Raw genomic sequence first — 72,089 nt, forward strand, 5'->3', positions numbered from 1 at the left:
TTACCTTTCAAAGAAGGCTTCTCCCTAATTACGAGTTCATACGATTCCTAGCATCCCTAATAATTAGTTTATTTAGCACAGGAGCTTAAGGCAACCAATATACTTATTGGGAGAAATTCCCCGGATCTAGACTTCCCTGTACGTTTCCGTATCGACAAAACCAATAATCATGCATTGAATGAGTTAAACAAAGCAAGCTTTGAGCAAAGAGGAAAAACCCTAACTAATGATGAAAGAAAGCATAGGTATTAGATTAAGATGTAAACACAAATTCCATATATGAGAGCTTCAAAAGATTACATTGATTTCCCAACAAACATACAAGGTTTAGTTCACCATATTCATGGTGAACCTAGATGAACAATAATGAAAGAATGAAGGATAAAACCCTAGAAAGGTGAAGAGGTAGCCTGAGCATCCAAGATCCTCCTTCAAAGGGGTGGTAGAGAGAGTGTTTGCTTCGTTCCAGCCAAAGATACAAACCCTAGGAAACCTTAAAGCTTATATACTATTCGTAAATTACAGAAAATTAGGCCCAAGCCCAAAAATAGTGTCGCTCAGCGGTAAAGTATCGCTCAGCGGTAAAGTACCGCTCAGCGGTAAGTGCGTGAGTCGTTTTCTCCCTTCAGCGGCCATTTTGCCCCTCAGCGGTGCCAACGTGAACTCCTGAGTGCCGCTCAGCGATAAACTGCCGCTGAGCGGTAGTTGCGGCTTCTCCTTTTGCACTTTTTGATGTCTTTTCTGATTCCATCTCTCTCCTTCTTCACTTCTTTCACCAAATTCACCTTAAAACCTGCACAAAAACACTGAAATCAAGCATAAACCTGTCCAGCTCTCTTATTTCTGAAAATATGAACAAAAGCATGATTTCAAGCTAGTTTCTAAGTGTTAAAGGTTGCTTTTAGTATCAATTTTAAGCATGAAAATAACAGTTTTTCAACTGTTATCAGGTGCGTGAGTAAAAAAATGAAAAACGAGGTGATAAAAATAAGTGAGAAAATATAACTGTATTTGAAAATGTCTTTGAAAGACAGACAAATACTATTGTAGTTGTTTGGGTGTGTGCTATTTTGTTGTATAAATGTTGTGGGAAGTTGAAACAATATATTGGCCACACTGATTTGTGATGACAAATAAAGATTAGGATAGTATGAAAGATGTGGAGATCAGAGTACAAATGAAGATATGCACTTTATTAATCTTAGAACATGGGTAATCAAACTAGTGGCATACTTTTTCTTTTATAAAAAAAGGTGGCAGATTCATTTTGAAAGAGGATCCTTTCAGCTTGCTTAAATATGCAAAAGACGTATCTTAATTTATCTTGTTTTTAAAAAATTCATCCTTTTTTAAAGCCGAAATTTATTAAATATGATAAATTCTGCTTTAGGTTCAACAATTATTTAACTTGTTGTGCTATGATAATAGTCATACGTATGTTTGACTAATTATAAGCTTTGGATTGTTTGGTGTAATTTAATGAAATCATTAGTGTCATATTTGTTTATAGGTGACTCATGCAAAGATCTCTTACATAATTAGTTTGTCTTAACTGTTTTAACTTTGATATCCCTAGATTCTATGTATAAGAACCTGTTATATTTTTGAACTTGTCCAAAACCAATAGTTAAAGTAGCTACCAATAGATATACACACCTCCAATAGCTGCTGAAATAAGAGCATATACATATTGGACAAACTGAAGAATAGTTTTATAGTTTGGGGGGAAATGCCCTTTCTCATCCCAGCTATGGTTAATCGGTTTTAAGTTTAACGGGTTGTTTTCTGGGTCACGTCTTTCCCTTTTCAAAAGCAGTTTTCCTGACCCAACAATATCTTTATTGAAGACCTACTAAAAATATTGTTCATTTATATAGGCAGCTGTGTGTAATAGCTTTTAAATATGGACCACCATAAGAGTAACCCTTTGATTTTGGTTGATGATCTTGCATCTGAAACTCCTGGTCCATCTGAGAGTGCTACCACCAATAAAAAGGAAATCTCAAATGTTTGGAATATTTTCACAAAAATAGGAAAAGATGAGGATGGCATTGAAAAGGCTGCATGTAAGTATTGTGGTAATACCTACAAAGTTGGAAAAAACCCAGTTACTAAAAACAATTATGGAACTTCACATTTAAGTCGACATGTCCATGTATGTAGACGTATTGCAAACTTAGGTGTGGATCTGAATCAAGAAGGAAAGTTTGGGACTCGAAAAATCAATCAAAAGATTCATCGGAAGTTACTTGCGAGAGCCATAATTAAACATAGCCTTCCTTATAATTTTGTTGAATATGAAGGAATCAGAGAGTGGATAAAATACATTAATCCTAATGTTGACATGAAATGTAGGAACACTACTGTATCAGATGTGGAAAAGGAATACATTGAACAAAAGGATAAAGTTAAGCAAATCATGTCTAGGATTCCTAATAGAATTTGTTTAACCTCTGATGTTTGGACTGCAGTTACTTCTGAGGGATATATTTGCCTAACTGCACACTTTGTTGATGAAAACTGGAAATTGACAAGTAAGATTCTTAACTTCTATCGAATGAAACCACCACATACAGGTGTTGAACTAGAAAGTGTTGTGTTTGATTGCCTAAAGCAATGGGGTATTGATAAGAAAATTTTCTCAATTACCCTAGACAATGCTTCTGCCAATACTAATTTGCAAGACATTCTGAAAAGCCATCTTTGTGTTCATAGAAATTTATCATGTGATGGTGAGTTTTTCCATGTACGATGTTGTGCTCATACTCTTAATTTGATAGTTCAAGATGGTTTAAAGGTGATTGACAAAGCACTCCATAGTATTAGATAGAGTATTAAGTATGTTAAATCATCAGATGGAAGAACTCTCAAATTCAAAGAATGTGTTAGTGATGCTGGCAAAAATATGAGCATGGGTTTGAGATTAGATGTGACTACAAGATGGAATTCAACCTATTTAATGCTTGAAAGTGCAATCAAATATAAGGAAGCTTTTGAAATTCTCAAAGTCGTTGATAGAAATTATAAAAATTTTCCATCTTCTGAGGAATGGGATAGGGGAGAGAAAATATGTCAATTCTTAGAACCATTTTATGAGATTACAAACATGATGTCTGGTTCATCTTATCCCACTTCAAACTTGTATTTTATGCAAATTTTGGAAAATTCAGCTCATCATTGAAGAAAATTTGTTGAATGAAGATGTCATCTTAAAGGACATGGCTTGTAATATGAAAGAAAAGTTTCAAAAGTATTGGAAGGAGTATAGTATTGGGTTAGCTTTTGGAGCTATTCTTGATCCACGACTAAAGGTTGATTTTATAACATATTGTTATAAAAAATTGGATCCTCTAACCTATGCAGAGAAAACAAAGAAAGTGTTAGAGAAGTTCAAGAGGTTATTTAAAGAATATGTAAAGAACTTTTCTACCTCTAGTGTTTCTCTTTCCCAATGACCTACTGAATCCATCTTGATGTCTCAGTCCAATACTGAAGGGAAAAAGTTTAAGAGATCAAGGATTATTTCGGTAAGCGTTTTATATCTAGTGTTCAATTTTTTTTTCAATTTTTCTAGTTTTGTTTTGATAATTAATATGTAATGCATTGTAGGATTTTAAAATGTATCAGAATGAGTCAAAATCTATCATTGGAAAGAACGAGATAGATGTTTATTTAGATGAACCAACAATAGATGATGATGAAGACAGTGAAGATTTTGATGTGCTCAAATATTGGAAGACTAATGAGAAAAAGTTTGCCATATTGTCTATAATGGCTCGAGATGTGTTTAGTATTCCCATTACTACAGTGGCATCAGAGTCAGCTTTTAGTAAAGGTGGACGTGTACTTTCGAAATATAAAAGCTCCATTCTTCCTGAGCATGTGCAAATGTTGATTTGTACTCAAAATTGGCTATATGGATTTTCTGAAAATCCTAATGGTAAGTGTATATGTTATTATTTTAAAAATTACTTTACATTAAATTATTGATTCTAAACTAGTTGTTTGATTGTATTTCAATTGCTTGTGATAGATGAAATTGTTGAAGATATTTTTGGTCATGAGGGAATTGATGAGTCTAAACTTTTAGAAGATGTTGAAAGTCTTCAACATTGTGGGCAGTGAAAGTGATCACAGGTAGACTCGGTGACACCATAACTTTAATTTACTTTCTAATTATTAATTATTTTAATTATTGTTTATAATTTTTGTAGAATGCTAGTCGTGTAGATTTCAATATGATTTGTAATGTCAAATTTCATTAAGGGAATGCTTTTTCACCAAGTAATTAAGCGCTATGTAATTCAGGCTTTTCATAACAAAGGGCCCGGAGTTACTGAAGATTGGAACTTGTTAGGAAAGAAATATGCAAGGTTTATTTTTTTTTTTGTTTAATTGCAATTTGATGTTTATGATATCATTAGACCATTGATAATCTACTTGTGAGCTGAATATTTTTTTTCTAGTTACTAAATGTTGTGATGATTAACTAGTATGAATACCTGATCTAAGCGAAAAGCTTATTGTGTTTGGTCGAGTCATCAAGGGAGAGGATATTGTTCAGGTGGCTGAATTTGCTTAATTCTCATTATCACATCTGATATTCTATGCTCAGTTTTTATTTTTCCTTTTCTTTTGTTGCTGGTTATGTCCTTTCTTACTCCTATTGGCTAAAGTTATGCATATCATTTTAAATAATTTTTTTTGTTTAGTTATTAGTAGATTCACTAATTTGCATAAGTCATAATGGTTATAGAAGTCAGTACCATATTTATCTTGACATATGAACAAATTGTTTAAAGACAGTAACATCAGATAGGAATGAAAACATGGCAAGTCATGTGAATATGCATAGGCAGACTCTGTCCAAAATCAACACTAGATTTCAGAATTAAAGTTAATACTCATGGTTTCATAATCCTATTCCAGGAAATTGAAGAAGTGAATACAGATGAAGAACCTCAAGGATTTCACTTTAGGTTTGTCAATGCAACTTTTGATTTTTGATACAGTTTTAGCTACATGTTTCAGTTGTCCATTCAGGGATTATGAAATCTTTTTTTTCCCTTTTCTATCATTGTTCGTTCTTCTTTTGGTGTGGCAGGATGAATGTAGGTTTGTTGCCACTTGCCAGTTTGGTGATATCACCTCATATTTTGACATTAAACTTCATTTGTAACCTCATATATATTCCCTTGAAGCTTGAAGTGTTATTTTATGTTGATATTATGTTGATATTATGTTACTGAACATTAAATTTTGTAAAAAGGGAAGCCCATGGGCTAGCCCTGGCCTATAGGGCTTTAGGGGTTTTTAGCCCTGTGGGCTTTCTTAATGAAGGGTTGTTTTTGGCCCTGTGGGCTTTTTTGGCCCCAACCCACATGGGTTAGGGCCAAACCTTATTAAAAGGGCTTATTTGACAGCTCTAAGGATAACAGGAAGAAGTTCAAGACATTGAAGAAGGGGAAGAACTTGTAATAGAAGGTCAAGATGACTTGAGTGATGTACATATTGAAGACAAAATCAATGAAATATGATTGATTAGGATAGAATATTTGTTTTTGTTTTTATGGTTGTTTAGTATGTGTAATCAAGGACCATAAAATGTAGTAATTATGTAGTAGCAGCAATAACAACACTTAAATTTTGTGGATGGCTATAATGCAAAATTTGTTTAGTAGGATATAGTCGTGGTTATAGTAATTGTATGCAGCAACAACATTTTATTAGTGTTTTTCAATACTAGCTTATTTCCTAATATTTTCTATAACCCATTTTATTATATATTTTTTTTGGGTTTTACAAGATTGATCTTTGTTGTATTGAATATACACATAGGGTATTCTATTTATAATAGAAGAAATATAAGCTAAGCTCAAACTACAAATAACGAATAATAAAAAACTAACGAAAGATAAGATAAAGATAATATATTTTACACTTTTCATTAAACTAGTGTAGACAAATTGTATGTATCAAGCTTGTTACTAATATAATCAATAAAAACTTAGTAAAAATATATTTTTCTGCACTCTAGTGACACCAAATTGTTAATGATTTGCAAAGATGACATAGAAAATGAAATACCAATAAAGAAGACTCTTATTAAGCAACAAATCTAGAGGTGGTTTCATATAAATCTCTTCTTGCAAATCGTCGTTGAGAAATGCACTGTTGAAATCTAGTGGATAAAAGGTCATTGTTGAAGAGCTACCACGACTATAAATAAATTAACAAAAACCTTCTTTGTAACTGGAGAAAAAGCATATATGAACGGGTCAAATGCAATGGTGACAAAAAAGAGGTTAGAAGAGACAAAAACAGAAGAAGCCATCAATGAACAAGAGAGCGAAATCCTACAAACTATAGAGAATAATATTGGACAATAGTCGACATTTGTAGAACTTCAACTAAGATGACTTTGACAAAGACGATTACCATCAGTAGTGGACAACTACCACACCATCAGTAGTGGACAACTACCATACCATCAGTAGTGGATAACTACCAGTAGTCGTTGAAATCGACAAACTAAGGCAGACTAAGTTGTCATCAATAACAGATGGTGGCCTACAATGGTGGACAACAATAGACCATAGGTACTAGATTACCATCAGTAACAAATGGGGCCTGTAGTGGTGAACAATGATAAACTGTAGGGACTAGACTGGACCACATAGAAACAAAACTCTCCTTACGACAATGACGACGCATCGATGACAAACAGTGAAGGTGAAAGATATGGCTCTTCAAAAGAATGGTCTCCTTTATTCATCAAAGCACCTAGAAATAAACTCCTCCCATGGCAACATCAATGAGCAAATGCAACAAACAATGGACAATAGTGAAAAATACACTATAGAGAACTAAAATTAGGAGAGTAGGACTAAGGTACTCAGACACAAGTGTTCAAAGACAATATTCTAATGGTGGTCGTTAACGGCAAGGTGATCGCCTGACTAAGACGATCAAAACCATGTGGTCGCTGATTAAAACTAGAACTCTAATGGCGGTGATAGATGGTGTTGTCATCGGTAGTGGCAATAGGTGTAATGGCAGAGGTAACGAAAATTTTCCAAAGAATCTTAGGCTCTAGATACATATAGGTACCCTACTTATAATAGAAGAAATATAGGTTAAACCTAAAATATATAAATAATTAATAATAACAAACTAACTAAAGATAAAACATAAAGATAATATATCTAACATTATATACTTATTTTATTTTTAAACTAATTTGTCTATACTATTTTTTATTCTTAATTTTATCCCTTTATAACTTCTAATCAATTGATCATTTAATAAATTATTGAAAAATAACTTATATGTATTCATAGGGAAGAAGATACTAGAAAATTTGTCTTATTATACATTTTATTTGATTGACAAGTAACTCAAAAATTAGTTTCTTAGTCATTTAACATTCCAAATTTATTTTTTATTTATTTTATTTTACTACACATGTGCATGCAAGTTATTTTACTTTTTTTTTATCTATTTATTTTTTAAAATTTTTATTTTTTATATTTATTTAGATACATATGTGCATCCAAATTATTTTACCTTTTTATCCATTTATTTTATTTTTGAACTATTTTTTCTATAGTATTGTTTTGTTCTTAATTTTATACTTTTATAATTTCGAATTAATTGGTCATTTAATAAATTATTAAAGAGTAACTTATATTAACTTTATCTTTTATAATATAAGAAAAAAAATACTATCAAATTTACCTTATTATCCATTTTATTTTCCATTTTATTTGTTGGGCAAGTGTCTCAAAAGTTAGTTTTTTTAGTCATTTTGTATTTTTAATTTCTTTTTTATTTATATTTATTTTAGTAAATGGAAGTTATTTTACTTTTTTATATTTTTATATTATCTTTTAATTTCTTTTTTATTTCTATTAAATTTACTACTACATGTTTGTAAAATTTATTTTACCTTTTTATAAATTTATTTTATTTTCAAACTAATTTGTCTATCCTATTTTTTTATCCTTAATTTTACCCTTTTATAACTTCTAATTAATTATTCATTTAATAAATTATTAAAGAATAACTTATATATATTATTATAATATAAAAAAGAAAATACTAGCAAATTTACTTATTATCCATTTTATATTGTTAACAAATGTTTCAAAGGGTAACTTTTTAGTTATTTGAGATTTTTCAATTGTTTTTCTTTATATTTATTTTTGTACAAGTGTACGTAAATTATTTTACCTTTTTATCGATTTATATTATTTTTTAATTAATTTATTTATTTTTATTTTTTACTAGTGTATAAAATTTATTTTACATTTTTATCCATTTATTTTTGTAAATATTGTAAGACTCATGAAAAATATATACAATTTTATTACTAGTAAAAATATTTCTTGTGAATGGAAAATATAATAAGTTTATAAAATGTGGAAAGATTAATAAGAAATTTTGGTAGTGGTAGAAAATTTTGGTCTTAGGTTCAAACTTTTTTATACCATTTTTTTTTAAAAAAAGAAAGAAAAAAAAAATATATATATATATATAAGTAAAATTAAATTTAAAATGTTGATAATGAAGAAAGCATTCATATTTGAAGTCATTATTAAGGAATCCATTATGAATCCATTATGTAAGTGGTGAATCCATTATGTAAGTGGTGAATCTATTATGTAAGTGGTAAATCCATTATGTAAGTGGTGAAATTAAAATAATAAATAATATAAAAAAATGATGAATAGTAAAAATTTTGGACTATAAATAGCAAGCATGGGGAAGGCTTAAACTTGCACCAAAAATTTAGAAAAATTTTGAGAGAAGAGAGTTGGAGGAAATTCTAGTTGCAAAGGGGAAATTCTGGAAGTTTTCGGGGAACAATATCTAAGCACGAGATTAAGTCTGGAATCGAGGTAGGGGAGCTAATCCTTCTTATATATGATTTTTATACATGTTTTGGTAATGGTAGTTATCTATTCACTTGTATAAATTTAGTTTTCATGATTATAATTTTCTTATTTTCGAATTACTGTGGTAAAACCTTCCTTTTAATTATTTTTACCATTGGATTTAGCTAAAAATTTAATATATAAATCCTAAGACCTATTTCTTCACTTTGAGCCTTCGGATCATCAATTAGAAGTCTGTACTTGGAGAAATAAATCCTGGATGTTTGAGTAAATTAATTACCCCTGTAGTTCTGTTACTGAGTTCTCTCGGTAAAATATAGATTATGAGCTATTTGACCGTTACATCAACCTGCAAATTTGATATATGATTCTTAGGATATAGTACTACACTTTGACCGATCGGATTTGTAATTGAAAGCCTATGTTTTGAGAAAGAAATTTTGAAAGTTTGAAAAATCTGATGAACACTATATTTCTATTCTTAAGTTATCATGGTAAAAACTTCATATATATTTTACTTACCGTTAGATTGAGCCCAAACTTTAGTATGTAGTTCATAAGACATATTAAGTCATCTTGACCGTTCAGATTTGTAATTAGATGTCTGTGCTTAGAGGAATTGGTTCCGCATTTTGAGTATAACCGAAAACCACTTAAAATTTTGTCCCTGAGTTACCTCGGTAAAACCTCAATATCTATCTACTTAACCATTAGATCAACCTGAAATTTTAATATGTAGTTTCTAACACATAGTTAATTACTTTGACCGTTCAGATTTGAAATTGGAGTTATAGATTTAGAAATATTAATTCTGTATCTTCTCAGGGATCTTAATATTACTTAATTTCTGTTTTTGGACCATTTATACAAAAATTATGAGTTTCGCCTTATTAACCGTTGGATTGGACTGAAAATTTTACCACATGATCTAAACATGTTGTTAATTAGTTTGATTGGTTAAAATATTTAATTAATGATATGAGTGAAGAGAAAATTTTTCACGAAATAGCAAATTTATTTGAATTGAGTAAAATCTTGAATAATTATATTCTTAAATTTGATGTGTAGTTGTATTTTGAAGATTGGAAGATGAGTAATACTGTCAGACCTCGTAATTAAGCAACCAAACCCACCTGTCTAATCTCATTTATTACACCGAAAACCCTGCTCAAACCATTTAAAACGCACTCCCAAACTCTGCACACTGACGCTAGGTGTCAAGAACGGAAAGTTCGAAAATCAGTAGTGGAAGACAGGTGTCCGTATGAGAATGCACGTTCGTTTTGCCTTGGGAAGAAAAATGATTTTCTGAAACACTTCTTCCCACTCTCTGCATGCACCCTTCTTCCTCCTGAAAATCTGATCTTTCATTTTCCTCCTCCTTCTCTCTAGAAAACCTTTTCTTCTCTCTACTGTAATTCATTTTCCTCTTCTCCGATCAACTTTCAGAAACCGTAGAAGTGTTCCCGGCGGTATAAGCTTCAGTTTGAACCGATCCTTTCCTCATTCTGAAACTGGTAAGCTTATCGTCTCTAGCTGTTCGTTCATATGTGCATGCAAGCCAAGTTTTGGTTACATGCGGTCACCTTATCTAAACCACTCTTGGTTTTCTGTAATTTGTTTAGTTTGAAGAGTTTGTTTGAGGTTTGTGGGTAGAAGAAATCGTATTTCTGTGAACTGAGTTTTTGTCTGAAGCAAGTTCGTTCACTTCAAGAGGTAAGGGAAGCTTATTTAATTTAATTTGAACTGTATGCTGTAGAACTGTTGACGTTCGTTGATTGGATGATGTTGATGCATGATGATTATTATGGTTTGATTAATTGAACGTTCGTTTACTTGATGAGTTGAAATGATATATGGCTGAGTTAAGTTATGATGCATGAAATAATATGAAACATGTTTGGTATGTGAAGTATAAGATGTGAATGTTGATCTTGATAGAAAAATTATAAAGTTCTGAAGTTATGAAAGTATAAGTCAAGAAAGACTAATTTGAAATAAATGATTCTGTATAAGAGGTTATACTATGTTAAAATACATTCGTTACTGGATGGTCATCGACCGTTCGATTTTCCTGTTGAACCTAGTTGATATGGGATTCTTTCATTTGGAAAGAATTCTAGTTGAGGATGAACGCCCTCTTGTGACACACCTCTCTTTCCTGGAAGTCTACTCGACAAGTTTTTAACTTAAATCCTATTGAACAAATTATGTACTGTTAAATTATTGTATAATATATCTTGTTGGAATGGAAATGTTTGATGAATTCAAGTTATTGTGGTAGATATGGAATTATGAATTATAATTGTGATGATTGGATTTAAATTTATGCATCTGAACATGATATAAGAATTATGGGGAGATTTCGTAATGGTATAATATGAGTTGAGGAATGTGAGCATGGTATGAGTCTCGTGGAGAGATTCTGTAATGCCATGGTATGTGTGTATAAGGAATGTGAGCATGGTATGAGTCTCGTGGAGAGATTCTGTAATGCCATGGTATGTGTGTATAAGGAATGTGAGCATGGTATGAGTCTCGTGGAGAGATTCTGTAATGCCATGGTATGTATGTATATGTTGATGTTGATGGTCATGAAGTTGGAGGTTATCCTGATACTTTAATAATCATCCAGTCTCAAGTAGAGAATGATGAATTATGTGGTGAGAGGGGCAGGAGGTCCTGGTCTATGTGCCGGTTTTGGACATAGTGAGGGGACTAAGAATGACATCACAAGTGCAAAACCTCCCGTTGTATCGCTCATCAACATATCGTTGGGATAAGTGTCTATTGGGTATTGTGGTGTTTATTGGGTATTATGGGACGAGTGTCTAATAGGAATTGTGGTATGATGGTATGAGGGTGTCTGACATAATTATTGTATGATGTTTGTATCGAAGTAATTATGCATGTTTTATAAATGATTTGTTGCATGTTAGCTCACCCTACTTGTTTGTGTTTATGTTTGGGTATGTGCGATGATCGTATAATTCGTTATAGGGGAGCAGATGAAGGAATGTCGTCTGACTCAATGCCAAGGAAGGGAGAGATAGAAGAACCCAAGTTATAATTAGGATTTTTTTTTATCTGAGCTTAAAACATGTAAAATTCATATATTAATTATGAATTTTTTTAGTGCGAGATTACGGGATGTTACCGTACATGTAATGTTAATATAAATAAATTATGAAGTATTCAGTGTGAGATTTTGGGGATGTTACATTAATGGTATCAGAGCGGTTCGTCCTTAAGACGACCTAAGAGTTAGGGATTTATCCTACGAACTCATATTATGAATCATAATGACACTAATTCTCTGTGTGAACAGAGAAAATGACTTGCACACAACCCAACGGTGAAACCTCTAATATGCCTAGCTTGGCAAGAGCTTTGGAGGCTATCGCATCTACCCTTCAACAATAGGGCGCTGCTTTAGTGCAGCAGCACGAAACGGCTCTACAACAATTAGAAGCGGCTAGGCTTAGTTCTGAAGCCAGTCAAAGACAACATGTGGAAGCCTTAAGGCAACTATCTGAAAATGGCACGTCTGTAGAAGCTCAAAGGATTCAGGAATAAACCTTAGAAAACTTTCTACAACACCGTCCACCTACTTTTAATGGGAGAACAACTCCGGATGAGGCTGATCTATGGATAAGGAACATGGAAAAGATTTTTTATGCGAAAAATTGCTCATCAGAAACTAGGTTGGCATATTCCGAGTATCAGCTGTTCGGAGAGGCAATACACTGGTGGGACAACATGAAGCTAGTATTACAGGAAGGTAGTGAGATTATTTCCTGGGAAGTTTTTAAGAATAAGTTTTACGCTGAGTACTTTCCGGACAGTGTAAGACATGCAAAAGAGGTGGAATTCTTGTAGCTCGTGCAAGGTGACAAGTCGATGGCTGAGTATGCAGACAAGTTCAAACAGTTGGGACGTTTCTACACCCAACCATCAAATGAAGAATGGAGGTGTAGAAAATTTAAAAATGGATTGAGAGCAGATATACAACTAGCCGTGAACCCTTTAGCTATTAAAGAGTTTTCTGCTTTAGTTGAACATGCCAAAGTTGCGGAAAGGTTAAGGAGGGAGATGGAAGTTCAGCAGAAGTTACAAAGGGTGGGAGGACCATCTGGGTCACTAGTTGGACAGCATGTAAGGAATCGACCTTATGATAGACCACAACCTCATAGGAATTCTCATCAGCAACGACATCAATAGAGAATAATCCGATGTTTCGTTTGCAGAGGACCTCATCTGAAGAGCGTCTGTCCACAAGTTAATCTGCGCAACAAATGTTTTCTTTGCGGAGCAGAAGGACATTTTGCTAAAGATTGTCCCTCTAACAGAAGAGGAACAACTCAACCTCAACGACCGCCTCAACAGGGAAGGACTGACAATAGACCACAAGCGACTGGAAGAGTCTATGCCTTAACGGGAGCAGAAGTTGCCAAATCAGGTACTCTTATCATTGAATGTTGTAATATAGCTGGTAGAGACTTGAATGTGTTGTTTGATTCTGGAGCGACACACTCCTTTTTGTCTGAAACTCTTATTCAAGAGTTGAACCTACCCGTAAAAGAGCTGCAGGATGATCTTATAGTATCTACACTGGCCTCTAAATTGATAAAATCATCAAGGATGTGTCCTCAATGTTCAATCATTGTAGAAGGACATAGGTTCAAAGTACATCTTATATCTTTACCTCTACAAGGTTTAAATGTAATCTTAGGAATGGATTGGTTATCTTCCAATCGTATCCTTATAGACTGTAACAAGAAGGAGTTGATTTTCCCTAATCCTGAAGAAGCTACAGATGGAGTATGAAGTAGATTTCATTAGACGTAGTAGTTTGACTATATCTAATGACTTTCTAATTTTAATGAAGGAGAAACAATTGGTGGACCCTAACCTGAAAGAAATAGCAGAATTGATCAAAACAGAATCAACTAAAGACTTTAGGTTAGGACCTGATGGTGTATTAAAATTTAGAAGTAGGGTGTGTATACCAGACAATGCAGAGATAAAAAGATTAATCCTTGAAGAAGGACACAAGAGTCGTTTTAGCATGCATCCCGGCATGACTAAAATATATCAAGATCTTAAGGAGTCCTTTTGGTGGCCTGGAATGAAGAAGGAAGTAGCGTAGTTTGTAGCAGCTTGTTTGACGTGTCAAAAGGCAAAAGTGGAACACCAAAGGCTTGGAGGAATGCTACAACAATCAGACATACCAGAGTGGAAATGGGATAGCATTGTTATGGATTTTGTCACCCATTTACGACAAACAATGAGGGGTAATGATGCCATCTGGGTCATCATTGATCGATTGACAAAAAGTGCTCACTTCTTGGCAATAAATCTGAGAATGTCAATGATTAAGCTGACACAATTGTACATAAAAGAAATAGTGAGATTGCACGGTATACCTTCTAGCATTGTGTCAGACAGAGACCCAAGATTTACTTCTAGATTCTGACAAACCCTACAGGAAGCTATGGGCAGCAAATTACGAATGACTTACGCATATCATCCCCAAACTGATGGACAATCAGAAAGGACTATCCAGTCATTAGAAGATCTGTTGAGAACTTGTGTATTAGATCATCTCGATAGTTGGGATGAAATACTTCCTCTTGTGGAATTTACCTATAACAACAGTTTCCAAACAAGCATAGGTATGACACCTTATGAGGATCTGTATGGCAGACGATGTCAAACCCCGTTGTGCTGGTATAAGGATGGTGAATCCGTTTTAATAGGACCTGAGCTACTACAACAAACCACCAACAAAGTAAAATTGATACGGGAAAGAATGAAGGCTTCTCAGAATAGACAAAAATCGTATGCAGATCAAAGGAGGAGACCGTTAGAGTTTGCGGCTGGGAATCATGTTTTCCTACGAGTAACTTCCACCACGGGTGTTGGAAGAGCCCTTCGCTCGAGGAAACTTTCTCCTAAATTCATTGGTCCATACCAAATTTTGAGACGTATTGGGTCAGTCGCTTACGAGGTTGCGCTACCCCCTAAGTTGGTCAATCTCCATTCAGTTTTTCATGTCTCCCAACTAAGAAAGTATGTACCTGACCCTTCTCACATTATAGAAATAGAGGAGATTCAAATCCGAGAGGACCTCTCAGTAGAAGTACAACCTGTTTGTATAGAAGACTCTAAAACAAAGGAACTTAGAGGAAAAACTGTCAATTTAGTCAGGGTAGTTTGGGATAAGAGAACAGGTGACTCTACATGGGAGTTAAAAGAAGAAATGAAACAATTATACCCTCAACTATTTTCTTGATGTATAGAATTTTCGAGGTCGAAAATTTTTGTTGTTGGGGAGAATGTAAGACCCATGAAAAATATATACAATTTTATTACTAGTAAAAATATTTCTTGTGAATGGAAAATAAAATAAGTTTATAAAATGTGGAAAGATTAATAAGAAATTTTGGTAGCTTAATTGGTAGAAAATTTTGGTGTTAGGTTCAAACTTTTTTATACCATTTTTTTTTAAAAAAAAAGAAAGAAAGAAAAAAAAAAAAAAATATATATATATATATATATATATATATATATAAGTAAAATTAAATTTAAAATGTTCATAATGGAGAAAGCATTCATATTTGAAGTCATTATTAAGGAATGCATTATGTAAGTGGTGAATCCATTATGTAAGTGGTGAATCCATTATGTAAGTGGTAAATCCATTATGTAAGTGGTGAAATTAAAATAATAAATAATATAAAAAAATGATGAATAGTAAAAATTTTGGACTATAAATAGCAAGCATGGGGAAGGCTTAAACTTGCACCAAAAATTTTGAGAGAAGAGAGTTGGAGGAAATTCTAGTTGCAAAGGGGAAATTCTAGAAGTTTTCGGGGAACAATTTCTAAGCACGAGATTAAGTCTGGAATCGAGGTAGGGGAGCTAATCCTTCTTATATATGATTTTTATACATGTTATGATCATGAATATGAGTTATGAACATATTAAAATTTTGGTAATGGTAGTTATCTATTCACTTGTATAAATTTAGTTTTCATGATTATAATTTTCTTATTTTCGAATTAATGTGGTAAAACCTTCCTTTTAATTATTTTTACCATTGGATTTAGCTAAATGTTTAATATATAAATCCTAAGACCTATTTCTTCACTTTGACCGTTCGGATCATCAATTAGAAGTCTGTACTTGGAGAAATAAATCCTGGATGTTTGAGTAAATTAATTACCCCTGTAGTTCTGTTACTGAGTTCTCTCGGTAAAATATAGATTATGAGCTATTTGACCGTTAGATCAACCTGCAAATTTGATATATGATTCTTAGGATATAGTACTACACTTTGACCGATCAGTCTTGTAAGTGGAAGTCTATGTTTTGAGAAAGAAATTTTGACAGTTTGAAAAATCTGATGAACACTATATTTCTATTCTTAAGTTATCATGGTAAAAACTTCATATATATTTTATTTACCGTTAGATTGAGCCCAAGCTTTAGTATGTAGTTCATAAGACATATTAAATCATCTTGATCGTTCCGATTTGTAATTATATGTCTGTGCTTAGAGGAATTGGTTCCGCATTTTGAGTATAACCGAAAACCACTTAAAATTTTGTCCCTGAGTTACCTCGGTAAAACCTCAATATCTATCTAGTTAACCATTAGATCAACCTGAAATTTTAATATGTAGTTTATAACACATAGTTAATTACTTTGACCGTTCAGATTTGAAATTGGAGTTATAGATTGAGAAATATTAATTATGTATCTTATCAGGGATCTTAATATTACTTAATTTCTATTTTTGGACCATTTATACAAAAATTATGAGTTTTGCCTTATTAACCGTTGGATTGGACTGAAAATTTTACCACATGATCTAAAAATGTTGTTAATTAGTTTGATTGGTTCAGATATTTAATTAATGATATGAGTGAAGAGAAAATGTTTCACGAAATAGCAAATTTATTTGAATTGAGTAAAATCTTGAATAATTATATTCTTAAATTTTATGTGTAGTTGTATTTTGAAGATTGGAAGATGAGTAAAACAATATATTATATATTAGAAAATTAAATTATATTGAATTTCGGTGTTAATATTATATGCTGTTGTTTTAAATCTGTAAATAAGAAATTTGTTAAAAACTAGTTGAGGAACACTTTGGCTAAGGAAAGACTTGGTACTTAAGTTGTCCATTGTGACGCACCTCTCTTTCCTGGAAGTCTACTCGACAAGTTTTTAACTTAAATCCTATTGAACAAATTATGTACTGTTAAATTATTGTATAATATATCTTGTTGGAATGGAAATGTTTGATGAATTCATGTTATTGTGGTAGATATGGAATTATGAATTATAATTGTGATGATTGGATTTAAATTTATGCATCTGAACATGATATAAGAATTATGGGGAGATTTCGTAATGGTATAATATGAGTTGAGGAATGTGAGCATGGTATGAGTCTCGTGGAGAGATTCTGTAATGCCATGGTATGTATGTATATGTTGATGTTGAGGGTCATGAAGTTGGAGGTTATCCTGATACTTTAATAATCATCCAGTCTCAAGTAGAGAATGATGAATTATGTGGTGAGAGGGGCAGGAGGTCCTGGTCTATGTGCCGGTTTTGGACATAGTGAGGGGACTAACCTTGTGAGGGCAGGATGTTCTGGTGTATGTGCCGGTTTTGGACATAGTGAGGGGACTAAGAATGACATCACAACTGCAAAACCTCCCGTTGTATCGCTCATCAACATATCGTTGGGATAAGTGTCTATTGGGTATTGTGGTGTTTATTGGGTATTATGGGACGAGTGTCTAATAGGAATTGTGGTATGATGGTATGAGGGTGTCTGACATAATTATTGTATGATGTTTGTATCGAAGTAATTATGCATGTTTTATAAATGATTTGTTGCATGTTAGCTCACCCTACTTGTTTGTGTTTATGTTTGGGTATGTGCGATGATCGTATAATTCGTTATAGGGGAGCAGATGAAGGAATGTCGTCTGACTCAGTGCTAAGGAAGGGAGAGATAGAAGAACCCGAGTTATAATTAGGATTTTTTTTATCTGAGCTTAAAACATGTAAAATTCATATATTAATTATGAATTTTTTTAGTGCGAGATTACGGGATGTTACCGTACATGTAATGTTAATATAAATAAATTATGAAGTATTCAGTGTGAGATTTTGGGGATGTTACAAATATGTAAAATTCAAAATTCATCATAACGCGGAAACGTACTTAAAATTTTTTTATCCAATTACATTATTTCGAGTAATAAAATAACGAATGAAATACTCCAATTATATTGTCTTAACTTGTATAACAAAAATAACTTTAAATGAATCCCAATGTTATTCTTTATCCTCTCTCTCGAGTCAATCACGTCTATGGAAGACTGTAACATTATCTTCTTACGTATAACACATTATACGATCATTGCTGATAATTTCATTCACAAACACAAACATGTATAGGGTAAGCTACCGATAAAAGAATCATAACAACAAGATACATACATACTGATTATATCAACGATAATCAAACACACAACAAGATATATATCTTCTGATTATACCAACCATAATCAAACACACAACAAGATATATATCTTCTGATTATATCAACCATAATCCAATATAATATTTTTTTCTTAAACAAATTATATTTATCTTTTTTATTTTCATTTATAATAAAAATATTTTTATTATTGAATATTTTTCATATTTTTAGTATGTAACTAGAAATTGACATAAAGTTTTAAATAATTATATTTTTAAAAGAATAAATTAAAATATTGTACTTAATAGTTCATTTCAAAAGTTTAAATAAGATATTTGTAATAACAGTCATACTTCTTAATATTATAAATTTTGTTTTAAATTTTTTAAATTCATTTTATACTATTTTCAATGAAAATGTAGAGTTTAAGAATTGTAAGATCGAAACAAAAAATAAAAACTAACAAATGAATTGTTTTAAAATATACCACTATTACAGGAAAAGGTCAAATTTCTGATGGAATATTACTGACGGACTTTAAGCTGTTAGTAATGGCTTGGTGAATTTACTTACCGGAGGATATGTGATCGTCGGTAAGTTGTTCGATTAATAAACTCCAAAACTTGGGTTTCCCTCACCCAACTTTCATTCTTCGAGCCAAAGAACCTCTTTTTTTTCTTCAAGCCATAGAACCCTCGCCTAAACATTCCCCTAAATTGGTTGCTTCGAACCTCCTTGGCATGGTTTCATTCACGGACATCGTCTCCCTCCTTCGCGCAGGCATTCACAGACCCCCTCTTCGGTGGCGCTTCGTTTTGTGGTTGCAGGGGCTGACCATTGTGACTTCATTCACACAAAGGCGCTTTGTTGGAGGGTTTGTCCATACATTAAACGAGTATAGCAACAAACACTAAACGAGTTTGTTCATACACTAATAAGTCAAGTCTAACAATATACATTGCAAGAGTCTATTTCTCCATACGCAAACTATACTAGTTTATTAAAACACATTAGACGTGTTTGTCCATTCACTAGTTAAACAAGTCCTTCAATACAATTAAATAAGTTTACAAATACATTGATTGGACAACTATGTCCATACAGTAATTAAACATTTCTAGTAACAAACACTAGATAAATATGTCTATACACTTATTAGACAAGTATAATAGTATACATTAGACAAGTTTGTCTGTGTACAAATTAAACGAGTTTATTAATACACATTAGATGAGCTTGTCCACTCATTAATTAGACACATTTTGCAATACACATTACATGAGTCTAAATATACACTTATTATACGAGTATAGTAATACATATTATGTGAATTTATCAATGTATTGATTAGACGAGTCTAATAGTACATATCGGATGAGTCTTTCCATACATTGGTTAGAAGAATATAGCAAAAATAGTACACGAGATTGTTCATACAATAAATTAGATAAGTATAACAAAAAATATTAAACAAGTTATTTCATACGTTAACTAGACAAGTGTGACAAAAATTATTAGACAAGTTTGGGAATACATTGATTAGATGAGCAAAGCAAAAAACATTAGACAAGAGTGTCGATCTATTAATTAAATGAGTCTAACAATACACATTAAATGAGTCATTCATATATTTATTATATGACTCTAGCAATATACCTTAGACAAGTCTTTTAGAACATAAATCAAACAAGTCTATTAATAAACATTAGATAAATTTGTTCATTTACTCCTTAGATGAATCTTGCAATACACATTAGACAAGTCTATTCATACATTGATTAGATGAGTATAGCAAAAAACATAAGTCTAGCAATACACATTAAACGAGTTTGTCCATATATTGATTAGATGAGTATAACAAAAATATTTGATCAATCATTTCATACATTGAATTTATTAGAAGTCTAAGAATACACATATGAGTATGTGTATATAGTAATCAGACGAGTCTTGTAACACACATTAGACAAGTTTGTTCATACACTAATTACACCAATTTAGACAAATTTGTCCATACACTAATTACACCAATATAACAATATACGTTACGTGGGTCTATTTGTTACATGAGTCTATTTGTACACATATTAGATGAATATATTAATACATATTGGACAACTCTATCCATTTTATGATTAAACAAAACTTGCAATATATATTATACAAGTTTTTCCATATACTAATTTACCCATATTTTATCTTTTATAATTTTACAAAGTTTTAAATTTAAAAATTATTTTTAAAATTGATTATATTTAAAACTTTTACAAATTTAAAAATATTTTTTTCAATTTCTAATTTTTGTTTAATAAACACAAACTAATATCAACCCGTGCATAACACAGATTTAAAACTAGACAAACAAATCAAAATTCTATACACAATTTCGATTATCATTACCGGTAAAAAATATAAATGAACTCGCCCACTCATATTTATACGCTAAATGAAATCATAAATTTCCAAATCGTTACAAAAAAAATGAAAATATTTTTTTACCATTTTTGTAACATCCCAAAAATACAGCAATAAACTATATATTAGAATAATCACATTAATAATAATCCAGGATCAGTCTTACACTAAAGTCGAGCATACGCTCATGGACGAACGGCCTTACAAAAAGAGTTACAATTTAAAGTCGTACTAGATAAGCAAACCTGACCGAACGGTTTACAAAAGAAAATACCGAACGGTCAGATAAAAACAAAAGAGGGGTGACCGAACGATCACCTCACGATAACACTAATCACCTACTAGCCGAACGTTCCTACTGCTCGTTCTTCACTTCCACTTCCACCAAATTTTCTTCTTCCAGCGCCTCTTCTAGCCGTTCGTCTCCTTCTGCTCACATCCACACGAATGATTATTGTAATGACAAAGACGGACATACAAAACTAGACACGACAGGAAACGCAGGGTAAGCTTATGTAATTTAATTCAAATAATAACATACATTTCAAACAATCCAACAAAACAAGGTATAATTCATCAAACATATCATTCAAAGCCTATTACTAGACTGATTGTCCGGACTGTATGAAATCTGCGTAGCTACAGGCGTTCGTGCACCCGGGTGATGTAGTAACTAGAATACTCTCATCAGCTGCCACCCGAGGTTAGTCCTATTCATCCAAAGTACCTCTAAGGACGGGACCTCCTGCCGTTTCCACACATGACCTACCCTCCTCTACGTGAGGACGAGTACCCACGAAACATCAGGATGAACTGCCAGCACTAGCATAACCACAGTCATACTTTACAAATCTCAATTCTCAATCCTGAGTCGTTCCTCCCTGGAACGCTCGTTCAACTTCACATCGTTTCATTCATATCACATTTTCTTCTTATTTCATTCATAATCATTCTCAATTCCATCTTTCATTATCACTTTTCTCAAATTCATCTTTATTGTCAATAAGTTAAATATCATCTCTGTTCAAAGGTTTATAAAGACACCAAATACCGAACGTTCTATCCTCACTCAGAACGAGGACGAACGCATGGAACGAGACATAGAGATCTTCAGTTCCAGAATAGAATGAGACCGAGAGGTTTACTGTCGTTTTGAGGGAAAAACCGAACGTAATAGATATAGCAGGGAACGAATGAACCGAACGTTCCTTGCAGTGAGAATTCATTTATGTGAACTGACTCTAACCGAACGCTGAAAAGATCTCGCCAAAGGCTACGACTCTATGCTGGAACCAATCGATACAGACACTTTATGACATTCCAATAATAATACTTAGAAGCATTTACATGAAGAAACCGAACGTTTATGAATATTTAGCTTATTTGAATTTACATCAAGAAATCCGAATGCCAGTCAATGACCAAGCACGGTCGATAAGAAAATTCCATTAAGTTGGGCGAACGCTATTTCTTTCATCAAAAGAGATTATACAAGAAATGAGTACGAGCGCTTGGTGTAAGACCGAGCACTACTCAGTACGAGCGCTAAGTGTAAGACCGAGCACTACTTAGTACGAGCGCTAGGTGTAAGACCGAGCACTACTAATCTTAAAGTACAAGGTTTGATATATTACTTTATCAAGGGATATCCGGATACAACTATGCTTGGCCGAACGCTCAAACATAGTATTACCACATGAGGACGCTTGTCCTCAACTAGGATTCTCTCCAAATGAAAGAATCCCGTTTCAACTAGGTTCACCAGGAAAACCGAACGGTCAATGACCGTTCAGTAACGAACGTATACTTTTATATGAGAAATTTTATACCAGACTTGTTTATTTTCAAACTCATTTCTTAACATATAGTTTCATAACTTTATACATTTATATCATTCTCAGCTTTCATACTTCATACCACCCATATCATATAAATTTCATATTTTTCATACATCAGACAGGGCAACCATCATATATCATATAGTCAAATATCACAATACTCATACTTCACTTTAATTTAGTAACTCAGCGAACGTTCATTCAACCCAATCACAACATTCATCATGCATCAAAATCATTCAATCAACTAAACGAACGTTCAAACATTTCAACAGCATACAAATTAAATTAAATAAGCTTCCCTTACCTGGATACACGATTGGACGTCCTAAGAGTAGGTTTTTGGTTCGTCCGACTAAAATCTTTCTACCCTCAACGATCACTTAACTCTTCCAACTAAACCAAACAACATGAAAATCAAAATAACTTAGACTACACCCCTGCATGCAACCAGAACTTGGTTTTGCATGTAACAAAAGACGAACGACCAAGGACAGATACACTTACCCGCTCAAACTTGAAACTTGTTCGGTTCAAGAGAAAGCTTGGGTCGCCGGGAACGCTTCTACGGTGCCGGAATATTGATCGGAGGAGAGAAAGTGAGTGTTTTCTAAGAGAGAAGATGAAGAGGAGGTAGAGAGAAGGAGGAGAAAAGGGGATTCTTCAGAAATCTGGAAAGAGGGTGCATGCAGAGAGTGGAGTAGATTTTTCTGAAGATTCAAGTTTTGCTCCACAGTCGAGAACGAACGTCCCCTCTTCAGTCGACACCTGTTTTCCACTAACTGATTTCCGGGTCTCCTTCGCTTGACACCTGGCGTTCGTCATCTGAGTGTCGAGCCTCCCTCTTGACACGTGAATTCCACTAACGACACGTGCTTAGATTTTACTGGTTTCTGACTTTTGATTTTATTGGTTCTGACAATTTTTAAATTCAAGACATTCACCAATTGTATTTGATCAGTGCAACCGATTATATTTAATAGAATTTTTTATTTAGCATAATTTTTGTATTTATAAAATTCAAACTTAAAAAAAGTATACGAAATTTTAACCTAGTTTCACTTTGACCAGCCTAATATTCTAAATAAAATAAATTTATTCAAAAAAAAACTTATGACAAGTAACTTAAAGCAATAACTCTATTTACATCATATATATGAAACCACACACATTAAATTAATGAGTACTTTGTGTCCCATTAAGTACAGTTTGAGTCTAGTAGTATATCCATAAAAATTAAAAAAAAAACGTTATTAGAAGCAAAAACATCTTTAGAAGATCTATTAAAGATAAATATAGGCTTTCTTAAATATAATATAAAAGTCCAAAAATATTAGTGTATGGCAATAAAAATTATATACTTCAATTAATAAACTATTTACAAGAAAAAAAAATTAAAATAATTTTTCCTACATTAAATAGACTATACGATGAAACCCTATACAATATGATAAATAACTGATATCAACGGTTATTAAAACTGATATAATACTTGACATTAAATCGTGTAGTATATTAGTTTTATTTACAATCGATATAATATAGTTGATATAGTATATGGTAACTTTATAATATTTAAAGTATTTTCTAAGATGTCATATAATAATATAACTTCAGTCCCTTTTAAGTTTAGTTTTAAAATATTTTCCTTATAAATTTTACTCATCTCTTCTGAATTTGCTTAGTGAAATTATGCATAAAACAAATACTAATATTTTTCTGTATAATCTGGTCAACCATCTTCAGTTCACTCAGTCATTTTCCTTTGACCAGAAAAATTAAGTCGAATATTTTAGAATTTAAGTTTTCACCCAAAAGCCGTTCCGTTAAATTTCTTAAGGTGATAGGCTTTTTAGTAGGCCACTCCACGAGATGGGCATTCACTCATTAGATTCATCTCTAATATTAAGTATATTTCCTAAAGTCAATTGCTTCCTGCACTCCCTCAAATTTCTTCTTACAACTCATCAAATATATGAAATATCAAAGCTAACCTTATGAATTATTTAATTTAATCCTAATCATTTTATCACCGAGGATGTGACCTTGAACAAATGGATCAAACTCATTTCACTTGTGTTATGCACACATAAACGCAAGGCAAAGAGGGTGTAGACGCCAACGCTTGCGTGAACATGCTTCAATAAAAAATTAGTTATTAGAATAGCTTTCTTCATACTCTTTTCTTAAATCATGATTAACAAGTCATTATCTACTTTGATTGGGATAGCATCTCGGCCTATAAATAAAAGGCATCACATGTATTAGTTTTTCATACTTGAATGATATTTGTTTTATCCTGAATAAGTAGGTTTGTCTCATTCAGCTATGAGTGGCATGAGGAGTGTTATGTGTTTGTGGTTAAACATGGAGGCTTCAACTACATAAGTGTTTCTTCGCCACTTTTATTTCTCGTATCTGTTGTTAATAGTTCTTATTGTACATAAGTTCCTCTTTCCTTTCATATGGAATGCTATTTTCTTGAACATGAGGTCTGCATCAATGTTCCATTCGCAAATTACCTCGTATCACGTGGCATCAAAGCTGTCAACCTACATGCACAATTTTCTTTTTAACTACGAGTTTTGGAGCAGGTGCAGGTGCTAATGGGAAATTTGGAGGATATATCACAGATAAGGTTTTGGTGCATGTGCAAGCATGCACTAACTCATACCGGAAGACAACAAATGCCCATGCTAATTTAGGAAGACACTAGTCTTTTGTTCCATGCGTACCCACAAGCCTTTCTTCTTTTTCTTTATCTAGGAATGGCAAAAGAATCAGGCTCGATAGGCCAACCAAACTAGTATGTCCAGTCTGTCAATTCCAATGTTCATCTTATTCATCCAATCAACTCGTCTATTCCAACCAGCTCGGCCAACTCATCCAGGTCGTCCATCCCAGTCAGATAGCTCACTCAACCATCCTGACCATCTAGTCAGACCGTCCATCCTAACCATACCAACTATCCAATCAGCCCAGTCCATCACATTAACTTGTTCATTCAGTCTATCCCGACCAACCTAACCATCCCATCATCATGTCCATCCCGACATCCCATTCATCATGTCCATCCCATCAACTTGTTTATTCCAGCTAGCTTGTCTATCCTGTCAGCTCATCCATCCCATCCAGCTTGACAAGCCCAGTCATCCCAACTAAGGATGGTAAAAAAATCCTCGCCTACGGATCTTCGAGGATAAAATCCGCAACGGATAGTTGGTATCTGTAAATATTTACTATCCGCGAGTTGCGGGTAGAAAGTATTTTCACATCCACTTATAAACGGGTTAAGTGCAAGTATATTACACTACCTTACCCGCAAGTATATTTTGCCCATTAAAAAATTAAAATTGCGTTTTTATCCTTAGGTTTAAATTAGGTTTTATTCTTTTGCTCTTTGTGCATATGTGAAATAGCCTCCTGCCTGTGCTTTCAGAACATGTTCCACCATCGTCGGACATACAATATTGTGTTGGATTTACGATTATGCCACCAAGAATCAGAGGATGCACACTGTAACATCGTCGGTGTTCAATGTAGTAGGTATGCATCTTGTTGGATAAAATTTGTATTAAATTAAAATTGCAAAATTTGAAATTTTTGTAATACGAGGACAACCCCTAGATTCTGGAATCACATTTGATTCATATTCAGGGAGAAGAGCGATATCTAGTGAAGGTTTTCTTTTACTATCTGTTTTTCTGTTTTTCTGTTTTTCCTGCCCCAGTTCTATAATCTATTCTGACCAGTCATGATCCATAGATATTGTCCATTTTTTCTAATATTAGTCTGAACTATTCGAAGTTAGCTGCAGGTCCTCTAAAGTATGATAGGTTGGTGATATAACTAAGATGTGGAATAGAGGAGTTATACATCTTTCTGGCTTTGGAGTTCTGTTGATAGCTTATAATTATTTCTTAGCTTACACTAGTGTTACACGGGCGAGGGGACTGGAAAGGTATATTTACGTTGATTATAATTGTTATTCTTTATTGAATGTTGTTCATTCTGAATTATTTTCGTGGTATGCATGTTAAAACATGGTTAATATATCACCCAGGCTTCGCTTAATATTCAATTCATTCGAAAATAAGGAGCTCGATCTATGGTGTAATTGGTATATGCTTATGAAATAGCCCAATTTTCTTTTTTATTTATAATATTTTGGGTTTTAAAGTCTATTTCTTTTCCGTTCTATGTCATGGATAATTAGAGGCTTATTTTAATTTAATTTTTTAAAACAATAAAAGATGGTTTGATTTAAGGCAATTTGTTTTTGTCCTTACAAAAGAAAATGTTAATATACTAGCACAATTTTTATCTACATTCCTTAATTCTTCCGTATTCTCGTTTTAAAAAGGCTTTGAAAAGGTCTAGTTCTGTCACATATAAACAGTTGCAGGGTAATGGAATATTTATGAGGTGTTTCATTTGTATGTCTTTTTTTCCTTGACATCTCTTAAGAATTATATGAATCTGGTTTCACAATTTAGATATAAAGGTATAGTTTTTATGATGGCTTGTATACTTGGTTCCTTTTTTAGTAAGATGAGGCTCCAATATAAAATATTCTCGTCACATTAGATTATAGTCTATCATTTCCAATTTCTTAGAATTTTATAAATGTTAACAAGTCTATTCCGTGGTTATAAGTTTCTATACGAATGAATGACATTTTTTTATGTCGACCCTTTTATATTAGTAATGCTATCATTGATTATCCATACTTCTGTACATATGTTTTAGTCCTAGAAGTGATACATACTATTTCAAAAGTGCAGAGAAATGGAAACCACATAATATAAACTAAAACAGATCCAATTCCTGAACTGCAAAAACCATCTAATGTATGTAAACTTTGAACAGTTGCTCCGACAGCTCCAGCTAGCAGTTAATGTGGTTCTATTGTTTTTAATCATCAGTACTTTAGAATAAGTTACAAAACTGAGTACCGTATACTGATCAATATTATTTTTAAGATGTCTGATACATTTTCTCCTATAGACAATGGTTAACAAGGACAATTTTCTCTTTTAAAACAATTATTTTTAAAATTATTTATATTTGGATATATGTTTTACCATTAATTTAAATTTATGTTTTAACTTTTACTTACTTATCCACTAACTTTACTTTAATATATATTTTAACTATTAATTATATTTTTTTCGAAATTTAATTTGGATTTCATTTAAATATCTGAGGGTTGAAAATGAGTATTCGCGAGTTGAAAAAAAATTGTAGATTTTTTTTTATGCGGGTAGCTGGGCAGGTAACAGGTATTTGTTTGGTGAGTCGGGTTGCTGGTTAGCACTATCCGTACCCAACCCGACTCATTGTCATCCTAAATCCCAACCATTGTGTCATCCCATCCACCTGACCATCCAGTCAGCCAACAAGTAGTGAAGGACTGTAATACATCATTTATAACCTTTATACTGAAAAGAAAAACCCAATCGATCTTGATGAATCTAAGCCTATATCATTGGTGGGGTATATGTATACAGGAAAACACTAGAAAAGGAGGGTTGAATAGTGTTTTAAAACTTTTTCGAAAGCCAACCTTTAATGACTATTGTAGGGGTAAGACAATCTGCAATAGTTATTAGATGCTTGTGTGTTTAAGAGAGCGTTTAGGAAAACATTTTAAAGAAGGAAAACAATAACACGCAATTTTTATATTGGTTCGTTTCAACCTGAACTACGTCCAGTTCTCCCTTAAGATCTCTTAAAGAGTTCCACTAATTTTTAACAAAGATTACGAGTATCAACTACTCTTGATTTACAACAAGTATTATCAACCACTCTTGGTTTACGACAATCCCAACTGAATCAATTAGTTTACCCACCCCTAGTTTAAAACTAGTCTACCTGACTAGATTGTTTAATTCAACTAAGTTAAACAAACAAGGATTTTAATTCACTCTTGAATTTATCAACATAATCAAGGTGTTTTTAGTATAAGTACAAATTCAAATAACTCTCAAAAGAGAGGATAAGTTCAATACAATGAAATCTGAAAACTTAAAAAGACAGTTTCTCTTTATTAAAGGCTTAGACGATGTGATCTTAGAGGAAAAGCAACAATATAAAGATTCAAAGAATTATTGTTCTTCTCTTCAGCGAGTTCTCTTTATATAGCCATCTTCGAAAACGATCTGTTACTCAAAGAGTTGACCTCTGTGAGAGTAGGTGACCTTAGGTATGAAGATGTGTATTATTGTACGTCTTGGGAATATTAGCATTGCTTTAGCAGTGATAGTGTGTACGACTATGAGAGGATACAAATCTTTAAGGAAACATTCCTATAATGTCTTCCTACCTCTTAACGTATTTCTGATCCTTGTGTAGAGTTTTTGAATAAAACTTAGTATTGACATTATCTGCACTGATAAAGAGAACAAAAGCAAAGTAAGCAAAGAGGTGCAATACCTTCATGCATTTAATGATCTTACTTTAAGAGAGCATTTAGGCATGTTACATAGAATTGAGAGTTTAGCATAAATCTGCGCTTTTAAGTAGTATGTCATAACTAGTACTGTGAAAACAGGCCAGTCGGCCCGACTCGGTCCAGCTCATTACAAGTTGGCTACTTAGTGAGTCAACCCATCCCGGCTCATTTATTAATGAGTCGAAAAAATTTGAACTCGGCCTGGCCCACCACAAGTTTGTGGGTTAAACAGGTTGGTTTACTAGCTCACTTAATTATACCTTTTTAAAATAAAATAAAATTGTAATTCAAATTTAAATAAATTTCACTCTAAAATAATGTTAAACTCCAATGACAATTTAAAATAAAAAAAAGTAGCATACAACTCAAATATAATGCAAAAACAAACTCAAAATGCGAATAAATAGACAATCAAGTACTAAACATTTACTTGAAGGTGTTAAAGGTGGAAACAATGGAATTAGGGTTAACTTGCTATAGTTTGCAAATAATACACTCCTTGTATGTCATCTTAAGATTAACAATATTGTGATAATAAAAAGCATTTTGAGATGTTTTGAACTAGTATATGGACTTAGGACTAATTACCATAAAAGTAATATAGGTGATATAGAGGTACGAAAGTTGGAGGTGGATAATTTCTCTAAGATTATGAAGTGTAGCTATATGAAAATATGTAAATTCCTATAATAAAAAGCTATAATGAGTCATACACCATATTCTCAACCTTCAATATCACCTAATGTTCATTTTCCATTGCGTGTTCAACCATTTTCGAGTAAACTTTAGATGTGTTTTAGAGGAGTTAGTCTCCAATTGAGATTTGAGGATTTCGCGCGTCCATCATTAGAAAAATGGAAAGGAAGATTAGAAGTGGAAAATGAAGGGCTATGGAAAAAGATTTTAAATGCAAAGTATTGATCATGGAGGAATTTAAAGGGAAATATTATTGTAAAGCCTGTATCGTGGTGGTGGAAAGACATCAGTATAGTTTGTGGGGAAGGACAACATGAAAATTGGTTTGATAACACAATAGAATGGAAAGTAGGACAAAGAAATAAAACCAAATTTTAGGAAGATAAATGGGTAGAACAAATTTCACTTAGTTTGAGGCCTTAGATTGTTTGCCATATCAAACTGTAAGGAAAAATCCATAGGGTAGTTGGGGGAATGGAGAGATGAAAGATGGGTGTGGAATTTATCATGGAGGAAAGATAGATAGATGTAGAAATCAGACCAAGAAAAAGAATTAATGAATATCATAACAAACCAAAAACTTGGTGAGAGAGATGACACTGAAAGGAGATGAAGATGGTGATAGTCAAAGTAGTTAGTGATTTTGTTTTAGAATAAGCCTGAATGTTACGAGAGTCAATTACAGTATCGTGATTTGTGGCACTCTTTCATTCTGTTTCAGATTTTGTTTCATACTCAATTTTTTTGTACAAAGGCTATAAAGCCTCACGCTCCTTTTAATTAAATAATAGATTCTCTCTTCAATTACTCCCGTTACATCTGGTATTAGAGCTCCACAAGGGGCCTGATAACCTAAGTGAAGAGTGTGTGAGTTCACAAACAAAATGTCAGAAAAATTTGTGCAATCAGCCATACCAAAGTTTGATGGCTATTATGATCATTGGTCAATGATGATGGAAAACTTTCTCAGAAGTAAAGAATTATGGAGCCTTGTAGATGAAGGGATACCATTGACAACACCAACAGAGTGATGCACAAAAGAGGAGTGTGGATGATGCTAAGCTTAAGAATTTAAAGGTTAAGAATTTCCTATTCCAGGCTATTGATAGAGAAATTCTGGAGACAATTCTTGACAAGGATACATCGAAAGCCATTTGAGTATCCATGCGACAGAAGTACCAAGGTTCTACAAAGGTAAAAAGAGCACAACTTCAGGCTCTTAGAAGAGAGTTTGAGTTACTTACCATGAAAGAAGGAGAGAATGTGGATACTTTTCTTAGAAGAACCCTTAGCGTGGTGAACAAGATGAAATCGAATGGTGAAAACATGGAGCAAAGTATGGTGGTCAGTAAGATTCTTAGATCATTGACTTCTAAATACAATTATATTGTATGTTCAATAGAGGAGTCAAACGATTTAAGCATTCTAACTCTCGACGAACTCCATGGAAGCCTTCTTGTTCATGAACAAAGGATGCAGGAACACCTAGTGGAGGAACAAGTATTGAAGATTTCTCAAGATCAAAGTCTTGGACACGGAAGAGGAGGAAGAACTTCTTCCAGGGGTGGACGAGGAAGAGGACGGAGAAGACGAATCCTGAACAAAGCAACCATTGAATGCTTCAAGTGTCATAAACTAGGACACTTCCAATACGAATGTCCTGAATGGGAGAAAAAAAACAAACTATGCAGAGATGGATTCAGAAGAGGAACTGCTATTAATGTCGCACATGGAGATACATCAAACTGAACAAAAGGAGGAATGGTTCTTGGACTTTGGATGCAGCAACCATATGACGAGAAATAAAGGTTGGTTTTCTACTTTGGAAGGTCTTTACCATATTGTAAAATTGGGAAATGACATGAAAATGAATGTAGTAGGAAAAGGAAATGTAAGAATGCAAGTTGATGGTGTTACTCAAGTTATTTCTGATGTTTACTTTGTTTTTGAGCTTAAGAACAATTTGCTTAGCTTAGGACAACTTCAAGAAAAAGGATTGACAATCTTAATTCAAGATGGAGCTTGTAAAATTTTTCATCATGATAAGGGCTTAATCATGCAAACTGAGATGAGTGGTAATAGAATGTTTTATGGCCACCTGAGCTCTAAAAGAAACCAGGTGTCTTCAATCGGAGTTAGAAACTGACAAGGTAACACACCTATGGCATTGTCGATTTGGGCATCTTAATCACAAGGGACTCAACGTTCTTTCACAGAAGCATTTGGTAACAGGTTTACCAACTCTGAAGTCACCAACAAAAACCTGCATCACCTGTTTGATTGGAAAACAACACTGACAATCAATCCCAAAGCAAGGTACGTGGAGAGCATCAAGGAAACTACAGCTTGTGCATGATGACATTTGTGGTCCCCTAAAGCCTTCTTCCAACAGCAACAAAAGATACCTCCTAAGCTTTATAGATGACTATTCACGAAAAGCTTGGGTTTATCTCTTACATAAGAAATTTGAAGCATTCCAACATTTCAAGAATTTTAAAATATGTGCCGAAAAGGAGGTCAATGAACATATTGGCTGCTTACACACTGATCGGGGAGGTGAGTTCACCTCACATGAGTTTGAAGAATTCTGCAAAAGTCAAGGCATTAAAAGGCAACTAACAGCAGCTTATACTCCTTAGCAAAACAGAGTTGCGGAAAGGAAAAATAAAATGATCTTAAATGGCGTAAGGGTTGTGTTAAAAGACAGACAAGTTCAAAAGGTGTTCTGGCCAGAAGCAAATGGTGTGTACATGTTCATAACCGAAGTCCAACATCAGTCTTAGAGAATACAACCCTTGAAGAAGCATGGAGTGGTGTGAAGCCTACGATGGCATATTTTCGAATTTTCAGGTGTGTGGCTCATGTTCATATACCAGATCAACAAAGAACTAAACTTGAAGATAAGAGTAAGATGTATGTTTTCTTGGGAATCAGTGATGAATCAAAAGCTTATAGATTGTTTGATCCTGTTTCCAAGAAAATCATTATAAGTAGAGATGTGGTGTTTGAAGAAGAGAAAAGTTGGAATTGAAGTACAACCAATGAAGAAAGGAAAAGTGATGTCTTAGCATGTGAAGAGGAAACAAGCAGTCTTGAAAGATCAAATGTTGAGAAAGAAGAAGACGTTGCACATGATGATGGTGGCAAAGATTTACAAGAAGACAAATCACCCACCAATGAAGAAACTAATATTGGTCAAGACAGTCCAGTACAAGGGAGGGCCACAAGAACTAGTAGAGAACCAACAGGATGACCGATTATATGACAGGTGCTGATTTGGATGACGAAAATCTCATGATATTGACGGCTGAAAGTGAAGACGACCCACATTCTTCTGAAGAAGCTTACAAAAATAAAAAGTGGCATATAGCAATGGAGAATGAGATGAATGTTATAGAGAAAACAAACACATGGGAGTTAACAGATCTACCTAAAAGAGTAAAACTCATTGGAGTCAAGTGAATTTTCAAAACCAAGCTCAACCAAAATGGAGAAATAGAAAATCACAAAGCACAATTAGTGGCAAAAGGATATTCACAGCGATATGGAATAGACTATACTGAAGTCTTTTGTACCAGTAGCTAGACTCGACACAGTACGCTTAATTATGGCACTTGCAGCTCAACATGAATGGGAAATATTCCAACTTGATGTGAAAAGTGCTTTCCTTCATAGAGAGCTTAAAGAAGAAGTCTTCGTTGAACAACCAGAAGGATTCATCAAATTGGGAAACGAAGAAAAGGTTTACAAACTCAAAAAGGCGTTATATGGCCTTAAACAAGCACTAAGAGCTTGGTACAGTAAAATTGAAGCATATTTCATGCGTGAAGGATTTGAAAAATGCTCCAATGAACACACACTGTTTACCAAAATCAAAGGAGGTAACACACTTATCGTTACCATTTATGTAGATGATCTCATCTTTACTGGAGGAAATAAGAATATGCGTGATAACTTTAGAAACTCAATGATGAAAGAATTTGATATGTCTGACTTGGGACAAATGAAATATTTCTTGGGATTTGAAGTTATACATGATAAAGCTGGAATATTTATCTGCCAAAGAAGATATGCTCGAGAAATTCTTAAAAGGTTTGGCATGGAAAGTAGCAATCCCGTGAAGAACCCCATTGTTCCAGGAACACAATTGTCAAAGGATGAAGTAGGAGAAGGAGTAGATACTACTATGTTTATACAAGTGGTTGGTAGTTTAATGTATCTCACAACTACTCTACCAGATCTAACCTATGGAGTAAGTTTGATAAGTAGATTTATGGCTAACCCAAAGTCATTTCATTGGCTCGCAACAAAGAGAATCTTAAGGTACATAAAAGGAACCACTGATTTTGGAATACTATACAAAAAGGGTGGCAGAAATATAGGTCTTGAATCTTATATAGATAGACACTATGCTGGAGATTTAGATTATCGAAAGAGTACTTCAGGATATGTGTTCATTATGGGATCTAGAGCAATTTCATGGACATAAAAAAACATCCAGTTGTGAGTCTGTCAACCATAGAAGCTTAATACATTGATGTAGTGTTATGTGTCTGCCAATGCATTTGGTTTAGGAGAATTTTGAAGCAACTTGAAACTGTTGAAAAAGGAAGCACAGAAATCTTTTGTGACAATAACTCTACTATCCAATTGTCCGAAAATTGTTTTACATAGTCGAAGCAATGGGACAATAACTCTACTATCCACATTGAAGTGAGGTTTTATTTTCTCAGAGATTTGGTAAACAATGGGACTGTGAAATTGAGTTTCTGTAACTCTAAAGAACAAATTGCAGATATCATGACAAAGCCACTCAGGTTGGAACAATTTGTGAAACTCCATAGAATGATTGGAATGATTAATGCAGATGAAATCTAAGCTCAATGTAGATGCATTAGCTTAAGGGAGGGAATGATAGTCAAAGTAGTTAGTGATTTTGTTTTAGAATAAGCCTGAATGCTACGGGAGTCAGTTACAGTACCGTGATTTGTGGCACTCCTTCATTCTATTTCAGATTCTGTTTCATACTCAATTTTTTGTACAGAGGCTATAAAGCCTCACGCTCCTTTCAATTAAATAATAGATTCTCTCTTCAATTACTCCCGTTACATACCCAAAGTTTCTACAGATGGAATGTTCCCAGTAAAGTTTGCCTATAGTGTGCTGCAAAATGGGTCTGTAGGAGAAAATTCTGATCTGTTTAATGTTTTTTAGGGTTTGAAAGCTCTTCCCAATACACAACACTTTATGTAGAGAGTTCTATTGAATAAAGTACTAACAAAGGATAATTTAATACGTAAACGTGAAGGCATAGGCGGTAATTTATGCAAGTTATGTAATCAAAATGAGGAGAACGTGAAACATTTATTTGTTGGATGCCATATATCTAAGGTAGTTTGGGATATGTGTGTGACAGGTGGTGAGTATAATTTCTCTGCATCAAAACCAACCTCACAAACTTTCAATAATCATATTAAATGAAAAACAAAATAAAGTGTGGAAGGTAGTATGGGTGCCAATAATTTGGGCAATATGGAACCATAGAAATGGGATAGTTTTTAGACAAGAAAAGCTGAATGCAGAGGAGATCTTTAGTTTGGCTCAACTAAATGTCTGGCTATGGATCAAACACAAAATATCAACTGTAACATTCTCATTCTCATATTGGAATCAGTGTCCATTGAATGTTTAAAATTTCTGTAAACTACAAACCAGGGGAGGTAAATGAAGTAGTTATGTCTGACGTTGGATCATGAGCTAAGAAATAAATTGTTAGTGTCGGGATATAAGAGTCGACTTGGTAAAAGTTTTAAGAAGCTATCGAATTGTTAGAAAGATTTGTAGCTTAGCTTACGAGGTAGAAATAGCATTAGGTATAAATACACAACACAGAAAAACGAGGGGCTTTTGTTTTCAGGTGTAATTCTCTTTCAAGTTGGGTTCAATCATAAAAGAAGACTAGGAAGGATATTTGCAAAAGCACGGACGAGCTAAAGCAATTCATAAAGTTAAACTATCTATTGCACCTTAATCAAAAAGGGAAACATTGCAAACTGTTTTAGATTTGGCAATTTTTCAAAGAACGTGCAAGATGTATTGATTTAAAAGGTGTATCTGGAAATTTTTGGTCTTCTTATCTTCTCGGGTCTTTTATATTTTGTTTTGGGATATCTTTTTTGTTGGCTACATGGTTTGCTAGAGTATATAGTGTGTCTAGATCTATAGTTTTGAGTTTGTTGTATGTAAATATTGTGTAAAAAAGGTTAGGTGCCCCAAGTACTCCACTTAATATATATGTTCTCTGCTGATAAAAAAAAATCAAGTTACGGTGACCACCCGTCCATCAATAAATCAGCACCAGTAATTCAATAATTATTCAATTTCAAGCACACAATTATTCAATTTCAAGCACACAATTGTTCAATTTTCATATACATTCAGTTGTATCAGATAGCTCATCGTAAACATGTATAAGATTATTCAAATTTTGTATTAAATATTGGATAATACACGTAAATAAATTGCAAATGCATGACAACCACAAATATTTTATTGTTGAATAAATGGAACATTATGATTAGGGTTCTCATCATTAAAACATGTATAAAAATTTGAGGGCTAGGGTTCATTGAATGGAAACAGTTGCTTGTTCAGTTACTTAAAGGATTTGACAAAACGAGAGGACCAAGGAGGCCATAAATACCTAAGAATAAGCTACAAAAGGATGACAACAATTGCCCGTTTGATTCAGGAACTAGTTGAGTGCAACAACCATCGGTGAATTTTGAAAATATTGAGGATTAGAGGAGTTTGTTGCAAGGAATTGGAAGATGGTGATCTATCCACCTGATGGAGAAATATAAGACCTTCTGGTTCAAGTACGAGGTCATTGAAATTTTAGGCTAATGTTTTATCCACCCAATAGTTCAAGAATGGGGTGACTAAAATTTGAGAATGATAACCTGTGCACCAAGTGGAGAAAAGTAAGAATTCGTAGTGCAAAACCAGAGTGATTGGAAGAAATCCAAGGTTCATGAGTGACGTTAAGATTTGTTGAGATGTACTTTTAGAATATATTTAAAAAATACAATATATGATATATATATATATATATATACACACACACACACACACACACACACGAAATTGTTAAAATTTCAATTAGGTCCTTCTTCAATTAATAATTAAGAAATTAATAAATAAAATGACATATTAAGTGAATACAGATGCTATTTAGAGCGTACAAAAACATCTGTACAAAAGGATTAACCATTGAACATATAAAACGATAATTAAGGGCATGCAGTGGCACTTCCTACCATTTAAGCAGGTAGTAGAAGAACTATTAGCAAGTAGGAAGTAGAGAAGAATAAAAATGAAGGAAAAAGGTCTATTCACCAGTCATAGGGTTGTCGCACCAAGTACATGAGTCTGTTGACAGTAAGAAGCAATAACTAAAGGTAATTCACGAGTGCGCTTGCTAAACTCCCCTCTCTAAAGCCAAATCAGACAGCCATGCCCGCCCCATTCCACCCTGGGAGGGTTGATATGGAGCATCGCACTTCTTCCTCCTTCACATGAAACAAATAATTCAAATGGTTTGAATTTTGAAACAATGTCTCAAACTGGACAACCTCCTAACTCACCAACATATTTCACACTTCATTCTCTTGGTCAGCAGGATGTTTTGTTCAGAATCTTTCGAAATTTCTGCTGAATCCATCCTATCTACAATTTCCAAAATTAAAACAAAATAAATAATTAAAAATGCATAAAAAAATTGAAAACAAAGAAATATGGTCACCGACATTCAGATAGCTGAGATTTTGCTGTGGGTAATTGATTTCAGTTTGTTTGGTTCACATTTTAGCCAGTACAGCATGCTGTCAAACACTTGCTTTGTCAAGAAGTCCATAGTCAGCACATTCAGTGATTTCAAAGACTGTTTGCTTGATGGGTTCAGATATATGATTTCTAAAAGGTTGCCTATAACTTTAGATACTGTGGGGAGATCTCATTGCTCCTGGTAAGAGATGGCGTACGGGAGGGGGGAGCTCACTCCAGAATAACAATTGTGCTTCTGCATCATAATGCACAACTTCTTCTCATACCCAAATCCAGTCTTAACAAGAAAAATATGGGCTTCAATATCCCATGTGCTTATCCAATTACACAAGGAACGTTTGCAGTAGAATTTTTCTCTAATTTACGTAGACCACGCGTAAAGCTTTGTTTCCTTGGTCAAGTGCTAATACCACTTTATTGCATAATTCAACCAACCCAAATTTTGCATCTAAGAACTTGAAGAACTTGATTAACTGATAGATTAGAAATTCCATAAAGATGCAAACACTCAAATCCATTTTCATTGTTGGACAAAAGTGTTTGCATTAGCTTTACTTCTTCCTTTTTCAGTTTCAAAAGCTTAAGAATCTCACCAATACAAGGAAAAAATGCTTGTGGGCGGACACAGTAAGGCTGAAAAATAAATATTAGTGCTTGTATATCAGCTTCAAATTGATTGGCTCCCACCTTAGAGAACCAAACCTCATTTCTGACAATGCTGCCTGAGATGTAATGATCTAGCCCCTCAGCAATGCTTCTCCACAAATCCAAAAAATCCTTTCTATTGAGATTTATCTTCACAGTTTGAAGCCAGCTTTTTAAAGCGTACAAAGCTTCAACAAAATCATCGGAAACTACTAAATCAACATCCTCTCTAAGATTTGTAAAATCTCGGTTGTCCTTAAAGCTATCATCGTTTTGAACATATTCCCAGGAAAGCATTTCAAACTGTCGAAGAACAACTGCAATAATTTCTATAAGCCAGTTTGTTTCCATTTCAGACAAGCTTCTTATTTCTTCGTTAAAAAAGCAGCCATTATCCATTGTATTATCTTGTATGGGCTTGCCAGCATCATTTTCAGCAATTTTCATCTCCAAAAACTCAATAGCATCACTCCATTCTTGTAATTTAATCCAAATATATCTGGCAGCATTTATTAACCCACACATCATAACTATAGCAACATTATCAGAATTATCCAGACGTAATTCCTTTGCCTTGAACTGAAAAAGTAAAAGCTTAAAGAAGTACCAGAGCAATCTTCCTGCAGTAAATCTAATAAATTGTGCACGTGATAAAATGGATGGCATAGTTTTGCAGCGTTCAATTATATCCCAGATAATTTTAAGAAAAAACTCTGCGATAGGTGGAGCTTTGTTATCTTCAACAGCCAATAGCAGATACTCCTGATTATTATCAATCCCAGGTTTACAAATTCTAGAAATCACCCACGATTTCTCTTCTTTCAGTTCGGTATTAAGTTTCTTCCAGGCATTTTTGAACTCTATTTTTGCCCAGATCTTCAGCCAATCAGGCCTATTACAAAATATTGATAGAACTGATACACCTCTTGACTGCCCTTCAAAACTTTCAGACACTGCCAAAAAACAAGTCTCCAGATTGAGAAGGGATTGCATCTTTTTGTCAAATGCAATGGTAAGATCCACAAGGTGAAGCCATGAAGATGATACATTAGACTTCAAATGCTTTACTTTATATCTTTCAGCAAGCAAAGAAAAAACGTTTTTTTCCAGAAAGCCAGAAAGCATTTGGACCACTGCAGAGACCCACGCCTCCTTTGCACTGCAACTGACAAGCCTGGCCTTGTCAATAAGTGGCTGCAAGACACCATCTATTCCAGCAATAAAATCTCTGGTAACTTTATATGCCAAAGCAAACATATATTCTGGCTGCTCAGACCATTTGGTGAAATGGTACTCCATCCTTGATGCAATAGGTGATACTAATTCATCAATGGCCCAAAGCTGTTTGTACTGAGTGTCTATTTCTATAAGATTATTATTATTAAGCTGTCTTTCTTCCTTTCTCTTTTGCAGATGTTGCAAAGCACAAAGAGCAATAAAACTTCGAGAGTAATTTCTTCTTTTATCTTCTTGCATAAGAACCAATGGATTAGGAAGGTCTGTAATACCATCGTTTCCACTGTTTGACAGAAGTAGTTTTGGTGGCCACCCAAGAGAGACTAGAAGAGCCCGGTGATCTGCAAAAATTTGTGGCCGGAGAGCAGATAAGATCTTATCTACTCTGGTGTCAACAGACTTCAGAAGACAATACCACTGAGGATGGAATTTCTCAACACCAATCAATACTTCTTCAATATCATTCATGGCTTTTATGGCCTGAAGCAACTTGTCATGTTTTCTTCCAGCATCCTACAGCACACAATACATTCATGCATAACAATCCATGATCAGTTATTAACATTCCAACTAAGTACATAAACTAACGAAGCGAGGGAACGACAGTTACTTCAGAGATTAGTGAATTCAAGAGCTTCAATTTAAACATATTCCCTGTGTGGCAAGACATGACAAAGAGAGAAGCATCTTCAAGATCCCCAACTAGAGCTTCCAACTGTACAGCAGTCTCTGAGACAATAAGTAATGTAAACTTTACAGCTAGCTAGGTCAAGATATACAAAAAATCAGAGGCACCAACCATTTGACTGAAACAAATAATAGCACTCGATGAATTCCACTTTTTACAGAGCACAATACAATCACCATTCAACAAACAGAACTCAGCGCAGAAGACACAATGGAAATATGCAAAACAATACATTAATCTAAAGTGCATATCAATTAAGTCCACAGCAAAATAGTATACATACATATACATAGATAATACATATCCATATATATATATATATATATATATATATATATATATATATATATATATATATATATATATATATATATATATATATATATATATATATATATATATATGTATCTATATACATACATATATATGTATATATATACATACATATATATATATACATATATATATATGTATATGTATGCATATATATATATGTATGTATATATATACATATATATGTATACATATATATATATATCTTCAGTTGATAAATAGTTTTGTGGCGAATCCAAGACCTGAGTCAATGGGAGCAATTTGTTTAAGTAGAAGTCAATACGCGTACGAAAATAAATACATGACAGTTAAAAAAAAATCAAAATATTTAATCAAATACTTCAGATACCTTATAATTGAAAATAGGAGACAGTGGGTTCAAAAATATACAATTAGAAGGACAAAATGTAAAATTCATGACATTGATTTACAATTTTATCAAAGTAATGCACACAGTCGAACATAGACAGGTCCACCATGTCCAATGAAAACACAAACTCATTCCTGACAACAAAAAATCCGACTAAAATGTCGATAGATCAATCAACCAACTACTTTAACATTTGGTTGCAATTGCATGCAACATTACCGCCAGAAAAACAACTAAGAAAGCAGTAATAATAATAATAATTGAAAAAACGCATAAATGTAGACTATCATAAAGACCCCATGAAAGCACGGCAACAATGACACAAGTTGAAGACTAAAATGGAAACCCCGCAAACAGCCACAGAGAAAATGGGAGGGAAAACATCATAGCATTCTTATGATCCACAATGACACAAGTTGAAGACACCAAAAAGTACAATAGCAAAGTGAAACACAGATAAACTCGGCTATTCAGAATAAACTCACCAAGATAACACCGAAGAGACTCGATTCTGTTCATTTCGTAGGCCAATCTAGGAATCTCCTCTGTCAAAACCCGCCGAAACCTCTTCGAACCAAATCCATCTAAACACGAAAAAGAGCATCGAAAACCATTCAACAAAAGCAGGAAAATAAACATACATATATAAAAGAACCATTTCTATTTCTTCATACGCGGAGAAGTGCGAAGGGAGAGATTGCGAAGAGCGAGAGAGAGTTGCTGGAGCGAGGATTTGGCGCGGAAGGAGCGAGAGATCCACGAAACGGTGCGTTTCGAAGCGTGAAGGAGGAACATCGACTCTAGCTCGGAGCATTGCTGCGAGAGCGAGGAGGAGAGAAAGAGGTTGGAAGATTCGTGAGATAGGTCGCGTTTGGTTTGGAAGTGTTGATCAAGAAACGCTGAGTGTTGGGGCGTGAGGTCGGCGACATTTGGCAAACGGGGAAGAGAAGAAGAAGAAGAAGGGTCCATTGATAGTAACCGGTGAGGTGCGAGCAGTAGCAGGTTCTTTTTTCTTGGTGTTGAGAGTGAGTGGTTTTCCACTTCGGTTCCAACTCAACAATTTTCAAATTTTATAGATCCGCCTTTTATTTTACAGAAAATAAAATATTAATACAAGCCAAAATACTTTGGCCATTAGTTTATTCAAATTTAAATAATTTTAATATTCTCTATTTTAGTTTTCAAAAAAATATTCTCGATTTTACTATATATTAAATTCTCAAATATATACTACACGCGTTCTGCGTTTATATTTTTATTACATTAAAATAATATAATTTGAGAAAAAACGTAAAATTTAAATAACTTTGTAAGAATAGTTTTAAGAGAATTATGTAGAAATATATTTGCAATAATTATTTTAATTTCATAAAAGGCAAAACTGATTGATTAAAAATGACACCAAAAATAAATATAAACAAGTGTACTTACAGCTTAAATATATTTTTAGTCTTGTGATTTATTTTTCCTTCTTTTTTCAAATTTTGGTACATTTTCATCATTTTCTTTAGTAATAAAATAAGGGTAAATTTTTTTTTCTGAACTGTTTTTAAATCCCTAGAGTAATTTACTATTTTTGTTTTAGTACGTAAATACTTACTTTTGTTACTGATCTGTTTTAGTGTAGTTTTTAGCTTTGTTGATAATAGTTCTTAGGCCTTTAAAGTTCATTTATTCATTTTTAGCTTAGGTTTTTTTACTTGCATTGATTCTATTAGAACTTCTTTTAGGATTCCTTTCTGTTATTCTGTTTTAATTTCATGAAGTGTTTTAGTCTTTAATTAGTAGTTGTTTTAGTTTTTTTCAATTCTTTGGATCTGTTACAGCTTGTAAATAAAATTTCTTTAGCATTATGCTGGTTTTAAAATTCTTTTCATTTCTTAGGTTCTGTTTTTAGTCTTTACTCAGAATTCCCTTTAGGTTTTTCTTGTTTTAGTTTCTTTTTTCGTGTACATTTATGTTTTGCTTGGTTGAGGTTTTGTTTACGCTCATTGTTTTAGGTATCTTTTGCTTCTTTAATTTAGGTTATTTTCTTTTCCTTTTGCTTTGTTTTAGTTTGGGTAGGTTCTGTTTAGGTTACATATTGTTCTGCTTTAGTTTGTCTAGGTTGTAGATAGCTTTAGGTAATTTTGTCTAGGTCTTTTTAGGTGTTTTTAAGTTTTGTTTTATTCTTTTCTTCATTCTTGCTGATTCCACTCATTTTTTAGCTGTATTTCCTTATATTAGAGTTGTCAAAAGTAGACTTAGCACTAGTGCAGAATTGGCCTTTAACGTCATCCAATAGACGTCGGTCCACCAAACAACCAACGTATATTATTGACTGGTGTCATTTTCGTAAATAAGTAGACATATAGACGTCTGTTAGAAGGGGGGCTCGACATCTATAATATTATAGACGTCGGTGCCCCTCCTAACGGACGCCTAAATAGCTAACAGGGTAGGTGAGGAGTTATTTTTTTCAGCCATTTAGGCATCTGTTAAGAGGGGCCCCGACGTCTATCATATTATAGACGTTGGGGCCCCTCCTAACTGACGCTTAAATGGCTGACAGGGTTGGTGAGGAGTTATTTTTTTCAGCCATTTAGGTGTCCGTTAGGAGGGGCCCCGACATCTATAATTATAGACGCCGGGGCCCTCCTAACGGACGCCTAAATGGCTAACAAGGTAGGTGAGGAGTTATTTTTTCAGCCATTTAGGCGTCCTTTAGGAGGGGCCCCGACGTCTATAATATTATAGACGTCGGGGCCCCTCCTAACGGACACCTAGATGGCTGAAAGACGTCGGGGCCCCTCCTAACGGACGCCTAAATGGCTGACAGGGTATGTGAAACGTTCAGTTGGACGTCGGGGCACCTATAAACCTACGCCTATAAGCCCCGCGAATATGAATATTTAAATCAGAAAGACGTCATATTAGTTAGGGCCCTGACGCCTATAGTATTATAGACGTCGCCCCCCCCCAGCACCCGACGTCTACAGCCATTTATACTGAAAACGCGAACCGGCGAGGAGTTACGCTCACTGTTCATCATCTTCCCTGCGTTTTCTCTCTTAGACATTGCATTTCCATGTGTGTTTCCTCTCTTTTGGACCATTTAAAGTTACTTTTGTTCCAATTAAATTACTCTTTGATGAAATATCTTCCATTTGAACCGATTAAAATTCGTTTTCGTTACGTTTTGGTGCAGTTTCAGGCTTGTTATTGGGCGGCGCTTTTGACTCTTTTTGGCCTACGTTTTTGGGCCTGCATTACTCCATTTCCCTGAATTGCTTTTTTAATCTGTTAAAAAGGTTAGCTTCTTTGTTGATAACTTTTTTGTATGCATGTTATTAGCTTTTGTGTATACATGTTATTGGCTTTTGCGTATGCATGTTTCTACCAACTTAACTTTGTTGTTTTAGGTACATGGATTCAATCGTTGTAGACCAAGGTCGGTCTTCCATATACGGATTTGTTGAACCTCAGACCATTCAACCTTCTCGTAACACACTTGAAAGCAAACATCATTATTTGCAAACATGGATGGATGAGTCAAAAAGAGACATATACCTTGTGCCATACATTGATGGGTAGGTGTTGTTATATGTAAAAGTTCATTATTAAAGTTTCCTTAATTAGTTAAATAACTATTTGTCCTTCGTGATAAGTCGCACTAGCAGCTGATCGTCATCCTTCCTGTTAGAATTATTGGTTATTGTGTATGAGTTATGTGTGTATGAGTTGTGTTCAAGTGTGTTCCAACTAAGAGTGAGTTGGAAAGGAGTGTGGTTAGTTACTTTGTTTTCTATAAATGTAAGTGTAGAGGTGTTTAAGACCAACAGTTTCGACGGGTGACTAGTGGATCTGGACTGTCTCTTCGAGCGACGGCCAACCACGTCAGTTTCGGAAGCTACTTCTCCCTCACGCGCCGCCACGAGCATCAAATCTCTCCGATCTACGCCAGCCACCGTCCCGGTTTCGACCGGTGACCAGTGGATCTAGATCGTCTCCTCGAGCGACGACCAACCTCGTCGGAGTCAAGACCAGACTCCTCTTCACGTGCCTCCACGCGCCGCTTGTCTTCAGCTAGTCTCAGGTGCTTGTTTGTCACGCTTCGCCTTCTCGTCGGCCACTGTCACAGTTTCGATTGGTGTCTAGTGGATCTGAACCGTCTCTTCATGCGCCGTCACGCGCCTCCTCTCTCCGGTAGATCTCAGACGCGTGTTCATCACGCGCCGCCTTCTCGGCGTTGGCATCAAATCGCGTCGCTACCGGTCGTCTCGCCAGACCTCCCTCTCTCTGTTCAGACCCTCCAGAGCAGTCATTGCTACCATCTTCATCTCCGCCGTTGATGGACCAGCGCCTAGTTCTACCTTTTTCCGCTTTCGTCATCCTCCAGCTCTGTCGTAGGGGGTTTCGCCTCTGTGTTGTTGTTCTTGCCTTTTTCTTGCTATATTTGCCGCTTTGTCAATTTCTTAAGATTGCAAATCTTTTTTATCTTCGGACCAGCAACTGTGATACTTCCAATCTCAATCAATAATTTCACCGTTTCCGCCATGCCGTTCACACTGAGGGGGAGTATCGTTCCAAGACAACACTGCAAAGGAAATGTCAGTCCACCATGGGTGTAGTCCCTGCAGTTTTGTAACTTTCAACTACAACTGTTGATCCCGTCACCCATCCTGCAAACCAAGTATGGCAGTTTAGCATGGGTGTAGTCCTTGCAGTTTTGTAGCTTTTATTACTGTTGATCCCATCACCCATCCATCATTGATGGGGATTCAGTGTAGTCCCTGTAGTTTTATAGCTTTCAGCCCAGATCCCGTCACTCATCCATCATTGATGGGGATTCAGTCCTTGCAGTTTGTCATTGTCCACCGCTACTCTCCTTCATCCACTTTTGAAGTTGAAGTTTCACAAGCTGTTGTTAGTTCATTGACATGTCATAACCCATCTCTGTTTGCCTCACACTCTTGAAGACAAATCATCCAGTTCAAAACCGAGTTCAATTATTCCAAGCTTGGTTCATACAATTTGTATGCTCCAGCCTGAGGAGGAGTGTTAGAATTATTGGTTATTATGCATGAGTTATGTGTGTATGAGTTGTGTTCAAGTGTGTTCCAACTAAGAGTGAGTTGGAAAGGAGTGTGGTTAGTTACTTTGTTTTCTATAAATGTAAGTGTAGAGCTGTTTAAGACCTCAAGTAATACATATTCCTGTATTTCGTTTTAACAATTCCCAAACAATGTAAAATTATATGGTTTTGTTCATTGCACAGGAAGATGAAAACTGACTTGAGAACCATGCTTCAAGGGTAAGTGTTTCTCCAAAAATGACTTTGAATTTGATGTTTACCTTAAACTTTTATGATAAATATAGTTATATTAATTTGACTTTGTGTTTTCAATCTAAATAGAGTTATTGGTAAATCTCGAGGTCAACTAGTTCAAATTTTGTATCCAAAGGTTGTAAGTCATTTATACTTCTAATTCATTTTCTATGTTATTGAATGATCTAAATTCTTGACTATTTAGTTTGTCATTTTAGTGTAACCAGCAGCTAGATTCATGGGAATGTGGCTTCTATGTCATGTGTTGGATTAAGACCATCATTCGAGTTGTCATTACAGATGACTAGAATGAGGTAATGATGCATACCTAGAATACATTACAAATCAAATTCATCTTTAAACATATATGAAACCATAATGAATCTTTCTTCATTTTGCAGCGCTTCAAGAGTACATCTCCTATACCAGAGGACACAATTAGGCAGATAAGGCAGGAGTGGACAACTTATCTTCTGCAAAGATGGAGCTAGGAACACTTATATTTGTTACCAATAAGGAGTATTGGTAAATCTTGAAGAAAATTGTTTTGATGATGCTGCAAGAAGTTTTAGTTGAAGAAGATATTAGAATTATTTAAAAGCAATTTGTAGAAATTAAATATAGTAGGAAAGTCTTGTAAACTTTGTAAAACTTGCATTTTTAACTGCAATAATCGATTATGGAATGGCAATAATCGATTATCACAAAGTCATCCAGGAATAATCGATTATCACCTCATATAATCGATTATCACATTTTTTGAAAAACCTGTAATGGACTTGAATAATCGATTATCACTTACAATAATCGATTATTCGTGGCAGTTGGGACTTAACCTTAGATATTCAGAACAACTAACTATATATTGGGTTTCTGTGAAGTTCAAAAAGAGATAGTTGTTGAACAGAAGCTCTTGTAGAATACTGTTTGTTAGAGAAAGTTCGCAGAAGCTATAGTTCAAGTTCCCTTGCTTGGTCTCGTGAATAGGAGGGGCTCGCGTTTCGTGTGTCGATAGTCTGAGCAAGCTGTCCTTGAGTTAGCAAGGTGCTCTACCTGGTCTCGTGAATAGGAGAAGCTCGTGTTTCGTTTGTCGATAGTCGGAGCGGTTCTCTTCGAGTTGGCAGAGTGTTCTTCTTTCGGTTCGTTCGTCGAAGGAAGGTTTATTTATCTGTTTTATTCACTATTTGTTGTAACCTGTGAAACATCTTTTTCGTGGAACTGTTAATCACGTTTTATAGTGATTAACGACTGGATGTAGATTCTGTTGAATTGAACCAGTATAAAAATTACTCGTGTGATTTTATATTCCCTATATTTTTTATCTTTTACGCATATCAACTGTTCGATAAATTTTCTGAAAGAAAATTGATTTTCTAAAAACAGACCAATTTATTTTAAAAAGGTGACCGAACACGCTTTCTGCTACTCTAAGCTTTAATCCGCTGCGTTACACTATGTCTGGTACCAATCAACAATATTTGTTGTTGAACATTATTTAGGTTTAGTTTAAGTTTATATTTTGATAGTTTTGGTATTGGATTGTTTTTTACATTAAGTAGAACGTTCTTTATATGAGACACACACACACACACACACACACACACACACACATATATATATATATATATATATATATATATATATATATATATATATATATTATTATATTGCAAAAATAAATTAATTTTTTAAAAATAAACACCCAGTAGACGTCGGATACATATCGAATGATAAAACGCCAAAATAACAGACGTCTAAAGCCCTTTCTGCACTAGTGTAGCTTTAGATTTATGCAGAGGTAGTTCTAGTATTAATTTTTCCAGCTTTAGTTCATTTCAATTCAGTAATTTTTGCATAGGATGAGTAGCAAGTCTGTTTTAACAAATTTTAAACCCTTGAAAGATTTTGGGCCAGTTTTTGTCTTTCTTGTGTGATAACATGCATGTTTAGCTTTCATTCTGATTTTGCATTGATTCTTTGTGATGTGCATGCTCTTGGTAACTTTGAATATGTTATAGGCATCCTTCATTTTTCCAATTTAGCTTACCCATTTCTTTTCTTACCATTGTACCTTGTTTTGAGCTTAGCCTATTTTCTTGTTCCATTCATTTCAAGCCATTTCCCTAACCATTACATAAACCTTAGAGATTTGTGAGAAGGAGGGAGAGTCTAGAACTTGGTGAGTGCATGAAAAGAGTAAGGCCAAAAGTGAAAAAGAAAAGAAAGTTGATTTGAAAAAAAATCTGGTTTGGTTGAAAAAGAAAGAAACAGATCTGGAAATGAGAAAAATCAGAAAAAAGAAATTGAAAAAGAGTCCTGAAATGAATGAATAGAAAGAGAACTAGAGAAAAAAAAAGAAAGAAAAAAATCATATGGCCAAAGTTTGAGAGATAGTTGCACTGAGTTCTATGTTTCTCCCATTTCTTCACACTTCTCTATTTCATTCCAGTTGCCATTCTTTTCTATTTTTTATTCCATTCCATGTACATTACAAGCCAAATAAAGACCTAGTGATTTAGAGAAACCTTGAGTCAAGCACTATCATTTAAAGTCTTTTCAAAGTTGTGAATGGTAGTTGGCATGACATGATTGAGTGAAACAGGATTATCCCTAAACACTTGAGTGATTTGAGTGCATACAATGCATCCTGTGGGTTGAGGTTGATTGCTACTCTTCAATATGTTGATTTTGATTGAATTAAGTTGTTATATATCTGCTAGAACTGTTGAAGCTTGAGTTTAAAGTTGAAATTACTTTTGTGCAGTTCTGATTTAAGTAAATAGCTAAGAATTGTTTGTTTTGGCAGGTTTGAGTTTGCTGAAATAGAATTTAGAAATTCCTTGTTTTGTGTTTAGTCTTTTCTTTTGTAAATTGAGTCTTTTCTTTTTCTTTTTCTTTCTAGTTTGTCCCTACCCAAGAGGGCAGTTGTCCAAGTGTGGGGGTGTGATAACTCTCTATATTTTCATATTTTTCTTTGTTTAGGAGTTTTTCTTAGCTTCTCTTTGTTCTTAATTGTATAGAATTAGATTAGTTTTATGTTTTTCTATTAAATCTTAGGTTTTGTGAAATTTTAGTTAAAAATAGATTTTTAGGTGTAATTTTTAATTTTTGTTAATAATTAGAAAATTAATATTTTTTTTAAGAAAATCTTTCAATAAAAATATATTGCTTAATTACTTCATTTTTCTTCTTTTACTATTTGCTGATTGATTTTTTTACAAATTGGGCCAAATTAAAATGTTTTGGGCTAGTGTTGTTGCTGCTTTAAGAAGTTGGAATTGAGTGGGCTGGATTAGGCCGAAGATCTTATGTTGTTGCTATGTGCTGGCATGGAAATTGGGCTTAAGTGGAACGACGCAATTTTGGTGCGTAGTGGATGACTTGGCAGCTGCTGTCTTCCTTGGGGTTCATGATGTATCAATTCATTTGGAAAGAAAAGCACTCCCTCAAGCTAGGGCTTATGTGTGAGAATGCAAGAAATAGAGGAGAAGACGAAGTCACGATCCTGTCCGGAGAAGAAGCTGACCAAAGAGAAGATGATCGAAGGGCTTTGAGAGGATGATGGACAAAGGTCGTCTGATATGAGGAAGTCTGAAGCGTCAAGGGGTCTTCTTCCCCTTTCCCATTTTTTCCCCTTTTGTTTTCTCTATATAAAGAAAAAGTAGATAGTGTGTGTAAGTGTAACGCAGAGGGTGAGAGGCTCTGCGAGAATTCTGAGAGAGCATGTGGTGAATGATGGAGGGTGACAGACTCCACCTGTGAGAGGCGATTCAAGAGCGCTAGTGTTGAGTAATGGTGAGTGACAGACATCGTGAACAGGTTCTAGGGTTCGATTCACTTGTAGATTTAGGTTTATTGCGTTGCGTAAGGTAGATTTTGGTGTTCTTGAACTTTTGATCAAGACTCACGGTGGTGATAACCCGTGAATATCTCGGTGTTGCTTCTACAATGCTTTTCTCTTGTAATTTTCATTTTCCTTATAATGCACTTTCAATTACTTTGAGATTCCTACGTTTTGTTTACAATTTCTACTTTTAAGTTTGAATCATTGCAACTTTAATGTTTTGTTAGTTTAATTGCGAGTTCAGTTTGTTCAATTGCATTTGATAGTGTTAGTTGAAGTTTATTTGAGTTTTGATATTTTGGTTAGTTGATTTAGGTAGTTTAGAATTCATGATTTGATTTACTTCTGTTTTAGCCTTTAAATTATTGTTGTTATGATGAATTTTTTATTTTGATGTTTTGATTCCTGTCTAGTTATAATTGATTCCTACCATTACATTTCATTTGTTGCATGTATCCTTAAGTTATTTTTAGTAGATTGATTCAACCTTTTAGAGTAGATGTTGTTAGATATTTTTTCTGATATTCTTAGTCTAGTTTAGGTTTCATATTAGAGTTTGATTTATTCTTTTTTATCTTAATACAGATTCTTTAATTCTTTTCTCTCATTTCCCATATAGGATTAGTTTAATTACAGTTTTACATGTGCATCACCATTTAATAGTTCAAGTTGTCTTTCCTTTTTAGTTCCATTCTTTTAAGTGTCCCTACCCAGTTTAATAGTAATAGTTAGTAAATAAAATAACAAGACTAAACTGTACATTTTAAAAACCTAAATTCACTGAATCCTAGGATTGATATTTTGGTCATCCCTATATTACATTAGTAGGGACCAATTTTGTTCTAATTTTGTGCGACCAAAACCAGTTTAACAGAGGTGATTAACAAAATGCGTGAACCTCTTCTGGACAACATATATGTTTTCTTCAGGCTTCATTCGAAATATCTCATATTCTTGGATAAAAGAGTTTTTCGTGGCCCTTTTAACTTTATCAGTCCCTTCATGAGTAACTTCAAGGACATCTCAAATCTCCTTTGCACTTTTGCATGTAGATATCTTGAAAAACTCATCAATTGTTAGTGCAGATGAAATAATACTTTTAACTTTAACATCATAATGTGCCCTTTTACTTTCTTCCTGGTTCCACTCAGAAAAGTTCTTTGATACTGTCTTACCATCACTAACCTTTGTAGGCTCATAAGGTCATTTATCACTGCATCCCAAACATCTTTATATATCGATTCCAAGAAAATTCTCATCCTAAGTTTCCAAACAGGATAATTTTCTCTTACAAACAAAGGGGGTCTGTTTGTGGAAGCACCTTCACCAAAAGTTTGAGAAATAGAGGCCATCAAGATCAAAATAATCAATTATACAAAAAATCAAATCGATTAGTTTTCGAGTAACTTTCGAAAAATCAGCTTGGTGCCAATTGTAGAAATAGATAGGCCTTATTTCCCAACCAATAAGGGGCTGAATTGGTTCTATATTAAAAAAAAATTCTTTTTAAAACCTTTGGAAAATCTTTAAACCTTTCTTGAAGTATAAGCAAAATAAAGAATGTAATGAAATGAAAAAGAAAAGGGATAGAAAGACAAATATCGGCCTCAATGCCTACATCCAGTCCACTTTTAAACAACCTGAGATTTAAAGCCACTTCACTATATAGATTGAGTTATACAACAAGAATTACAGAGACACTCTCTCAATGCAATCTCCTCTCCTACTTCAAATCTAATATAGACAAAACAACACAAAAGAATACTTATGAAAGTTCTCACTATATGAAAGTTCTCGCTATGAAAGTTTTCGCTCTATGCCAATAGCAACAACACTCAATCACACTCCTTGTGAAAGTTCTCGCTCTGTGCCAGCACGCCAAGTTCTCAAAGCCACAACACAAGGGTTCAACAAACCCTAGAACACTTATCACTGCATACTACAGATAAGATTTTCCGAAATACATTTATTTCGTATTTTTGGTATTTCGTATTTTAGAATGGGAGTCACAATCTAATGTATAAAGATCTCACTCAAGGATACCTCCAAAGATTCGTTGTCAACAAATTAACGTGTGATAATCAATTATTCAATTATGGTAATTGATTATGCATTTAATGAATGCACAATGGTCAAAAACTTGCTTAAAAATTTTCATTATTGCTCGTGATAATCAAATATGGCAAGTCACAAATAATTATTGATAATCGATTATTATAAGTTGATAATCAATTATCTTGAGTATAAACTGAGGTTTTCTAATTCAAAATAAATTTTAACGCAACCTAAACAAACAATAAATAGAATCAAAGATAAACCACATCCTATACATAAATCTACTAAATTACAAAAACTTTAATATAAAACCAAGTTTTCATGAAGATCTTCTTGTAATAAGAACATTTGAAACTTGACTTTGAGACATCATAATAAAAAGGCACTATATATGATTAAAAAGAAAACTCTCCCCTTGATATAAAACTCCCCCTGAATATAAGTCATGAAAAATAAGGCAAGAGAAATAAATATATTATAGTTATCATAACTTTTATTAAAGAGAAACATGAGACATAATTCAAAACATAGTAAATACAATAAATTTAGAAATCATAACAAATAAATAAAAAAAATGTAATGAAGTATTCCTCCTTATTGAGTAACTTAAACAAAATTAAACTGTCCTTAAATTTGAAACCTTAAGGAAGAAAGAGAAGTAGTTTAAAAAAATTATCAAATTTTTCTTTTCATTTTAAAAACTCCCCCTTAATTTGACAAACTATACTTTACCAAGTTCTTGTGCACACCCAAAAGCTTCTTTCTTAATTTTGAAATAACTTGCAAAATAGAAAAATAATATTTGGGTACCCAAAAATACTTATTTGGGTCCTTTGGGTTAGCTAGACAAATATTTAAATTATTTTATAACCTAAGTAAACTTTCCACATGGAACACCATAATGTTTTATTTTACATTTATTTGATGTATGACCATTTTTCATGCAATAAAAACAAGTAATAACATTTGGGTTCCTATAAGTAGCTCCTTCTTCTATCTAAAGTCTACGGGTTCTTCTATATTTATTTTTATTTCTATTTATATAATTATAATCATAATAATAATTTTGATTATAATGTGGAACATACTTTATTTTATTTTTATAATTATAATCATGATATTTATAATTATATTTAGGAAATTTTTTAATTTTATTACCATAATTATAATCGTAGTAATTATTATTATTTTTAGGAACATGTTTAACAACCTTTTTAATTTTTGAATTATTACTACTTTCAAAGTTGGTTGTTTTATCAAGAGACATCTTTTTATTTAAACAAGAAGAACATTCTCCAATTTTGATATATTTACCTTTTTCATAATATAAAATTTTATTTTTCAAATCCTTATTTTCTTCAAGAATTTTCTCATGATTTGATTTTAATTCTTTAAAATCTTCTTTAATTTTTTTATGAGAATTATTCAATCTCTCTGATGCACATACTAATTCTTTATATGATCAAGTAATTCACTTTCACTATAATATGAATTTTCAGAATCGCTAGAGATACTTACTTGACTTTCAGAGATGTCATCATCAGCCATCAAACATATGTTGGCTTGCTCATCAGAGTCGCTTGAGCTTGTTGTAGAATCATTGTCTTCCTCCCAAGCTATATACGCCTTCCTTTTCTTGAAGAACTTCTTTTGGCCTCTTTCTTCACCCTTCTTTGAGTTTGGACAATCTGCCTTCATATGCCGCTTTTCCCCCAATCATAACAACGATAATTTGGCAAAGATTCCTTGATTTCCTTATTTTTACCTTTAAATTTTCTCCTTCCTTTGAACTTCATGAACTTATTAATTTTTTTAACGAAGAGACTCATTTCTTCATCTTCCTTAGAGTCGTCGTCTTCCTTAAGACTTTTATCGAGCATGCCAAAGTCTTTTTCTTTCCTTTTTCTTCATCCTCATTCAATATCCCAAAATTCAGTTCATGTTCTCTCAACTTACCAAACAATGCAGCCATTGACATGGTGTTAAGATTTTGTGACTCACTAATTGCAGTCACCTTTGGTTGACAAAACATGTCCAAAGATTTAAGAACTTTTATATTTAATTCATCATTTTCAAAGGACTTACCTACCCCAATGAGATGATTCACAATACGTGTGAAGAGTTTATGGACATATATAATTGTTTCTCTTTGCTTCATGCGGAACATCTCATACTCTTGGATTAGAGTATTTCTTCCAACTCTTCTAACATCATCAGTTCCTTCATGGGTGACTCTCAGTGTCTTCCACATTTCTTGCACATTTTTACATATTGAGATCCTGTAAAACTCGTCAACAGTTAGGCAGATGATATAATATTACCAGCTTTAACATCAGGTTGAAATCTTCTTTTATCTTCAACATTTCATTATTCTCGCGGTTTGGCTTCCTACAAATTTTTAATAAGCATCGTTCTTTTAATAATTTTCTCAAGTAAATATAAAAATTCCTTAAAACAATTTAAACAAATTAAAGAATAAGGAAGAGAGAAAATTGCACATGTAATTTTTATCCTGGTTCGGATCAAACAGATCCTACATCCAGTTGTTAATCTCAACTGAGAATTAATGATGTACTAGCACAAACCAACAAACTGTTACAATCACAAAGAAAATAAAACAGTTTAAGGTTAGAACACCTCTCTTGTTAGCCCCAAGAGATGAAACTCACTTCCCCTATGACCTACAAGGGATGAACACCTCCTCTAAATCTTCACAAAGGATGAACACCTCTTCCGAATACTTCACGAAGGATGACAAGCTTTCAACTTAACAATAGCAACAACACTCAATCACACTCCCTGTGAAAGTTCTCGCTCTATGCCAACAACAAAAACACTCAATCACACTCCCTATGAAAGTTCTCGCTCTATGCCAATAGCAACAACACTCGATCACACTCCCTATGAAAGTTCTCGCTCTATGCCAGCACACCAAGTTCTCATAGCCACAACACAAGTGTTCAACAAACCCTAGAACACTTATCACCGCATACTACATATATGATTTTTCGAAATACACTTATGTTGTATTTTAGAATGAGAGTCCCAATCTAATGTATACAGATCTCACTCAAGGATACCTTCAAAGACCTGTTAACATGTGATAATAAATTATCCAATTATGGTAATTGATTATGCATTTAATGAATGCACAACGGTAAAAAACTTGCTTAACAATTCTCATAATTGCTCGTGATAATCAATTATGGCAAGTCATAATTGATTAGTAATAATCGATTATTATAAGTTGATAATCATTTATCTTGAGTATAAAATGAGGTCTTCTATTTCAAAATAAATTTTAACGCAACCTAAGGCAAACAATACATAGAATCAAAGATAAACCATATCCTATACATAAATCTACTATATTAAAAAAGTTTTAATATAAAAACAAGTCTTCATGAAGATCTTCTTGTAATAAGAGCACTTGAGACTTGACTTTGAGACATCATCAAAATTTCTGCTCTTCAACTTTATGCTAACACAACATCAACACTGATCTGATTCAGAACACCTAAGAGTGCGGATGGTCATCGACAAACGTAAGCACACTACAATTCCTTCAAGAATCCTTTGAATATACCAAACTAAACGCTTCCTGATTCTTGGAGAATGAACACCCCTGCATATTCTGATCTCAACTAACTTTGTCAGATATTAAAGATAAAATTCCAAAAGTTCTCTTTTTAATGTAGAGAGCTATGTATCAATATATAGTTTTCTCAAGTCTGACGCATCTGATCGAGGTCGCACCCGATACAAATTTGATGTGCAATAAAATGCAATATAAACTAGGAAATGACTCTCAAGGACCAAATTGTTGTTCAAGAATTTGATCGAACATGTGGTGGGGGTGGTTTTTGGAAAGTTTTGAGTGAACTAAAATGAATGAAATCAAACACTAATTAAAAACGATTGGTCACTACCTCAATTACAAAACTTTCAATCACAGATTAACAACAATTGCACACTACTCTAACCTTTAATCCAACACAAGCTAACCAACTACGCGAAGATTAATCATGTTTTCATAAAAGTGAATTAAGCAAATACAATGCTAATATTCAACCAATTATGCACCATACAGTTTCATCAACTAAGCATAGATTAGACACCAATTAGACAAATAAGCGTATACCCAATTGCAAGTGCAAAACAGATTTAGTATTAGCCAAATCAGAGCAGTAAAAACACACTTCAAGCTCAGAAATCTCCTAGAAATGATGCAATATCACTAATGCCCAATCAAGCAAACTTAAGTTACCATTAAAGTGAGATTAAAACAGCAAAAACAAAAGTGAATTAATTTTGGAACGCAACAGCAATAAATAAAATGCAAATATGAAATCAAAGCACAAATAAGAACACAATTTAATTCATGAAAACGAGATAGAAAACGGGAATGGAAATGCATGTGCAGAAACAAAAATGCAATTAGGGGAAATGAAAAGACAAGATCAGAGAACGTAATTTCAAACCAAGCATAGGAAACGAAATTGAAATTGCAATTGAAAAATGAAATTGATTCAATACAAGAAAGGGAAAGAAAGAACCTAAACCGCCAAGGGGGGGTGGAAGAAGACGTCCCAAAGCTAAGAAACCCTAAGAGATAAAACATGAAAATGAGGGGAGAGAGCTTTCCCAAATCTGATTTGGGGTTTTAAAAGGGAAAAAGACGAAAATGCCCTTTATATGGGCTTCTTACAAAATATTGACAAAAAATAGGCCCAAAAGTCAAATCTGACCCAAAACTAACATAAATAAAATTACAAAACGAAATTAAATGGTGTTGCAGCCCTCTTGAAGTCCTAACCATAATTCCAAAATTGTCCTACAATTAATAATTAGAATAATTAGATTCAAATAATCCAAATTAATTAAAATATGAATTATTGATCAAATTAAGCCCAATTAGTGAAAATGAGACAATAATGGAGAATTAAACACAATTCACTAATATAATTTGGTGTAGAAAGCTAAGTGAATAGTACAAAATAATGATTTATCAACATCTTAATAGATTTCAATATTAATGTAATCGGTTAAGCAACTAACACTACTATAATAAAATCACATTAAAACACATTTAACAAATTACACATGTAATGTAATCGATTGCACAATTAATGCAAGTCAAAATAATTCAAAATATGACCGTTATGGTTGTTAAGATTTATCATGAAAAAAGTTTTCAATGTGCACGAGATTTAACCGATTAAGAAAATAGTGTAATCGATTAAGTATAACACTTAAGCAAATTTGAAAACTATTTCATTTGAAAACACATCACTACACTCAGCAAACAAGTATAAGCAAAGGCACGAGTTTTAATTGATTATACATATAATGTAATCGGTTAAAACTTGTAGTTTGCCACAATTAAGCATTTACTGATATCTGATGAATCTAATTTATTACATAAACATTGTAATTGATTAATTCATACAGATATGCATTGTGCAAAAAGTTTTCTCATTCAAAACCATGAATATGCATACTACAAATATAAACTCATGTATAACCATAGTAAGTATGCAAAACAAATAGTTCATGCCCAAATAAACATATAAACACAGCTTTGTATAATGTGTGCAAGAAACTATTAAAACATTTTTGTTGTTTTCATCATAAAAAACACAAGGATTTGGGTTTAACTTTCACATAGCTCCCCCTATCAACATTCATCAATAAGATCAAAAAATTAATGACACATGACCCGACTAAAAACACAACATATGGAAGGCTGGCCATATTTTGCTTTGAAATCTTGACCATATGATCACAAAGAGCGACAGTCCAATCAGTTTGTAGCCTTCCCTTAAGAGCATGAAGTAGATATACATCTTTAGTTGTGAGTTGAGCATGATTACCCCCTCTAGGTAATAGAATCTAGGCAATAACAAATGCACATAACCTCTAATCCCTTTTTAGTCCACCAACTTTAAACAGTGTGAAATCCCTGGGTTCATCAGGATTTCTCAAGCAAGCTTTATATATTGCAAGCTTGTTTATACCAGGTACTCCTAAGTGAGACTTGTGACCATTAGGCCTGAAGCCAATAATGGTTGACCAGATTGCTTCATCCAGTTTGATGTCAACCCCTTAACTCTTGAACAAATGATACCATTTTCAACCTTAAGATTCCCACATAAAACCTTAACCAGGTTAGGGTATCAATCACTTAAGATTTCAATGAACCTTGCAAGGCCTTGATACTTCAACCAGTCTTGGAAAATAAACCCTTCTCTCTTAAAGAATAGAATACCTAGAAGCTTGTGTGGGATAACCTTCCTAATGCGCTAGAAACAAACAAAGTTGGTTTGTGCATCTTCATCACTTATCCAACTGGAGGGACTTGAAGACCTGACCTTTTGAGCGACCCTCTTGTAGCGTTTGATTGAGAAAGCCATGATTCAAAATGATTTCTTTTTAGAAAATGGATTGGATTCAAGTTACAGAGATAGAACAATCCAAGAACAGATTAATTGATTGAAGAATTAACTTATTTGATTAAGATCAAAGAGAAGCCCATTTGAAAAATTGAAAAGCCCATACAAAATCAGACCTATTCAATTAACCTCTTTATGTAACAGATTAAGTCATTGCATATCACAGTTTCAACAAGTAGAGAGAACCATGGAAAAATCTAATCGATTATATTATTTTCATAAGAGATTAAGTGATGTCAGAACCCAATTTCAGGAAAACAAAGAAAGCATTGAGAAAATCTAATCGATTATAATATTTACATTAATTATTAAAACACACAAACATGAATTTTCACACAATGCTTTCATTCCAAATATCCAACATTCATCAAACACATCTAAATGATTTTACAAACGATAAATTATGCATGTTTTGTCAATATTATAGCTTGTTACCAGAGTTGATAATCTCAAGGAGTATGTGATTCAATTTTGTGCTTTCCTTGAGCCATTGTGTCTCCAATTCTTCTTAGTTACCTGCAAAACAATTGAAATGTTTTGTTGCAGGTATTCAAATAAACTTGTGGTCTTTAGGAACACCAAGCTTCTTATAGTAGCATGCTTTAGATAAGTAACCAATGTTATTACAATAGAAGCAGGATATAAAAGAAGGTTTGCTAAGATCAATAAGCTTCCTAGCATTCGTTTTATTACTTTTGACCTTATACCTTATTCCTTGGTTATTGAGCACGCTTCTTGGGGAACCTAATAAAGCTTCAAGGTTTGAATTACCTAGAGTGAATTTTGATAGAGTACTCATCAAGTATTCAATTCTTTCTAGGTGACCAGGACAATTCACGCATTCTTGAATCATTATTTTACTTTCACTTTCAGCCTGTGTAAATGATTTTATCACAATTTTCAATTCAGTTTTTATGAAGTCATTTTAATTTACAAGATTATCAATTCTCTTCTCTAAGTCTCTCTTTCCACTTTTCAATATATTAACTTGATACTACATTTTCATTGCCTCACCGTGTAGCTCTTGAAATGCATCAAGTAATTGATAATACCTGTCTTATATAGACTAATTTTCAAAGTTACTTTCACTACTTTCTGAGCATACGGAGCCAGCCATCAAACACAGATTAGTTTCATCTTCAAGGCTATCATCAGAGTCACTTGATGAAGAGTTTGAATCACTGTCTTCTTAGGCGATATATGCCTTCTTCTACCTATGCTTTTTGCTGTTGTGACTGCTTCTGTTATGCAGCTTCGGTTTCATCTTTAGGATAGGACACTCATGTTTAATATGGCCAACTTTGCCACATTCATAGCAAGTTGGGGCTGTAATAGCTTTTCCTTTCTTCTTGTTTTCTCTTGTGTTTCCTGCAAAATCAAAACTTAATTTATTTCTAGATTTTATGAATTTTGAAAACTTGTTTACCATTAAGTTCATTGCTTCCAGTTCTGGATTTTCTTATTCAGATTCAGCTTCTTCAATGTGTCTACTTGAAAATGTTTTGCTTGTAGTCTTGAGGGTGATGATGTGTTTCTATTCACTTTCTTCTTCCTCTTTTAATCTTCCAAGCTCAAGCTCATATTCCTTTAATTGGTCAAAGAGTGTTGCCATGTTCATGGTTGTCAAATCTCTTGATTTTTATATAACTGTAACCTTTGGCTGCCAACTTTAGTTTAAACTCTTCAAGATCTTGATATTGATTTCCTCTTTTTCAAAATCTTTTCCAAGGGCAAGAAGATGGTTAACAATTGAGTGAACCTCCTTTGTACATCGTAGATAACTTCACCACTCTTCATCCTGAACATCTCATATTCTTGAATGAGAAAGTTCTTTCTTGCTCTCTTGACCTCATTTGTGCCTTCATGAGTGACTTCTAAAACATCCCACATTTTTTTTGTTGTTAAGCACTTAGAGATCCTATAGAATTCATCAATAGTGAGTGTTGAGGAGATGATGTTCTCGACTCTTACATCACATTGAGCTCTCCGATTTTCATCTGGGTTCCGCTCAAAGAAGTCTTTGATCTTTGTCTTACCATTCTCTATTTTTGTTTGTTCAAAGGGACCATTGATAGTAGCATCCAAAACACCTTTGTCCACTGATTCCAAGAAAATTTTCATCCTTATTTTCCAAAAAAGGTAATTTTCACCCGCAAATAGTGGTGGCCTATTTGTGGATGCACCTTCTCCAAATGTCTGAGACATGTTGGCATCAAGAACTTTTAAATCGATTAAACAAACAAATTAATCGATTAAAATTGGAGAAATTTTCAAACTCCCAGCTCTGGTGCCAATTGTTAGAAAAGATATGTCTTATATCTCAAGTCAAAAGGGGAGTGAATTGGATTTTAGCTTAAAAAAATGATGTTTTCAAAATCCTTGTAAAATATTTGGTTTTCTTGAATCAATAAAATAAGAAGTGATGAATCAACAATAAAAGAGAAAAATGGTAGAAAAAGATTAACACAAGCAATTTATTCTAGTTCGTCCAAGCCTACATTCGGTCTTCCTTCAACAACCTTAGTTGAAGGGATTCCACTATAAATTTGATTGAGTTTATAGAAATACAGAGATGTCCCTTCTCAATGTACCCCTCACCACACTCCAAATCAAATATAGCAAACAAGAGATGAATACCCTCACTCTATTACAACACTTGAGAACACTCACAACTCTCAAACCCTTGGCCAACACGCACAGGTAGACAAATACAGATTGTCAATGATGATCCTTTCTAGTTACACTTCTTTTGTTACAAATTAAATCAGAACAGTTCAACAGACTTTCTTGATAGAATCTTGATGTGTAAGTAACCTAGTTTGCACTTGATTCTTCAAGATCACCTTTTGGACGCTCTTGTAATCAAAATGCAATGAAACAATTAGTTATGAAAGTGATAGCAATTGAATTATTTTAAAATAGAGCTCAAGACGCGTATTTATAGGATTTTCTGAATCCTGACGCATTGTAATCGATTAAGGAATTTATGTAATCTGTTAAGCTTTTCCTTCTGGTTTAACAAGTTTGCTTCTATTTTAAAAGATTAACTAAGCATGTAATCATTTATATAATCTCACTAGCTAGTTATAAATTCATTTGATCGTTAAGACAGTTTAGGTTATTAAATGAAATGCGTTTGAACAAAGTAAACCGATTTAACCGATTATACAACTTATGTAATCGATTAATCTTGTACTTAAGCAAATTTTCAATCCAATTTCCATTTTAAACAGATCAACTCACTTATCAAATAGATAATGGCATAGCTTCATGTTTTAATTGATTATACAACTTATGTAATCGATTACTATTGAGCAATTTGCCCCTGTTAAGCATACAATGATATTTGGAGAAATCTAACAGATTATACACTATGTTAAATCGATTATTTCTACCAGAAATGATATATTCAATCTGTTTAAAGCATGGTTCATTTATCAATTAATGAATTCATATATCAAGCAAAAACACAAAAAAGATAAAGCAATTGTTATGCCATTTGTGCAAGAAACTATAAAACCATTCGTTTGTTCATAATAAAAAACATAGATATAAATGGTAGGTTTAACTCCCCCTATGAACATTCATAATCCTTTTGACAAAAGTTAAGTGAGACTCATTAGGACATGATTGAAATCTAGCACATAGACATAATATCTGGAAGACTAACAGTTAAGTATAATATAGATCCAATCATACCTGTTAGATGTTAAGATGTGTGTTTCTGTTAATTGGGCTCAGCCTATTCTGTATTAAGGGCATTGACCCATATCTTACATTATATATAAACTACCCTATGTGTATGAAAAAGACATATGGGATATTTTCTCCCAATCTTCTCTATTTCTCACATGGTATCAGAGCATAGGATAAGTTCCAGCCAACTCCACGGTCTCCGGCACACATCATCATCGCCACCGCAACCGCCGCCGCCACCGTCGTCGGAGTTTCAGAATCGACCGACGACCACACCATCAGAATCGTCTCAGCCGGGCGACCATCGTGGTACAAAGATTGCCGCGAACAGACCACCCACGCGCCTCCACGCTTCACCCCAACAGTCGTCGGCGTCGGCGCTTCCCGCCGCGTGTGCCGGCGCGTCGCTAGAGAGTTTTGTTGCCGATCAGAACCGCTGTGATCGCCTCCTCGTAATCTTTCTAGATCTGTGATCATTGCGTCAATCGGAGCACTTTGAATTTTTAGGGTTTCTCCTTCTCCATGGCATCTTCCTCGTCTACAAACACCTCTGTTGGTGGCTCATGTTCTGATCCCTCAATATACACCAATTATGTGAATGTACACTTGTCCATTGACAAGTTAGATGGCACAAATCATGCAACATGGGCGTCCGACATCAAACTTTGGTTGAAGAGTCAAGGGTACTTAGATCACCTTACTCAAAATGTGACTACTGCTACCACAAATGACACTTTCCGCTGGATGCAAATTGATGCTCAGTTATGCATTGTTATAAAGTCCACCATTCACTCCTCACTGAAACAAATGTTTCGATCATATGAAACATGTCAAAAGTATGGGCACAAGCGAAGTTGTTATACACAAATGACACTCATTAACTGTTATTGGTCCGCGCAATCATGGTCCCATGGCATAATATTTGGGTAAAATTCATGTCCTTCTTCATTCTTCAAATTCATGCCCTTCTTCAAAAGGTGTCCAGTTTTCATCGTGGCACCCAAGCCCAGTTTTCATTCTGGCACACACAAAAAAAAAACCCAGTTCTCATTCTAGCACCAAAGCCCAGTTTTCATCCTGTCACTCAAGCCCAGTTTTCATCCTGTACCAAAGCCCAATTTTCATCCTAGCACCAAAGCCCAGTTTTCATCCTGGCACCAAAGCCCAGTTTTCATCCTGGCACCAAAGCCCAGTTTTCATCCTGGCACCTAAGCTCAGTTTTCATCCTGGCACCTAAGCCCAGTTTTCATCCTGGCACGTAAGCCCAGTTTTCATCCTGGCACGTAAGCCCAGTTTTCATCCTGGCACCAAAGCCCAGTTTTCATTCTGGCACTAAAGCCCAGTTTTCATCCTGGCACCAAAGTCCAGTTTTCATTCTGGCACCAAAGCCCAGTTTTCGTTCTGACACCAAAGAACTCCAAAAAAAAAAGCCCAGTTCTCATTCTGGCACCAAAGCATAGTTTTCATCCTGGCACTCAAGCCCAGTTTTCATCCTGGCATCAAAGCCCAGTTTTCATCTTGGCACAAAAAAAAAAAAGCTTTTACGAGGTTCGTGCGCCTCACCATCAAGTTATACGAGGTTCGTGCGCCTCTTCCTTTAACTTTACGAGGTTCGTGTGCCTCTCCATTTAATTTTACGAGGTTCGTGCGCCTCATTATCAAGTTATATGAGGTTCGTGAATCTCTTCATTTAATTTTACGAGGTTCGTGCGTCTCTCCATTTAATTTTACGAGGTTCGTGCGCCTCACCATCAAGTTATACGAGGTTCGTGCGCCTCTTCTTTATATTTTACGAGGTTCGTGCGCCTCTCCATTTAATTTTGCGAGGTTCGTGCGCCTCACCATCAAGTTATACGAGATTCATGCGCCTCTTCATTTAATTTTACGAGGCTCGTGCGCCTCTCCATTTAATTTTACAAGTTACGAGGTTCATGCGCCTCACCATTTAATTTTACGAGGTTCGTGCGCCTCACCATCAAGTTATACGAGGTTCGTGCGCCTCTACATTTAATTTTACAAGGTGTCATGGCTCTTCAGCAAGGTCCACAAGGTTGCTACATGCTCTACCAGGTACGCTCCGAGGTAATCTTTTTCCTTTTCCTTGGACCCAAACGAAATTAGTGTCTTTATCTTTATTTAGCTTTTACAAGGATAACACAAAAACTCTAAGGTTCATGTTATCCAGCAAAATCCAAATAAAGAGGGGCAGTTGTCAACACCCAATTTCGTCCGGGTAAGTAAATATTTAAAAATAATAAAAAATAAGATAATAATAATTAATGGTGGGTAAAAATAATAATGACTTTAATACAATATTTTTGAAATGTTAGTTTAATATGGTAATAATTTGAATTAATATTATGCTAATAATTATAAACAATAACTAAAATAGTATATTAATATAATTTGTTGCATCAGTTGCTCTTAAAGAGGAAAATATGGTTTTCTGATAATAATGATAATCAATGTTTTGAATATTATTTAATTTGTTTTCTGGCAACCATGACCATTTCTTTCCCTATTTTGTTTTATTGTCAATTAATTCACAATTAAGGCAAGATTTCCACAATATTATAATGTGTGTATATAAATACGCACTCTGCCATAGAAAAAGAGGACGAAAAAAAGATAGAGAAAAACATGCAGAAATAATAGAAAGAGAGTATAGAAAAAAAATTGGTTCTCACCCATAAGGGTTCTATCAACGACAATCATCAAAGAAGAAAGAAGAGAGTACTGAAAGCTGAAAAGGTATGTCATCTCTACACCATTCTTTTTCTCTTTTTACTCTGAAATTTTTTTCTAAAGGTATGTTTTTTCCTACACTCAAATAATGTTTTTTTAAATTATAATTTTTTATAAGTATGTGTCGGCCTATGACCGGTTTCTTTCTTTTTCCCACCATTCTTAAATAAATAAAAAATACAAAAATCTTCAAAAAGATGTCAATCTTGTTAAACCAAATCTTTTTCGGATTCACTTTTCAAAAATCTAAATCAATCAATAATAATTTTCAAACAAACTCACAAACATTTTTCTACATAAAGAACTACGTGATCCCTGATTGTTCATTATAAATGGATGTACGTAGGACCAAGGTCAATTCTTGTCGGGTTCATAAAACAAAAAATATTTTTTTGTCTCTTAATAGTTTCCTTATATTGTTTTTTTAGGGAAAATTAAACATTTAAAAAAAACCACGTCAACCTTTTTTACATTTAATTAAAGGTACTGCCTTTGGGCAGACGCGATAGGGTGTTAACACCTTCCTTATGCGTAACCGATTCCCGAACCTAAAAATCTACTTTTCGCAGACCATGTCTTATTTTTTGGTTTTCCATAATTTTTCCATAATAAATTATGGTGGCGACTCCACGAATCTTTTTCTCAAACTCGTTTGTTTTTCGGGTCGCTGTCCCGTCGCAATCCCGGTTGCGACACTGACAACATCAGCCCAAAAGTGTTTAGGCTAGGATCTTTCATTAAGCATGGTTCTAGTTAGTTCCTCTAGAGCCCTATTTTTTCTTTCAACTACATCATTTTGTTGAGGTGTTATAGGTACAGAGAAATTGTGTGAGATGTCATGTTCTTCACAGAAATCCTTAAAACTCTCATTTTGAAACTCCCTCCCACGATCACTCCTAACAACTTTTATTTTGAGTTCTTTCTCATTCTGAATTATGAAGGAAAATTGCTTAAAAACTATGGATGTATCACTTTTGGATGTAAGGAAGAAGGTCCAAGTGTACCTAGAGTAGTCATCTACAAGAACAAGTCCATAATAATTTCCTCTTAGACATTTTACTCTAGATGGACCAAATAGATCCATATGTATTAACTCTAGTGGTCTAGTGGTGGATATAATTCGTTTGGATTTAAGGAAGTTTTCACTTGTTTTCCCTTTTGGCAAACATCACAAAGTCTATCAGATTCAAACTTTATATTCAGTAGTCCTAATACAAGACTTTTAGATACAACCTTATTTAGATGATGTGTGTGTATGTGTGCAAGTCTCATGTGCCATAAGCAAGGTTCATCCTCTTGTGACAGTAAGCATATGACATATTTAAAGGAAGTATTTTTGAAATCAAACATGTATATGTTGTGTCTTTTGCCTACTAGAACTAATTCATGTGATGATGCATGACATATTAAACAATGATTTGATTCAAAAGTGACCTTCAAGCTGTTATCACACAGTTGGTTAATACTTAGCAAATTATGCTTAAGATCCTCAACGAGTAAAACATTTTCAATATTATAGGAGGAAGGGGTTTGTATTTTACCAACATTGATGATTTTACCCTTTTTATTGTCCACATATGTGACATGTCTGTCTATTGGTTTTGGAAAACAAGTTGTTGAATTGTTTAGCATCTCTAGTCATGTGCCTCGAACACCCGTTGTCCAGATACCACATGTGTTCCTTTTCTTTGTTGTCTTCACTACATCCAGATGATGTAGGTCTTGCCATCAAGTTGAGATTTGTTTCATCTTCAATCTCCTTACTGGATTCACTGGTGTCATTTCTTTTTTCTTCTAGTTTTTGTTCCAATTTAGTGTGTACTTCATTCTCACGTTCAAAATAGGTGGGAACAACAAATCTCTCTTGCATCCTAGACTCTCTGTTTCTTGCAGAATTTAGGTTAGTTTTTGTTTTATACTTCAGGAATTTTGAGAACCTTTTTGCCATTAGGTTTAGCCCTTCATTGTCAGAGTTTTCTACATCTTGATCATCTCCGCAATTGCCTTTCTTTGAGCCAAAATCTGTAGCAGCTTTGACAATAGACTTCATGACTTTTGTGTGTCTTTTGTCTCCCTCTTCTTCTTGTTTTATCCTACCTAACTGTTAAACTGCTTTCGGTCACACAAAAATAGAACAAAATTGGTCCCCACTAATGTAGCATAGGGATGACCAAAATATCAATCCTAGGACTCAACAAAGTTAAGATTAAAGTGTAGAGTTAAGGTCTTGTGTTTATTTACTAATTATTTACTTATTAACTACTAAATAGGTGGGGACATTTAAAATGAATGAAACTAAAATAAAAAGAATTGAAACTAGTCTAAACTAAAATCTATTTAAAAGAATAAAGAAATTGAAATGCAATAAAAGAAAAGAAAATAACAGTTTAAACTACTCAAAACATAAATAAAACCTATTTACTATAACTACCTACAACTGAAACATAACAGATATTATACAATCTAAACAGAACTCAAATGCTAAAAAAAATAAGGAAAGAAACTCTTTGAAACAAAACTGAAAAACAGAAGCAAAACATAAGTCTAAAAGAATGCATTAACAGTCAAGAGATATTCCTAAACTAAGCATCAAATCTAAATTAGAATGTAAAACATAAAACCTAAAATGAATCATCAAATCCTACTCTAAACAAAAGTAATAAAAAACAATCATTAGAAAGCAACTAAAAATAGAAATTAGAATTGAAGCAAAGTAAAAAAAAATCAGTACCTAAATTCTAATTAATCAAAAGCAAGATAACAATCTCAAAACAAAATTGATTTCATAGGTGAATGCACATTGGAGTGAATAAAAGAGTGCTTAGAGTTCTCAAGAAGACATCCTGTGAAGTTGAATCCCAATACAAGGTATTCTAGATCATAGTTCAGAACCTAATTTGACTTTTTCCACTAATTTGTCCAACCAATGTTCATTTGCCTATTCATCAATCTAAAATTCACAAACAGAATTTAAATGTGCCAATGATTCAAGATAAAGTTTCAATTACACTCAAAAAGACATTCTGACTAAAGTAAGCCCATAATAGGGTCTTATAGTTCATATTTCAAAACTTAGTGTGGTAATTTCTACTCATTCTCAATCAATGCAAATCTAAATCTGATAAAAGAAACACAAATTTGAATCAATCTTTATGCATTGGACTCATCTCTGACTCGAGAAGACATCTCGATAAAGAATGCTTGTTGTGAAGTCATTTAATTCCAAAAAGAAATTTCAGAATGCAGAGTTCTAAAGTCCAAATCAATTTCTCAAAACATAACAAGAGCAAAAATCAAATACAAAGAACAAAATCGAAACACAAACAAGAATCAAACAAGAACACAAAACAAAACTTTATTAAAATGAAAAGAGAATTACACACTACTGGATTCACCAATGAACTCACGGTCTGTCACTCTCGCAAGCTTATAGGCGAAATCCAGTAGCTAAGAACTATACTTCTACGAAAGAGTAAAAACCCTAAACTAAAGCTAAATGTAAAGTTGTGCTCTGAAAGTGTGTAAAGTGTATATATCACCCTGTTTTACATAGTAGAAACCCCTTTTTATAGGGTTGAAAACTAAAAAGAAAATAAACGAGAGAAGGGAACTTTGCTTCACTTGGACGCTTCGCTTCACCTCATCGGATGATCATCTTTCTTTTGCTTCGAGCTCACATTTCCAGCCATTTGATCCTCTCCAACAGCAGCTCCGGTCAGCTTTCCTTTCTCGCCGGTCATCTTCTCTGGTCCAGGTAAGTGACGCTTGGGCACAACTTCATCTTCTCGCTTCTCTCTTTGCCCTAGCTCAAGGGTGCTCTTCTCTCTTCCAAAATGAATGTGCGTGCACATTGTTTGTCTCAAATGAGCTGTGCAAACCAAGACACCCTGTAGCTGCTACCACTTTTCAAAACAGCGTCGTTGCACTAAAGCCAACTCCTCTTTTTATTTTTCTTTTTGTTGACCAGCCCTGCTGCCTAATAAATTCAGCCACGACCCAATTCATCAAACCAGCTCCAATTTTCTAGAACAACATCCAAATTTTATGGCCCAATGAGTGGAAAAATAAAGTCTTCCAACCAAAGGAAGTTTTCAACAGCGTCTAGTGCAGCGACTTAGTTCAGCACTTGCAATTCAGAATCAGCCAAAGAAAATTGTTTTTGCTGACCACAATGAGCCCAATTTCTTCTGCCCAAAATATAGCCGAATTTGCAACAAAGAAAAAAAATAGTCCAAAGTTAAAGAAAGAAAAGGGAACTTTAAAAAAAAATTATCAAAAGATTTTCTAAAAAATATTAATCTTCTAATTATTAAGAAAAACTAAAACTTACACCTAAAAACCTATTTTTAACTAAAATTATACCAAACTAAATAATTTAAAGAAAAACCTAAAACTATCCTAATTCTAGACAATTCAGAACAAAGAGAAGCTAATAAGGATTCCTAAACAAAGAAAAATATGTAAATTTGGAGAGTTATCACTAACTTATAGAAGTCTTTGGGTATGATCTTCCCATTTTCTGTGTTGGTTGATTCATGGGGTCGGTTAATCATAACATCCCATATACCTTTGTCTATTGATTCCAAGAAAGTATTGTTCTCACCATCAAATGCACCTTCTCCAAAGGTTTGAGATATACTGGCTATATTGGATCTGTTTAATCAATTAAAATATGATTTCCAGCTCTAGTGCCAATTTTTAGAAATAGGAGGCCTTATATCTCAATCCAAGAGGGGGGTGAATTGGATTTAACCTTTTTCAAAATCTTTTTCAAATCTTTATGAGTTCTTGAAACTTGAAATCAATAATAAAAGATAAGATGAATCAACTAAGTAAAGGGAATTTAAAAGAAAGATCAAAGGACACCAAGATTTATATTGGTTTAGCTTATCAAAAGCATACATCCAGTGTTCTCCCAACAACTTGAGTTGAGAGGCTTCCACTAAAACAAATTTGAGTTGAGAATACCATGAAACTCTCAATTGTTATCCTCACCACTCTCAAATCAGATTATAACACAAGTAAGGGAGAAAAACACTCACTCTCACCAACTATAAGAGTTGAAAACTCTCAATCTCTTCCCTGGCCTACTCGCACGAGTGCTACACAATATAGAAACAATGATACACTGATCAGAATACACTCTTCAAGTGCAGATATATCAGTAAGAATGAAGTTCACTTGGTCTTTAATGAAATCTTGAATGTTTGATCACCAATGATGCTTGAGTTCCTCCAAGAATCATTCTTGAGAGACCCTGTACACAAAACTCATAAAGTATATCAATATTTGAAAATTAAAGCGCTAATAAAATAGGTATCAAGTTAGGTTTATATAGAAAATTCAAATCTTGACGCAGTTTAATCGATTATAATATCAACATTATTTATTAGGTTTTTGCCTCTCTTTTAACAGATTATTACACATGTATAATCGATTATTTCAACACTTATGCCTATAACTACTCATTCTAATGAACAAATTAGGCTATCAGTATAATGGATTAGACCTTGCTTTCTGTTTTAATCGATTGTTGAACTTAAGTAATCGACTATATTGACACTTAGCCTCATTAGTCATCCATTTGCCTTTCTTAACAAATTATGTTACTTATATATAGATTATGCCTATCTCTTTGTTTTAATCGGTTATGTAACTTATGTATTCGATTATAATAGAGTGATTTGCTCCAATTTAGCTTTCTAAGTGTTATGGCTTAATCTAACAAATTATACAACTTATGTAATCAATTATAGTTACCAAAAAGTAGATTCTCAGTCTGTTTTAGCCAATTTCATTACACATGAATGAATTCAAACATCTAGCCCTAACTTGTACATGATTTAAAACATTTGTTATGTCATTATTTTGTGCAATAATGATTAAAATCATTTCTAATCATTTAAACCTATTCATCATAAAAAATTATAATGTATAGAAGCTAGGCTCCGCCTATCAACAAATATCCACATTTCTTGATTTAAAAACTGACCTAGTTATGAGATCATAAAGCCTGTACTACTTGGGTCTTTTAGAGTATCCAACAAAATAACAACTTATTATTCTTGAGAACATTTTTTTTTTCATTTGGCCAATAAGGCCTTGCCTCGGCTGCACAACCCCAAACATGAAAGTGTTTTAAACTAGTTTTTTTTGCTTGTCTAATGTTCATAAGGCGTTTTTTCAATTGCTTCTTTTTATACCCTATTGAGAATATATGTTGTAAGTTTAAGGGCTTCTCCTTAGAGTGATTTTGATAAAATAGAATGACTTCCTACCATGTCTTCAAGTTTTTCGTTCCACCTTTGAGCAACAATATTCATATTTGGCAAACCTAACATAGTGTACTACGGGACAATACCATATTCCTTTAGAAATTTGGCAAATAGTGCTAGATGTTGCTTACCTGAATCACCATATCTCCAATAGTATTCACCACTGCAATCAAACCTAACACTTTTAATTCTTTTGTTGCGTTGGTTCTCAACTTTAGCCTTATAATTGTTGAACATGTCTACAGACTTTGTCTTTTTATGAATGAGATATATGTAAAACGTTATAAAATATTATTGACCATTACGTGCAACTGTAGGAAAAGGTCCACAAATATTTGTATGTATTAGTTCTAAGACATCCAAAGTCTAGTTGGCCTCAAATCTCCTTTTGTTGGTTTACTTACCTTTAATACAATTGATACAATATAATTTGTAGAATCCAAAGGGTTTGAAGTTTCATCAAACATAATCCTTTATATTTTTCGTTTAGCGATATGACTTAATCATTTGTGCCATAGTGTAATAAATTCTTGTTGGTTAATTTTCTCTTAATGCTATGAGCACTTAATTGTAAAGATTCATTAAATGAAGCAATTGTGTCAATTGAATAAACATTATCATAACTTGATAAAGAATCATAATCAACTAATTTTGAAACAAACTATATATTTTTCATTATTAAATGAACAACAATAACCAAATATTTCCAAAAAAGAAATATAAATCAAGTTTTGTCTAAAAGACGGTAAAATAAAGGTTTCATTTAGATCTACATAAAATCCAGTC

General features: G+C 33.7%; 3 protein-coding genes across 6 annotated transcripts; 1 reads left to right on the top strand and 2 right to left on the bottom strand.

The window, feature by feature from the left end:
• Positions 1 to 12,797: 12,797 nt before the first annotated feature.
• Positions 12,798 to 14,046, top strand: LOC124841613 (uncharacterized). The gene is made up of 3 exons (XM_047317913.2): positions 12,798 to 13,033; positions 13,145 to 13,718; positions 13,786 to 14,046. The coding sequence occupies exons 1-3, from the start codon at positions 12,798 to 12,800 to the stop codon at positions 14,044 to 14,046; spliced, it is 1,071 nt and encodes a 356-aa protein (XP_047173869.2).
• Positions 14,047 to 28,615: 14,569 nt separating this feature from the next.
• LOC124830845 (RINT-1 / TIP-1 family) lies at positions 28,616 to 41,954 on the bottom strand. Of its 4 annotated transcripts, none has more exons than XR_015786521.1 (7): positions 41,603 to 41,954; positions 41,414 to 41,512; positions 40,148 to 40,266; positions 37,620 to 40,050; positions 37,458 to 37,539; positions 37,210 to 37,382; positions 28,616 to 29,052 (listed from the first exon to the last, which is right to left on the bottom strand). XR_015786521.1 is itself a non-coding variant. In XM_047304691.2 (4 exons), exons 1-4 carry the CDS (start codon positions 41,895 to 41,897, stop codon positions 38,083 to 38,085), a joined length of 2,481 nt encoding a protein of 826 aa, XP_047160647.2. In that variant the 5' UTR covers positions 41,898 to 41,954; the 3' UTR covers positions 36,964 to 38,082. The 4 variants fall into 4 exon arrangements, 1 of the variants encoding a protein (XP_047160647.2); XR_015786522.1 differs by lacking the exon at positions 28,616 to 29,052 and adding an exon at positions 36,384 to 36,773; XR_007028213.2 differs by lacking the exon at positions 28,616 to 29,052 and having other exon boundaries at positions 36,964 to 37,382.
• Positions 41,955 to 60,270: 18,316 nt separating this feature from the next.
• Positions 60,271 to 60,792, bottom strand: LOC148198460 (uncharacterized). Its single transcript, XM_088115812.1, has one exon. The coding sequence runs from the start codon at positions 60,790 to 60,792 to the stop codon at positions 60,271 to 60,273; it is 522 nt and encodes a 173-aa protein (XP_087971938.1).
• Positions 60,793 to 72,089: the final 11,297 nt, after the last annotated feature.

Source organism: Vigna umbellata, chromosome 5, assembly GCF_029865625.1.
Source record: "Vigna umbellata cultivar VRB3 chromosome 5, Vumbellata_1.0, whole genome shotgun sequence".
Lineage (NCBI taxonomy): Eukaryota > Viridiplantae > Streptophyta > Magnoliopsida > Fabales > Fabaceae > Vigna > Vigna umbellata.

Bases quoted from the DNA above. Each gene is read 5' to 3' on its own strand.
- LOC148198460 (XM_088115812.1), bottom strand. From the start codon at position 60,792: ATGTCTCAGACATTTGGAGAAGGTGCATCCACAAATAGGCCACCACTA.
- LOC124841613 (XM_047317913.2), top strand. From the start codon at position 12,798: ATGGCTGAGTATGCAGACAAGTTCAAACAGTTGGGACGTTTCTACACC. The intron at 13,034-13,144 runs GTCACTAGTTGG...TTTCGTTTGCAG, and splicing joins AGGGTGGGAGGACCATCTGG to AGGACCTCATCTGAAGAGCG. The intron at 13,719-13,785 runs GTATGAAGTAGA...ATTTTAATGAAG, and splicing joins CTGAAGAAGCTACAGATGGA to GAGAAACAATTGGTGGACCC.
- LOC124830845 (XM_047304691.2), bottom strand. From the start codon at position 41,897: ATGGACCCTTCTTCTTCTTCTTCTCTTCCCCGTTTGCCAAATGTCGCC. The intron at 40,267-41,413 runs GTGAGTTTATTC...TTATTGTCTCAG, and splicing joins GTCTCTTCGGTGTTATCTTG to AGACTGCTGTACAGTTGGAA. The intron at 40,051-40,147 runs GTAACTGTCGTT...TGTGTGCTGTAG, and splicing joins TGAATTCACTAATCTCTGAA to GATGCTGGAAGAAAACATGA.